General features: G+C 35.2%; 6 protein-coding genes and 1 long non-coding RNA gene across 7 annotated transcripts in view; 2 read left to right on the top strand and 5 right to left on the bottom strand.

Moving 5' to 3' along the window:
* Positions 1 to 22, bottom strand: part of LOC110739694 — a 12,861-nt gene extending 12,839 nt beyond the window's left edge. The window contains exon 1 of the long non-coding RNA XR_002514868.1: positions 1 to 22. This exon is cut by the window's left edge and continues 172 nt beyond it. This is a non-coding gene — a long non-coding RNA (uncharacterized LOC110739694).
* A 6,074-nt stretch (positions 23 to 6,096) lies between these two features.
* LOC110739693 lies at positions 6,097 to 7,457 on the top strand. The gene is made up of 2 exons (XM_021920153.1): positions 6,097 to 7,146; positions 7,237 to 7,457. The coding sequence occupies exons 1-2, from the start codon at positions 6,112 to 6,114 to the stop codon at positions 7,390 to 7,392; spliced, it is 1,191 nt and encodes a 396-aa protein (XP_021775845.1). The 5' UTR covers positions 6,097 to 6,111; the 3' UTR covers positions 7,393 to 7,457.
* A 35-nt stretch (positions 7,458 to 7,492) lies between these two features.
* Positions 7,493 to 8,255, top strand: LOC110739631. Its single transcript, XM_021920081.1, has 2 exons — positions 7,493 to 7,498; positions 7,605 to 8,255. The coding sequence occupies exons 1-2, from the start codon at positions 7,493 to 7,495 to the stop codon at positions 8,253 to 8,255; spliced, it is 657 nt and encodes a 218-aa protein (XP_021775773.1).
* A 17,955-nt stretch (positions 8,256 to 26,210) lies between these two features.
* On the bottom strand, positions 26,211 to 27,575 carry LOC110739630 (putative nuclease HARBI1). Its single transcript, XM_021920080.1, has one exon. It carries the CDS (start codon positions 27,573 to 27,575, stop codon positions 26,211 to 26,213), a length of 1,365 nt encoding a protein of 454 aa, XP_021775772.1.
* Positions 27,576 to 32,996: 5,421 nt separating this feature from the next.
* LOC110739629 lies at positions 32,997 to 35,062 on the bottom strand. Its single transcript, XM_021920079.1, has 4 exons — positions 34,843 to 35,062; positions 34,152 to 34,771; positions 33,981 to 34,058; positions 32,997 to 33,722 (listed from the first exon to the last, which is right to left on the bottom strand). The coding sequence occupies exons 1-4, from the start codon at positions 35,060 to 35,062 to the stop codon at positions 32,997 to 32,999; spliced, it is 1,644 nt and encodes a 547-aa protein (XP_021775771.1).
* Positions 35,063 to 35,307: 245 nt separating this feature from the next.
* Positions 35,308 to 35,853, bottom strand: LOC110739628. Its single transcript, XM_021920078.1, has 2 exons — positions 35,499 to 35,853; positions 35,308 to 35,435 (listed from the first exon to the last, which is right to left on the bottom strand). Exons 1-2 carry the CDS (start codon positions 35,851 to 35,853, stop codon positions 35,308 to 35,310), a joined length of 483 nt encoding a protein of 160 aa, XP_021775770.1.
* Positions 35,854 to 41,501: 5,648 nt separating this feature from the next.
* Positions 41,502 to 62,349, bottom strand: LOC110739692 (F-box/LRR-repeat protein At5g63520-like). The gene is made up of 10 exons (XM_021920152.1): positions 60,853 to 62,349; positions 60,657 to 60,764; positions 60,465 to 60,557; positions 57,153 to 57,275; positions 56,980 to 57,072; positions 56,841 to 56,880; positions 54,169 to 54,327; positions 52,853 to 53,034; positions 52,356 to 52,474; positions 41,502 to 42,089 (listed from the first exon to the last, which is right to left on the bottom strand). Exons 1-10 carry the CDS (start codon positions 61,060 to 61,062, stop codon positions 41,702 to 41,704), a joined length of 1,515 nt encoding a protein of 504 aa, XP_021775844.1. The 5' UTR covers positions 61,063 to 62,349; the 3' UTR covers positions 41,502 to 41,701.
* Between the last annotated feature and the right edge of the window lie 9,740 nt (positions 62,350 to 72,089).

Raw genomic sequence — 72,089 nt, 5'->3', positions numbered from 1 at the left:
GTATGGATTCTAAAACCCATATTAGTCCAAAGTCGTTGGTTTTATTGTTGGAATGAATTGTAAATATTAAGGGAATGGGTGGGTATGAGATTCCATCGGTAATTTTGTAAAAAAATACAACAGAGATTATTTTTGGGATTGCACTATTCCTTTGAATAGTAACACAAATGCTTGTTTTTAAAGGGTTGGAGATAGGGTCTACAAAAGACCCTCAAAGATTCTCAAAGATTGATGTGGAAATATGGAGTAAACTATACATACAGTCCCTAAACTTTGGTATAAATTGGATTTAGTACCTCAACTTTGAAGTGGCTAAAATTGGTCCCTCTACCACCACTTTAGGTGGTTACTTTAGTGACTCATCAAAGTTCAGGGATTTCACCAAAGTTTAGGGACATTGCACTGGTGAGGTGAAATAGATTTTAAATTAATGTGAAAGTTTAAGGACCTCTAGACATAAGTGGCATTAAATATAATTACCAAGCAAAGTTTAGGGACCTATAGGCATAGGTGACAATAAAACCATTATTTTATTAAATGAATTATTGTATTTTTAAAATTTAACCTTTAATTTTAAAAACTTAAATATATGAATAATTTTTTACAGAAAAAAAAACCACCCCCTCCCACTACACTACCTGCCTCCGACCCACGTTAGCGTCCGGCCTACCTTCCACGTTGACGCCAGACCTAGCGACCCCCACCCGACATCCCCAGTCCCACCACCCCTCCCCTTTCCCATAATCGACCCCCTCCCTTTCCCCCATCCCAAGTTATGCCCCCAAATCTCAAAACCCCCACCGAAAACCCCACGAGAAAGCAACCTTGTAAGGGTTTGGGTGATTTCGGGTGGGGGTTTTAGGATTGGGGGCGCATTTTGGGTAGGGGAAAGGGAAGGGGAAAGGGTTTGATTCAAGGGAAAGGGAGGGGTGGTGTGGCTGGGGGTGTTGGGGTATGGGTTGCTGGCGGGGAAGCGTGTGTTAGGGTTAACGAGGAGGGGCTGGCAGTGAATGGGGGTGGGTTTTTTTAAAAAAAATAAAAAATTATTTATTTAAATTATTTAATTCTTGAAAAAAACTTAATTATAGTCAAACATTTAATAAAAAAAATTATCATTAACGTTATAGGTAACTTATTATAATCATTCATGATTACCAAAGATAATAAAAAATTTTATTAGTTCACCAAGAAAAATAAAAATTGGGTGTTATTAAAGAAAATTTCCCTTTTAAAAAGTAAGAAAATAAATTTTAATTATTTTTACATATATATATATATATATATATATATATATATATATAAATTGAATTTGATATGATTTTTTAAAAAAAATCTCAATTAATTTCTTGCAAATTGATTTAAACTATTTGTCCAACTTAAAATGTCTTAGCCTAATTTTAATATCAACATTGGTCGTCTACTCATCATGGGATCCATTAAAATTTGGCAAGATCCCCAAACTTTGGTCCAGTCATCACCTAAAGTCCTTAAATTTTGGTCAAGTCATCATCTAAAGTCCCTAAACTTTGGTTCAGTCATCACTTAAAGTCCCTAAACTATGGTTTAGTCAGCCACTCAAGTCCCCAAACTTTGATGAGTCACTTTACTACCCACCAAAGTGGTGGTTGAGGGACTAAATTCAGCCACTTGAAAGTTTAGGGACCAAATCCAAACTTTTGGCAAAGTTTAGGGAACGTATTTTAGCTTTACTCTAGAAATATGACTAATAATTATAAATTTTTTTTAATAACTTCTTTGAGATTGTTGAGCATGATGGTATAGCAGAATATACAAGTTTATTCTCACAGTGAGAAAATGGTCATGTTAATCAAATGACAGTTATGTAAAGAGTCAGACCTAGTTAATATCCTATTTTAACAAACTATGTTAATATCAACAATAAAAAAAAAACATATATCTTTCATCTTCTTCCTTTAAACTCACGCAAGTAGACAAATTTCTTCAAAAAATATGGCACAATACACTTGCTTCTTTTTCCTCCATCAATACCACCAAGAACCCCTTCTTCCATGAACGCCGACACAACGCTCGACGGCGGCTTCGCCGTCAAATTTAAAGAAAACCCTAAGAAAAAAAACACAAATTAAGAAAATCCAAAATGGTAGGTATTATTGAGGATACCTGGGCTTTAACAATGGAGCATCTATTAGATGCTTGAAGAAAGCTTCGATTCGGTGGGGTTTGAAAAAAATTAAAGAAGGTAAAGACCATTTAACTATAAAATTGCTCATATCATGATTCTTTCAGTGATTCATTGTGATAAGCGGCGATTGTAGTGGTGGTGAAGAAGCGGGCATTGAACTCCATTGTTAAAACAGATCTCCATGGTTGAAGGCTTGAAGATCTAATGTTGCTAAATTTACAGTCTTGTTGATAAATAATTAACGAAAATGACTTTTATACCCCTATATTAACAACTTTTGTTTATATAGGATATTAACTTGTATTTTCTCTTATGTAAATAACTTGTCTTGAGAAGCGTATTGGCAATAAATATTGTTACATCTCCACTTGGAATAAACCTTGGCTAAAAGCTTAACCATGCCAGTGTTGTAGATGATCAACGGCATTAAATTAACAACATTATATCTTTTTGACAAAATCTCTACAAATGAGAGAGATTATGAGAGAGAGATTTTGAAGGGAGAACATTGGGTCGACGATCTAAGAGCTCTGATCTTCGACGTTGAAGCATCTAATTTGGTGTATGTATAATAGAGAGAAATTTAGAAAGTTGTAAAGGAGAAAATTAATAAACTTGTAATGGAAAAAATCAAGCTTTAAGCTTATTTCAGCTTCAATGAAGGACTTGGTGGTCACATACATTTACCCTTTGGTATTGACCATACCCTTAATTGTACCCTTTTTCTAGGGTTTTTTTGTTTATATTGGCGGCGGCACCGCCGATAATGGTGTCATCTTCAAAGTTAGTGCAATATTCAATGGTGTCGCCTTCAATGTCAGCTTCAATGGAGGAGGAATGAGCAAGGAGAAGGAGGAAGAAGGAAGGTTGATGACGTAAGTAATGCCAATTAACTAGATTTTCAAAAGGTCAACTCAAGTACAGAGCGAACTACATACATATCCTTCAATATTTGGTTAAGCTAGATTACATATGTACCCCTTGAGTAGCTCAAAACTCGAATTTGCTCTACACAATACACATAAACTTATTAGGAACATTTTTAAATTACTACCTCAAAAATGGGGCCTTTGTGAATTACTACCTCTAAAAAAAAAGTTGTTAATTACTACCCTTAAAACTGATTAATTCTAGTAACTAATACTTTTTTCCTTAATCAGGCTACTTAAACTCTTAATGACATCATTATTCATCTAAATTGTAATTAGTAGCTTTTAAATCTTAATTAATTAGATAAACCCTTGCACCACCTCCCAACCACCATTGCACACCCTCCGACAGCCCCCCTCCACCTTCGACAACTCCCCCACCGTGAAACCCACTCCCTGCGGTCGATCCCCCACCAAGAAACCAACCCCTCTCGTTCCCCTACCACAAAATCCACCCCCTCCTGTTCCCCCACCACGATTCCCACCTCCCTTCCGCTTCCCCGACGCAATTCCCACCTCCTCCCCTTCCCCTACCACGAAACCCATCCCCCTCCCCTTCCCCACAATGAAACACAATCCCATCACTTGACTGGGATGTTTGCAGGGGCTGGGGGATGGGGAGGGGCGATAATCGGGGTTGGGGAAAGGGGTGCGGATGGGTTTTAAGGGTTTGGAAAAGGAGAGGGCAGTAATTGCGTTGGGTTTTGCGGTGGGGGAACGAGTGGGGGTGAGTTTTGTGGTGGATGACCTAGATGAGGGTGGATTTCGTGGTGGGGGGAGCTGCCGGAGGTGGTAAAGGGGGGTTGCCGGAGGTGGTGGGTAGGTGGTGGAAGGGTTTAACTAATTAATTAAGTTTTAAAATCTATTAATTATAATTTAAACAAATAACGATGTCATTAAGAAATTAAGTAGGTTGATTAGGGAAAAATGTATTAGTTGCTAGAATTAATCAGTTTTAGGGGTAGTAATCAACAACTTTTTTTTTAGTGGTAGTAATTCACAAAGGCCCCCTTTTTGAGGTAGTAATTCACAACCATAAATTTTTAGTGTAAAATTTAAATAACTAGATAAAGAGCTTTGAGCTGCATTTTTAGAGACAAAAAAAAAGAAGAAGAGAAAAATAAAAAAAAATTAATAAAAAAAAAAAGACTATCAATTGCCAATATCTTCATTATATTTTTTTTTAGAAAATTTTGACTTTTGGTACCACAAAAAGTCCTGTTATTGAATTTTGCTACCGCTAAATTTTTTTTTAATTTTACTACCACTAAAAATCAGGTTTTTTTAAAACTGATACCAGTTGACGGAAACTATTAGATTAGCCGTTTGTGGGGCCCACGCAATTAACTACCGTTTTGTTTCTTGATTATTGTTGCTTCCCCTCCCTTTTTCCTCCATTGAATACGCTAACCCCCACCCACATTGTACTCCATTGAAGGCATAATTTAATTTGTGTTCCCCTTCAATTCTCTCTCCACTGTCACCATCTCTATCTCTTTGGAGGTGTACTGTAAATTTTGCAAATTGAAGCGCGTGGAAGGTCGAACACTATCTGGAAATTGAAGCGTCATCTCCATTGTGGAAAGCTGAACATTCTCCTGACAACCACCTGTTTGAAGGTACGAAACCTTGTTTATTTATAGTGGTCCAACAGTGGTGGTAATTTCGCAATAATGCATTGTAGTTGGGGTATTTTTGGGAGAATTTGCAGTTAAACCTAGGTTACTGAGTTGTAATTTTTTAAAGAGTTGTTTGACTAATTAAAAATTGATTCTTGCAGTCATGTGGTAGGGTATGGGGGTATATTGAGATGCCTTTTTTGTTAATGCATTGATTTAGTTACAGTTAAGAATAAAATAGTGTTTGATTTTATTGAATCCTTGATTTATTTGTTTATTGCTATTTAATTGTAGATAAATACCAATGGTTGTTATTGATAATGAGGTTGACATTAAGCTAAGAATATATGGGGGTTTTGTGATTAAGAACCGTAGGGGAGGAGGGCAGTACCAAGTGTATGAAGCTGGGTTCACTTATTGGAAAAGGAATGTGCCTCTCAATTACTTTTCAGTAGGATACTTAAGGTATTTATGTATTGAAGGGATTAGGGACATGGGGTGGGATGTACCTACCCTATATGCTGTGTGGTTCAAAGAGAAGGGTAAGTCTTGGATGACTGGAAAAAGGAAGATAGAAAGTGATGAGGATGTACAAGGTTTATTAGATGCCAAGCACAGGGATGGGTATCTAGAGTTGTTTTGTACTGTTTCTGATGACCCTAGGCCCAATCAGGACCCCAAAAGCATTGTGGCTGAATATAATAACCCCACCTCAATCCCAGAACAGTCCAACTTGAATGACACTGCATCCAACTGGACTGGACATGTGTCTGGCCAGACTGTTACTGGATCCAATCCAACCCAACAAGAGCCAACCGAACAGGAGCCAACCCAACAAGAGCCAACCCCACTTGAAACCCATTTGTCTACCCAAACTGCTACTGTATCCAACCCAACCCAAACACAACCATCCCAAACACAACAAAGCTCAGTTCCACCTAAAACCTAGAAAAAAGCAGAAGAAGCTAATGACCTTGTCTTAAGAAGGAGCCCTATACTTTCTAAACAACCTAAAATAGAGCTTTGTGTGAGCAGATTGAGGAGAAGCCCTAGGTTTTGTAGATCTATTGATAAGGGGAAGGGTAAGGTTGTAGAAAAAGATGGTGATGGGGTTGTGAGGCTGCAAAAGGGTACAGGGCAGGCTAGTGTGAAAAATAAAGCAAGGAGGGCTCTTAAATTGGGGGAAGAAGATGAATCAGGTTCTGGGTTATCAAGCTCAAATGCAAGTGATCTAGAAATTGATTGGGAGCCTGGGGAGGAAGAGGCCCTAAGTGATGATGCTGATTGGGATAGGCAAACTAAGGATGAAATCTTATCTGCAGTAGAAAATGGCTTGCAAGTTGTGAAATGCAGTGGTCAAAGTTCACAGGGTGTAGGTGTGGACAGGGAGGAGGAGGTTATGAAACAGTTGAGTAAGGACATTGGATGGGAGGAAGTTGATGTTGATGATGAAGGTTCTGAGTCAGATGAGCTAAGGAGTTTACAGGGGTCAGATGAGGAAGAAGAGGACATTCCCTGGTTTCATGAAAAGACTGATTTCAAGAACCCAATTGTGCTAGTGAAGAAGTTGAGGTTCTCCAACAGCACAATTCTAAGAAAAGCCTTGAGGATACATGCAATAGAGAACAAATATGAGTATTACTATCTGCACAATGGTGGTAAAAGGATTACCACATTTTGTAAGAGAATGTGCAAGTGTAAGTGGAATTTCAAGAGATGCAAAGTGACTGGGGAGTGCAATTGTAGTGCTAGGGTGAAGAAGTGCAGGTTTAAGGTTTCTGCAAGAAGGGTGGTCAACAGTGATGCTTGGCAAATCATAGACTTTAGGCCTAAGCATGTGTGTATGAGAAGTAAAATGAATTCAATGGTGAATGCTGAGTTTCTTGCTGAGAGGTATGTTGAAGAATGGAGGCGCAACCCAAGTTGGGATCTAAAAAGTTTCAGAGCTAGGGTGCTTAGTGACTTAGGCATAGTAGTTAAGTACTCAAAAGCATGGCTGGCTAGAGCTAGGGCAAAGCTGATGATTTATGGGTCAGCTTGTGAGCAATATGCCAGAGTTTGGGATTATGGCAAAGCTGTAATTAAGTACAGCCCTGGGTCTGGGGTGGCCATAGTTGTAGATGTTGATGAAAGCAGACCAGAACTCCCATTGCTTATGAGGATGTACATTTGTCTGCAACCACTAAGAAGTGGTTTCATAAAGGGATGCAGGCCTCTAATAGGCCTTGATGGGTGTCACCTGAAGGGAGCCTACCCAGGGCAAATTCTTGTGGCAGTTGGAAAAGATGGAAACAATAACATTTATCCAGTGGCCTGGGCTACTGTTGAAGTTGAGAATAAGGAATCATGGTGCTGGTTCCTAGGCTGTTTAAAAAAGGACCTTGGTGATGTGTGTGAAGGTGGTGGTTGGACATTCATGTCTGACAAACAAAAGGTTAGCCTTCATGTACCTAATTACAGTATTATTAGTACCTAATATGATATGAGCTGTTATGAACTTAACTGTTGATTTATAATGTGGCAGGGTCTACTTGAAGCCTTGGAATTGCAAGTCCCATTTGCTGAGAAGAGGTTCTGTGTGAGGCATATATGGGCCAATTTCAAGCTTCAATTCAGTGGATCAACCTTCAAAGAGCTCTTCTGGAATGCTGCTAGGGCTACAACAGTGGTGAGTTACTAATTCAATATTAAGTAGGACATGCACATCAGTTTAAACATAGGTGTTTAGTAGGTTGCAAAATTTCTAGCTACATTTTTGATATATTTTGATGCTATGAATCATGATGGTACATTTTGCTGCCTTGAATAATGCATCCATATTTTTGATGCTATAATTTTGCTGAACTAGGATACATTAATAATTGTTGTGATGGTTTTGGAATGATGTGGTAGGCTGACTTTGAGGTGGCAATGGAATCCATACATTTCCTGTCTGAAGATGCATATGTGTATCTAGATAAAATTCCTGCTAAGCATTGGTCTAGGCATGCTTTTTCTAGTGATTGCAAATCAAATATGTTGTTGAATAATGTCTGTGAGACATTCAATGCTGTTATAAGAGATGCAAGGGATAAGCCAATACTCACTCAAATGGAGTGGATGAGAAGGTATATGATGAAGAGGCACAATGAGAAATGGGTGGCAGCTAATAAGATGGATGGGAAGCTCATACCATATGTGACTAATCTGTTTGAGAGGATTGAGAGGGCTACAAGGCACTGTATAGTGCAGATTTCAAGGGGAAACTCCTATGAGGTTGAGCTCAATGGTGATACAGTTCTGGTTGACTTAGGTAACATGACTTGCACATGTTACCATTGGCAGTTGACTGGTATTCCATGTGTGTATGGATATGCATGCATTTTGGACAAGAGGGTGGACCCAGAAGACTATGTGGATGGGTATTACACAAGGCAGAAATATTTGTATGCATATGAGGAACCTGTGAAGCCTATGCTTGGACCCAAGCATTGGGAGAAGCAGCATCATCTAAGACAGCCCCTGCCTCCACCAGTAAGGGTTATGCCTGGTAGGCCTAAGTAAAAAAAAAGAAAGCTTGAGAGAGGAGAGGGAGCATCTGAAAGCAGTGGCAGATAGCAAAAACAACAAAAGAGGCAAAATAGGTGTGCAAACTGTGGACAACTTGGTCATTATGCCAAGACTTGTGGCAATCCACCATTGCAAGCTCCTGCACCTCCACCAGATGCCAACATAGCATGCAAACCAGTTTTGCAAAATGCTTGGAACAAGGAACAAAGAAGAAAGAAGGAGGTAAGGGCTGCAATGAAGGTGTGTACATTATCAAGCCTAACACACTACATGTCTACTGCTTTTATGGATAAACTAAGAACTTTTTTTTTTTTTTACAGACTGGTGGAACTCTTGGGACATTCAGCATAGCAAACCAAAAATTCCCTCAACAGAGGCCATCCCAACAACAACAACAACAACCTGCACCCTGCACCCAAGCATCCCAGGCATCAACAACAACAACTGCAGCAAAAAAGAGAACAACAGCAAAACAGCCAACAAGAAAGCAAGGAAAAGGGGAAATGAAGAAGAATTAGAGTGTAGTTTTTAGTCCCTAGACTTTTAGCTTATTGGATATTGTACCCTGCAACTTTCATTTTGTGGTTTTTAAGACAACTTAGTTTTGCTAGTATTTGTCTATAACTAGTTCTGTGGAATATAACTGTGATGGTTGCCAAGCACTTTAGTGCTGAAATTGCTATGGCAGACTATTTGATTGTCACATTTATTTGTTGCAAATATCATTCACATAAATACACCAACAATAACTAAATACACCAACATTAACTAAATATCATTCATAAACAATTCAAAGTCTTACATTTGGAAGTTGTTGTCTTACACCAACATTATCTAAATACACAACCAGTAACTCTAACCAAGTTGAATCTCATTTCAATACAAGTAACACAATTATAATCAGAAATAAACAACATATGGTCATTGCTAGGACGGTGGTGCAGCCACCACCATATTTGTATTGGCTTTCCTTGCTGAATTTCTTCCTCTCAGAACTTAAAGCTTTGCACTTCACTAGCAAGTTGTCATTCTCACTTAGAAAACACCTTCTTTGGCCACTTAAATCTTCAACTTCTCTCTACAGTGAGTTTATTTCCCCCTTCATCAATTTCTTGTCAAGTAAAAGTTGATTAATGACATCCGTTTGCCAGTCTGTGCCATCTTCCTCATCCACCCACTCAAAGCACTTGCAACCCCTACTTTCTGTTTTAGGATCATAGAATTTGCAGGCTTTGAACTTCCTTCCAGGATTCTCTCTTGTCCATGATGTCAGCTTAGCCATAGGTATCCCACAGTCACACTTCCTTTGTTTGGAGGGAGAAAACCTCATCAACGACATTATACCCTGCAATTCAACCAAATTAAGCAACAACTATAATCACACATTCATTATTAAACAAACATCACCTTCAATTACTCCCTACAGTATCACAAATCAAAACCCCTAATTTCAATTCGGGTAAGAACCCTAAATCGAATTACTGGTATTAACTACCAATTACACCATTACTAAATCCTATTCAGGTTCTACATCATTCCTAAACAATCGCAATTACAATTAACCAACAACAATTCGTAACAAATTTGCAATTTCATTTTCCAATTGGTTTCGCAAAAAATAAATCAAAAATTTCTTTGAACTGTGCTCACCTTAGCCCAGATATGCTCTAGAAAATTCACCTTCGCACCTGAAAATTCTTCCCAATTACTGTGATATGATTACGATTCCAACAAATTTCGCCTCTCACATGAGCTTTAAAGAAGTTGGGATCTTCAAAGTAAGTACTAATACACAATAAACAGACAAAAAGAGCCGTTGCAGTGGGCCCTACAAACGGCTAATCTAACAGTTTCCGTCAACTGGTATCAGTTTTAAAAAAACATGATTTTTAGTGGTAGTAAAATAAAAAAAAAAAATTTAGCGGTAGCAAAATTCAATAACAGGACTTTTTGTGGTACCAAAAGTCAAAATTTCCTTTTTTATATAGAAAATTCACTATATATTTGTTGGGAGCGGATTCTAGCAACCTACAAATTAGGAAAAGATCAATCAAAGGATCAATTCTATAATATTTTACTTCACTTATACATAATAAGAAAACAAACTGAAAAAGGAAAATATGCATGGTTAAAAATATCAATGGAATCATAGCTCATCAATCAAGGATTTGATTGGTCCAATCAAGAAGTCAACAATCAATTAAAGATCTTATGAAATCAATCAAGACCATGGAATCAATCAAGTAAAGCTAAATCAGGAAACAAATCACTTGATTGATGAAATAATATTCGCACAGTGGTCCCAACTGAGTATGAACAGTAAGGACTTAACTGCATCTTTCTAAGTAAGTCGACCGCCTTTCTGATCCTTTATGAGAAAGACAGCTTCCCTTCAAAGGTCGGACCATTTGACGACTCGTGATGAATGCTTGGGCAACAAGCACAATTACATCCCATGATTGAAGGAGCGAATCATGGAAATATCAATCAACTAAGTCAACATTTCCTAAAAGATGAAGATGTCAATCAATATTGTCAACATTATCAAAATAACGAGGATTCTTCAATAATCACCTTTATTAGATTTACAAGTCATTATAAATAGGATACTCTTTGTAATAAAATTCATTCATACATTGTCTAATACAATTTACTACACTTTTATACTAAAATCTCTGATATTATGTCGTCCTTACTCAGAAATGAGTCTCTTACTTTGATCTTTGTTCTTTGATTTGTAATTATTATTATAGTTCTATTATTTTATTGCTCTTAACTCGTTTATTTGGAGATTGTGTTTATTTTCTTTTAGCAAATTTGATTATTAATACCCCTTAAAACCTTTAACAAATTCCTAGAAATTTGATTATTAATACCCCTTATAACCTTTCTAAGATTTGTCCAAAATAATTTGGCACCCACCGTGGGGCTTGTAGTCAAAAAACTTGCTAAAACCTTTAAACACAAAACCCAAATCAAATCCATGTCTAGAAACCAAGGATGGATTACCATGGGCGTCATCTATGAGGAAATGAATTCCTCGAGGAAAACCCTAGACTCGCAAAAAAGCCAAATAGAAACATTGTTAGAAGGTAAAAGCCAAACAAAAGCCAAATTAGCCCAACTAACTCTTGAGAATAAATCCTTGAGAAATCAAGTTCACTCAATGGCATCAGCAAATGTCAATTCAAGACGCGAAAACGAAGAAATTTTCAGATCTTGAGATCGTACCCTGCCTCGCACTTTGTTTCATAAAAAAGGGGAATCATAGTCCGTTCTGAGTAAGGAGGAGTCAGATTTGAAAAAGATAGTAGATTATCATGTCAAACGAGTAGAGGAAAAGATCAACAAGATCCCCAGTGTTCCTCAGCCATTGAAGGAAGAAGCCAATGATAGTTATGCTGATTCTCCTTTTGTCGAATCCATTGAGCTAGTGGAAATTCCAAAGCGATTTGTCATTCCAAACATGCCAACATATGATGGTACTAGAAATCCCGATGAACACGTTGCACTCTACAAGAAAAAGATGATGACTAGATTCGTACCACAAATTATTCAAGAAGCGATCATGTGCAAAAGCTTTGGAGCCACATTATCACGTCCGACACTTACTTGGTTTATTAATTTACCTAACTATTCTATTAGATCTTTTGCAGAAATGATCAACATGTTCAGAGTAGAATTTGCAACTATGGCCCGCTCGAGAAAAAATCAAGTGATCTATACCACATTAGACAACGAAGTGGTGAAACACTCTGGAGTTATTTGAATCGCTTTAACAAGGAGAAAGTAAAGATCTACAAGTGTGACATCTCCACTACAATTGAAGCATTCCATCAAGGCCTTTTTGAAGAAGATGGGCTCTACAAGGAACGAACCAAGTACCCTTGTGCAACATTCAAAGATGTGCAAGCTAAAGCTATGGCCTAAGTGCGATTTGAGGAGGACAAATATGGACGGACTGTTACAAACTGAGTTTGTCTAATGACATTCAGAGAATTGCAAGCATTACTCATTTTAAATAACATTTTACCTACTTTTTGCTTACCTATTATATTTCAATGCATGTTTAGCTTGGTTATTTTTATGTACTCTAAATTCTCATCCCGTCATTGGGGGCTTTAGACGTTCCTCTTTATTATGGATGCATTTCTGGCTTTCGAACTCAGTTTGTCGTCCAAACTTAGTTCACAACCGAATAAAATTTGTTTGTCTTTTTTGAATTTCGAACTCAGTTTTTACCTTCATACTCAGTTCGGAACCGAATTATATTTGTTTGTCTTTTTTGAATTCCGAACTCAGTTCTTTCATCCATACTCAGTTCGGAACCGAATCAAATTTGTTTGTCTTTTCTGAATTCCGAACTCATTTCTTTCATCCTTACTTAGTTTGGAACCGAACCAAATAGTTTATCTTTTCTGACTTTCGAACTCAATTTTTACGTCTAAATTCAGTTCGGCATAGAAATAAATCAATTCGTCTTTGTTTATACTTACTCTTGAAACTGTTCACCTATTGAACGTTGAAATTATTACGCTTTGTTGATTTTCGACCTTTTAACGTTTTCTTTTCAAAGTGGTTGTGAAAAATAGGTGAAGATACCAAGAATTTGGAGGCTACAAAATATAAATAAAAAAATATATGTGCTATAACTATGGAAAAGATGGAGAAGGTAACGACCATGAGGCATTAGCAAAACTGACACGATAAGGCAAACTGCGGCTATTATGGACCATTGGAATCCCAAATTTACAAGTATTACCTTTTTTCAAGTGATATTTATCTATTGTCTTCTCATTATTTGTTATATTTAATAAATTTCAATTAATATAAATATTCACATGTCATATGCCTTTTTGCATTCCAATATGTTAAGCAGGTTTCAAACAGAAAAACTGAGTACGGACATCTCAACATTTCTAACCGATTAGTACCCAAAGATACATACTGTAATACAACTGAAATACATACTGTAATACAACTGTGACACAACTAAAATACATACATATGAGATACATATAATACAATACATACACTAATACAAGGGATACACATATGTATACATATACATTATTTACATACATGTTATGCATTCGCGAAATCTCTACACAATATAGTATACCTTGACAAAACTGAGAACGACATAGCGTGAGACACGATGTTCGCAAAACACACAATGAAAACATTGGGGGCTATAAAATTTTACATGTTACCATATGACAGGCTAAAGTCGTATCACCTAATAAAAAGTAATTCCTAAAATCACTAGCTAAAATAGATAGGGAAGTAGGGTCGAATCCACAGGGAAAAAAGTCTTTCTATTCCTAATTAATTAAAATAATCTAAATTATCAAGTAAACCAAATTGTTTCTAATGAGAATTAAACTAATAATTAAACTAAAGCAAATTGATTAAGGGAGGAAAACAATAATAAAAGGCCTAGGGTATAGGTTCACCAATAAATAATATTTCAGGGTAAAACACAACAATCACTTATCAATGCAGCAATTAATCAGATCATAAAGGGCTTTCGCTACGTATTACAATCATAGAATTAATGTACCGGTATTAAATCGCATCTCTCGAATCTTGACTTAACCATTTATAAATTATCCTACCTATTGAAACTAAGCCTAAACATCAATTCGCATCTCTCGAATCTCGAATCAATATTGCATAACTTATACAATTAAACCAGCGCTAATCTAATTGCATAACATTAAATCAATCAATAGAAAATTAAACAAAGCATTAACAATCAACAATAATAAATTACCCCTTCATATTATTTATGGATCCCCACAAACCCTAGTATAAAACTACTCACACATAATTAAATCTAAACTAAACAAAGCAATTAAACAAAGCATATTAAATCAAAGCAATTAAATTACTGAAAATAAAGGGGAAAGAAATCGTTACCAAAATAAACGGAAATGATGAATTGTATAAATCAAAAGTGTAGGGAGAAAACAAGAGTATTTACCAAGGCTTAAACTAAAAACTAAGAATTTTTACTTAATGAAAAACGTCATTAACTTCCTAAAACAAAACGTATTTATACTTAGGCTTTAAAATCCTAACTAAAGAAAACAACTAAAAAAATGCCGAAATTCCTCTTAGAAAACACGCGCCCGGCCGGGCCTGCCTTTTTGAACCTTGAATCTTCACTCGCGCCCGGTCGGGCGCGAGACAGAGCGAAGGGCTTCTTTCTTCCTTCTACCTCACCCGACCGGGCGCGCCTTAGGGCGAGGCATGGACTCTCTCCTTTGGGCTATGTTCTTGGCCCAATTCCGGGTTTTCCACCTTGGGTTTGAATACTTGGTCCATTGCCCCGGTCTCTTCTTTGCCGAGCCCTTAATCACCGATTGGACGACTCCAACCGGTCTTGGGCTATGAAATGTGGTTATAATGCTCCAATGCTCGTAGTGACTTATCATAAGTCCGGGAAAACGCTCCAAATCTACAATTTCCTGTAAAATAGTACCAAAACTACGAAAACACTAGAAAACGCATATTAGTAATAAAAGTGGCTCCGAAGAGCCAATAATACTCCTAAATATGACCAAGGGACAAGGGTAAATCTCTATATAAAATGAACATATCAAACTCCCCCAAGCCAAACCTTTGCTTGTCTCAAAGTAAAGAGCTCATCAATGAACAAATAAAACATACTTCACCCCAAAAGTCAAATAAAACCAAGCATAACCAATTCAAGGCAAATCTAACAAATATGCATCAAAATCAACCAATCAAATCCATCCAACTATTCATCCTGCCTAACAATTGTCAAATAGAGCAAACCACAAGTGTATATGGAATTCAAGACTAGTGCTCATGCACTCTTCACTCTTTTTGTGGCGGATATAAAAAGTATCCGATCACTCTCCATCCAACCCCTTTAATGTGAACAATGCCCCCCAAACTCACAAAAATCGTGTGTTTAAAAGACATACACTCAACCTAGTAGTCGACTCAGAATATATCAAATCATTCTTTGCATTGATAAACAACTAATTTCACATTCATACGACTCTATGCACAAAGGTCGGAAGGTCTTCAAAGCTTGTAATGTAAGGTTAGGAAACATTTGGGATAATGTGAGAGTAAAGCCATGCTTAAGGGAGCCAAAATCCTAATAAATAAAACCAAGGTCAAAAATAAATAATGACCAAATCATTTCCAACACAACTCAACTCTACCAAAAATTCACCAAACATCCAATTATATTTAAAATTCCCAACACTTACAACTTCACTCGTGTATACAAAATATAACAATAAGGAAATAGAGTGAATAAACAATCTTTGAACTCTTTTTTTTCTATTGAATTTGATTTTTTTTTTCTTTTGAGCAACCTTCATTAGAACACTTGAACATTGAAACAATTTTTTTTTCTCTTTTGCTCTTTTTTTCTTTTTTTTTTTCTTTCTCTCACATTGGAATTTTTCAACTCTGAACAACAATTTCTTAATTTTTTTCCAATTCACAAAAATAAGAACAAAAAAATAACTTCTCAAATCCACCCAAAATTGTGCAAATTATGTGTACACTACAACTCCCTCACCTCACTCACTAATAGCTCCCCCAAGCCAAGCTTGGGACTAGTAACCAATGGGGCTTAAATAGGCTTGTAATGTGGCTAATAAACAACAAAAAGTCAATGCAACAACACGGGTAGCAAGAAGGGAACAAATGTATCTAACATCGTCTGAAGGCCATTTAAAAGAACAAATGCCTTCGTCCTCCTCAATGTGCATAATAATGAGTCATACAAACATTACTCAAAGTTGCAAACCAATACTCAACTTCATTGACATACTAGGAACTAACACACATTTCTTACCAAATCAACTAGCCAAGCACCAAATCCACAAACTGTTGGACAAAATTAACTCATGTTAGGGCATCCAAGCAATCAAACATCAAATCATGGCTAACCTATCCATAATACTCATCATCATATACCAAGAATCAAAACAATTTTTCATGTATAGGGCACAGGGAAGCATGATTTATCATTCATTAAATCGTTTTTTTGTATTTTTTTTTATTTTTTCAAAGCAATAAATCTAACTAGAAAGCAATAAAAACTATACTAAACACACCAAAAAAAAAAAAACCAAAGAAAGAAAAGAAAGATACTTACATAAAAAAATCTCCCCCAAGCCAAAATCAGACAATGTCCTCATTGACTTGGGAATTAGCCGCAGCATGGCTAATCACCACCATCCTCATCCATCGCACCAAATTCACCTCCACTGCCACCTGCACCACCAGAAGAACTCCCACCAAAATAATTAGGGGTAACGTTTCCCCCAATCCCCCCAAAAGGAAAGTCTTGACCGTAACCAGAGAATGAAGAGTAGTCCGTGTAAATATCATGGGATTCGGGATCCACGTATCCCTGGGGTGGTGGCTGGAACCAGTTAGGATAAAGGGAGTCAGCAGGAATAGCACCATGACGAGCATAGTCGTCGTACATGGGATAAAGTCCCCTACTCGTGTTCTGCTCTACATAGCCCACCCTCTGGTCAAGGGAACCAACTAGCCTCCTAATGTCACCTACCTGCCCCTTAAGCTCCCCCTGAGTCTCTTCTATCCTACCTATGGCCTGACCTATACTCTACAGGTCCCAAATGGTCTCGAGGTCTGGCCTAGGCTGGTGTGGGGGTGGCTGAGGCACATGGTGTGGTGGTAGTGGTACCTTAGGGTGTGGCTATGGTGGTGATGGTGCACGTGGTCGGGGTTGTGCCCGACCCTGGGCATGGGCAAGTAGAATATCATAAGTGTAAGACTCTCGCCCAGGGGGAAAGGCAGTCAGCTCGGGGTTAGGAAGAGGGAAAATGGGTGTGTAATCCTTCCCTACCCTTACAAGCCACTCTAGAACTTTGCTATGGTTGGGCTTAACCCAGTTCAAAAATTGGAAGTACGGCAAGTTTATAAGAGTATCCCCCCACAGTTGGTCAACCCCTCATATCTAGACTCATTAAACCCCGCCTTCTTAATCGGTATCCTAGTGATTAGGCCGCCGCAATGGATAGGGGTCTTGACATTGTTACTACAGGCATTGGCGTGCCTACTCAAATGGGTAATAATATATCGAGCAATGTTCAATTTCCCGTACCCATAAACATAATGTCCTAGGATAGCTAGCTCGTTGGTTTGGGCGTTGTGAGGTTCATGACGAGCTAGAAAATAAGTCCCCGAAAATCTTTGGAAGATTTTCGAGACGGGGTGGTGGAAAGGAAGGGTGCTAGCATGTTGTGAATTTGGCCAAGGTTTTCCCGATAAAGCAAGATATATATCATCGGCCTTATAATCTTCATGCCATTGGGTGGGGGGATGGGGATCAAGTTCAAACAAAGTAGCAAATTCAACATAGGTTAAACTAACATTTCTATTATTCAACCTAAAATGAAAAATAGGACCATTATTTGGTTGAACCACATTCAAGGAGGATAGAAATTCACGTGTTATTTTCTCTATAAGTGGGATAGTGCATATCAACAAATTTTCGCATGCCAATATCATTCATGAAACGTCTAACATGCTCATAAACCTAGAGATTGAAGGGTGTCTCGGTGTACCTACCGAGAAGGATTTACCTCCGGTTCGTAGAGGTTAATGAGCCGTTCACGTTGTTGCGAAGTTTCAATCTTGATCGTCGGCCACTGAGGTAGTTGTAGCTCTAGGTCGACTGCTGCACTCGAGCCCGAACCACGCCCCCCTTGTGTTCTTGCCCTCTTTCCATACATCTTGAATATATGACATTTTTTGTGTTTTTTGGTTTCAAAATTAAAACACAAAATTAGGATAGAAATAAAGAGGGTGAAGAGAGAAGAAGGAATATGTAAGAATTTCTGAGTTTGGGTGAGAATTGGAGGAGAGATCTTAGAGAGAAGGTAGAGAAATTTGAGTTTTAGAGAGAGAAAATATGGAGGAAAGAGTAAGAAATAAGCAAGAAAGAAGAAGAAAGGAGAAAGAAGAAGAAATCACGGAGGAAGGTATAGGCGCGCCCGGTCGGGCGCGCTACAACACTATGAGTCCGAATTTTTCCTTCTTTTCTTCAAAATCTGGCTAACTCTTTTTCTCCAACCTGTACACAATACTATAAAACACATTAAATTCCCTCCTCTCTTCCTCTCAAAAGATTAAAATAAGGGAAAAACTATTCTAAAAAACAAGAAAGTATGGGTTGCCTCCCGCAAAGCGCTGGTTTATCTAAGTCTCGCACGACCTTCTTACCATATGTCGATCAAGATTAGATGGAGTCGATTAGGTGAAGTAATTCAAATGCACCAATCGTAGCCCCTTCTTGATATAAGACAGGTGGTTTCTTGCTACTAGCTGCTCGAGATTTCTCCTTGGCCTTGGATTTATTCGTAATTTTGCTTGATTGAGCAAATGCCACCCGATCGGGTGGTACTTTCACTACGGGCTCGATTTTCACAACTTGCTCATTTTTCTCCACTTGTTCATCTTCAAACCCGAGCCCTACAAAATTTAGAGCTCTTTCTATAGTATCCACTTCATCTTTCCATGTAGTGGTTTTTTCTGCGAAAAATGCAACACAAGATACCGGCTCCAAGGGATCTCTAACGAGAGCTTGGGGCTTATTAGAGAAATTATTTACATCAACCACACCAATACTAAAGCATTTTTCCTCTAAAATAGGGCTTTTAGGGGCATTATGTAGATTAAAAGTAATATTTTCATCCCCTACATATAATGTTAGATTACCACTTTTCACATCTATTATTGCCCCTGTAGTATGAAGGAATGGTCTACCCAAAATAATCGGAATTTGCGAATCTTCCTCCATATCAAGAACAACAAAATCAACAGGTATATAAAAATTTACCTACTCTAACAGGAACATCCTCTAAAACACCTAAGGGGTATTTAACAGAACGATCGGCCATTTGCAGAGTAATATTGGTAGCTTTTAATTTACCCATATTTAATCTAGAGCTCACTGATAATGGCATGACACTTATACTAGCACCCAAATCACATAAAGCTTTATCAATCATCAGATTACCAATGTGACAAGGGATAGAAAAACTACCCGGATCTTTTAGTTTAGATGGAGATTTATTCTGTAATATAGCACTACATTCTTCAGTAAAAGCAACTGTCTCTACCTCATTAATAGGTCTCTTTCTAGTCAAGATTTCTTTCATAAATTTTGAATATGCAGGAACTTGAGTAATTAATTCTGTGAAAGGAACTGTTACATGCAAATTCTTGACAACCTCCAGAAAGTTACCAAACTGCTTATCTAGCTTACTCTTAAGATGTCTATTAGTAAATTGAAGTTTGATAACTGGTTTCTGTACATCTCAACTCTTGTCTTGACTTTTATCCTTCTTTGGAGTTATACCCTGCAATATATCATCAGAAATGTTAGTTCTACCCTGGAGCCCTGCAGTGCTAGTAACAACAATATTTGGTATAACTTAATTAGGATTAGCAATATTTGTAATGATAGGTTCATCATCTTTGGGCATAGAAGGCCCATCGTATTTTGAACCACTTCTCAGGGTAATTGCATTCACGTGATCTGTAGGTTGCTGTGGTTGCGATGGTAGGGCTCCCTGCTGGCGAGTTTGTAAAGCAGAGGAAAGTTGCGCAATTTGATTGTCCATGATTTTATTATGAGCTAGATCGAATCAATTTGCGCATCCCTACTCTGCATCTGTTTCTGCATATCAACTTACATCGTTCTGATTTCTGATAAGCCAGAATCAGAAGGAGGAGTAACAGTCTGTTGTGGTCTCTAATGTGGAGGTTGATAGTACCTCTGCTGCGGTTGTTGTACCTATGGTGGGGGGTTAGGCACATTCATACTATTGTACGACATGTTTTGGTTATTTTTCAACCCTGCATTGTAGGTGTTAGAGTATGGACTAGTTTGTTTATAGGTTTGAAAAGCATTAATCTTCTCAAGCAAACTGGTACATTCCTGAGCCCAATCACCTAAAAGACCACAATTTTCACAAATTATTATAGAGTTAGTACCAACAACAGAAACATTAGCAACATGAGATGAATTAGAATTATTAATATTGTCTAGTTTCTGGCTAATAGCAGTCAATTGTGCTTGCAAAAAGGATATAGAATCGACTTGATGCTTTCCCTTATTTGTAAATCCTCTTGGATTCCCATATTGGGAATTATGAATAGCCATCTTTTCAATAACATTACTCGCTATATTCACATCTAAATTCATAAATCTTCCGTTAGCTGCAGAGTCCAAAATCATTCTTGAATTATATCCAAGCCTATTGTAGAAAGCTTGCATTATATGCCACTGTGCTAGCCCATGATGGGGGCATTCTCTCTGCAAATCCTTGAATCTTTCCCAAGCTTCATATAAAGATTCATCCGCTTCTTGGGAAAAATTTAGGATCTTACTCCTTAACAAAGTTGTTCTCTCTACAGGGTAGTATTTGTTATTGAAATTCAAAACAAGAGTTTCCCAGTCGATAATACCAAGTGCAGTTCTATTCAGTCCATTGTACCATAATTTAGCTTTACCACATAAAGAAAAGGGAAAAAGAATCTCCCTGATTTGGTCCTGCGTGACCCCAGCTTGTCTAATGGTGTTGCAATATTGGCAAAAATCCAAGATGTGAAGATTTGGATTTTTACCCTTAGCTTCGCTAAATTGCTTCCTTTCGATCATAGTAATAAACTGGGGTTTAATCTCGAATTGTACTCCCTCGAGATTAGGTGTAGGAGCAAGATGTGGAAAATCCTCCAAGGACGGTTGCGAATAATCGCTGAGCTTGCGAGGTGGTTGAGCCGTCATCTCTGATTCTGGTTCTGAAGGAACTTCTATGTCACTAGAATCAGATGGGAGTTCCAAAGGTGTATTACCCTCGGAAGTAACTCATACCTGTCTAAAAAGATTCTTCTGTTTATGAAAAGAACGTTCGATTTCAGGATCGAATGGAATGTAACCCGATCTAGAACTCCAGGGCATAAACACATAACTAAACAGACAGATATGAGAAACTGTCTCAAAGAACTTGCGTTCTATGAGACGAAAGAGAATAATCTAGACAACAAAAACAATTAGAAATAAAAATAAAACCGTTTCCCCGGCAACGACGCCAAATTTTGACAGGCTAAAGTCGTATCACCTAATTAAAAGTAATTCCTAAAATCACTAGCTAAAATAGATAGGGAAGTAGGGTCGAATCCACAGGGAAAAAAGTCTTTCTATTCCTAATTAATTAAAATAATCTAAATTATCAAGTAAACCAAATTGTTTCTAATGAGAATTAAACTAATAATTAAACTAAAGCAAATTGATTAAGGGAGGAAAACAATAATAAAAGGCCTAGGGTATAGGTTCACCAATAAATAATATTTCAGGGTAAAACACAACAATCACTTATCAATGCAGCAATTAATCAGATCATAAAGGGCTTTCGCTACGTATTACAATCATAGAATTAATGTACCGGTATTAAATCGCATCTCTCGAATCTTGACTTAACCATTTATAAATTAACCTACCTATTGAAACTAAGCCTAAACATCAATTCTCATCTCTCGAATCTCGAATCAATATTGCATAACTTATACAATTAAACCAGCGCTAATCTAATTGCATAACATTAAATCAATCAATAGAAAATTAAACAAAGCATTAACAATCAACAATAATAAATTACCCCTTCATATTATTTATGGATCCCCACAAACCCTAGTATAAAACTACTCACACATAATTAAATCTAAACTAAACAAAGCAATTAAACAAAGCATATTAAATCAAAGCAATTAAATTACTGAAAATAAAGGGGAAAGAAATCGTTACCAAAATAAACGGAAATGATGAATTGTATAAATCAAAAGTGTAGGGAGAAAACAAGAGTATTTACCAAGGCTTAAACTAAAAACTAAGAATTTTTACTTAATGAAAAACGTCATTAACTTCCTAAAACAAAACGTATTTATACTTAGGCTTTAAAATCCTAACTAAAGAAAACAACTAAAAAAATTCCGAAATTCCTCTTAGAAAACACGCGCCCGGCCGGGCCTGCCTTTTTGAACCTTGAATCTTCACTCGCGCCCGGTCGGGCGCGAGACAGAGCGAAGGGCTTCTTTCTTCCTTCTACCTCACCCGACCGGGCGCGCCTTAGGGCGAGGCATGGACTCTCTCCTTTGGGCTATGTTCTTGGCCCAATTCCGGGTTTTCCACCTTGGGTTTGAATACTTGGTCCATTGCCTCGGTCTCTTCTTTGCCGAGCCCTTAATCACCGATTTGACGACTCCAACCGGTCTTGGGCTATGAAATATGGTTATAATTCTCCAATGCTCGTAGTGGCTTATCATAAGTCCGGAAAAATGCTCCAAATCTGCAATTTCCTATAAACACTGCCAAAACTACGAAAACACTAGATTATGCATATTAGTAATAAAAGTGGCTCCGAAGAGCCAATAATACTCCAAAATATGACCAAGGGACGGGGGTAAATCTCTATATAAATGAACATATCACCATACAAGTTCTAGAAGATTCATCTACATACTTGCCACTATCATCAATTCTACAAGCAACATATTGAATAAGGCAACGATCAACAATCGACAGTTTCAGAATTTTCCTCTCTAGATAGATCTCTAGAGAGAAAAATTGGGGGCTATTGTTGGGAGCGGATTCTAGCAACCTACAAATTAGGAAAAGATCAATCAAATGATCAATTATACAATATTTGACTTCACTTAGGAAAAATATGCATGGTTAGAAATATCAATGGAATCATAGCTCATCAATCAAGGATTTGATTGGTCCAATCAATAAGTCAACAATCAATTAAAGATCTTATGAAATCAATCAAGACCATAGAATAAATCAAGTAAAGCTAAATCAGGAAACGAATCACTTGATTGACGAAATATTATTCGCGCAGTGGTCCCAACTGAGTACGGAAATTACAAACTTAATTGCACCTTTCTGAGTAAGTCGGCTGCCTTTCTGATCCTTTCTGAGAAAGATAGCTTCCCTTCAAAGCTCGGACCATTTGACGACTCGTGATGAATACTTGGGCAAAAAGCACAATTACGTCCCATGATCGAAGGAGCGAATCATGGTAATATCAATCAACTAAGTCAACATTTCCTAAAAGATGAAGATTCCAATCAATATTGTCAACATTACCAAAATAACGAGGATTCTTCAATAATCACCTTTATTAGATTTACATGTCATTATAAATAGGATACTCTTTGTAATAGAATTCATTCATACATTATCTAATACAATTTACTACACTTTTATACTAAAATATCTGATATTATGTCGTCCTTACTCAGAAATGACTCTCTTACTTTGATCTTTGTTCTTTGATTTATAATAATTATTATAGTTATATTATTTTATTGCTCTTAACCCGTTTATTTAGAAATTGTGTTCATTTTCTTTTAGTAAATTTGATTATTAATACCCCTTAAAACCTTTAACAAATTCCTAGAAATTCCCTTTCTAAGATTGGTCCAAAACATATTTTGAAAATAATTTCTTAAAACACACTGCGTAGTATTTTTCAGTGAGAACTATGATGAGGCTTATGCTCTCCCATCTTATGCATGAAATATGAGAAAATACAAGTTTCTTAACATGAAAAATTTGTATGTTTCCTCAAAAGGGCACGCTTATCCTTTTACGTAAAAAATAAGGGTTGTTTTTGTCCATTAACATTTTTGGATGGGAATGGTGGATTGTAATCATTATATGCCATTAATGAAACTACTAGAATAAACCCACCACTTTCTATATCAACAATGGAACTTGAATAATTCTACAACAATGGAGGTTGAGGAATTCAATGGAGAAGGAAAATTTCACAAGCAAACGAAAAAACACCTACCCTTTGGGACTAACCATGCCATTAATCAACAAAGTCACGACGTTAATTACGGCATTAATGAACTGTACATCTCATCACATGTTACTTTCTTACACATTAAGCAATAGGGCCCACTATAATGTCCAAATAATTAATTGTGAAACCGCCGTTTCTCAATTGAGATATCGGCATGAAATATGGCATAGCTCAGTGTCATTATTAATTTTTAACTTTTGTTGTGAGAGAGAGGCAACAAAGTCCTAAAGAAAAACAAACACATAGCAAAAGAAAAACAAACAAAACAAACATAAATAAAAACAAAGCAAACAATGTATTTTGCAAAAAATATGATGGCAAAAGGTGTAAATATCAACATATATATAAAGTACCACTAGATAAGTAATAGTACAATTAAACGATATGGTGGTATAAATATTTTTTCTACTGATATAAATAAATATGTAAATGATACATCAAATATTCTACCATTGTGAGATATAATAGTACTATTAAGACAATCTATACTCTAATGGTACTATATACATGCATAGTACACAAATAAAATCAGTGCAATCCTAAGAAAATGCCTTTATAGAAGTCAAATTACTATATTACCCTCTTTTAAAACACATAGCGCATATGCGCTCAAATGCAATCATAAACTACAACTTAGATTATCATCATCATCCCTTTGAAGACCCGAGACCGCTTTTTTCCCAAAGCCACCCCACTAATGTCCTTTAATAAAATAACACGAAGGTCTTTTGGGACCGCCTCCAATAACACTAACTTTTGATTCGAGTTCACCATAGTTAGTTAATTAGTCTGCCACACTATTGAATTCACTATAATAGTGACATGATTGATATCAATCTCCCAATCTCGTTTAGAGATAAGAGCTTTGCTTCTTTGGATTATATGAATATAAGGAGAGTTGAGTGGAGTGTCCTCATCTAACATTCGCACCACTACTTCGGAGTCCAACAAGACTTGGATGTATGTCCAAAATTCCAAGCAATCGAGACTACATATAATGAGTCTAGTAATTTTAAGAGCACAAAGTATTGGGTGAGGCAACCATTGGTGAGACCACCCTATCCAACCAACCATTTCTATAATTCAATTTTAACCCAACCTAGCATGCTTGTTAAGCTAATTCCTTTTCATCACATACTGTTCATTATATGAATCAATAGGAATCTTCTAGAGCCATTCTTGAGCAACATGAACCTCGCATTCAGTAGAATAAGCTTCAATATCTTTAAGACGGTGATAAGCAAGGTCGATTAGATTGGGGTTTGGCCAAAGAGACCAACGATCTTGCGCTTGTGGCCGTCTAAATTGATTGCTAAGATCTTGATGATTCGATCAAAGACTTTCTTTGTCCTGCTGGTGGATGGGGCGGAGGAGGCGCAGGCGGCGACGGTGGTGGTTATTCGTGTAAGGAGGGATTTGGAGAGGAGAGAGAAAGTGGAGGAAGTATTTTTTAGTTTTAATCTTTGTTACAGAAAATTATCAAATTAGGATTAACCACTATTGGATTAAGTAACTTATGTTATGGTAGATTTTTGTGTGATTGGAATCAATGACTATATAAGAGCATCATTATTGGTGAAAAAAAAATGGTTCATGGGTCACTATCACCATTTCTCTCTCATCCACATCAACCCAACAAACCATTTACAATATTCACTCTTAACAATGAACACTAGACAATGGTTCATCATCAATACTCCCTACCCCACCTTATTTTATTTTTGTAAATATAATCTATTTAATTCATAATTATAATTTATTAACTCGATGTCAATGTAATTAATTGACGTATTTAATTTTTTAATCGTGATTACTAATTAAGAAATTATCGCATTTTTTATCAGCTTTTTTAAAAACTAATTCTTGTGATCAATATTTTTAAACAACAACGCAGCTAATTTTAATTAACATAATTAAAAAAAAAGAGGTACAAATCGTGATTACAGTACTACAACTATAATCAAGTACTTTTTTTTAAAAAAAAGAAAAAAGAACTACTACACATCGTTTTGTAAGATGTCCTTAGGGATAACCATTTGTTGTAAACCTAATTGCGTAAGTTCTCGTTGTTACCAAATTTATTCCATATATGTGCGACCAAGTCGTTTTTTAGCTGCAAATGAGTCTGTTGATCCTCAATCTCTGTTCTACGAGTCAAGTATAAGCCGATATCCACAATACGATCAGTACGGTACTCGGTAGTGTCCTTATTAGCGTTGCCTCCAGCATTCATAAACTCATTGGTATTAACGTTATTTTGATACGTCTCTCGTTCATCTTCAATGATCATATTATGTATTATGATGCAGGCGAGCATGATATTGTGGAGTATGTCGGTATCCCACGCCAAAGACAGCTTTTTAATAATGGCAAAACGAGCTTGAAGGACCCCAAATGCGCGTTCAACGTCTTTCCTTGCAGCTTCCTGGTGTTTTGCGAATAAACGATCCTTACGAGCTTGTGGACTCGTAATGGATTTCACAAAAGTAGCCCATCTAAGGTAGATTCCATCAGTAAGATAATACCCATTCGTATAATGATGACCATTGACTACGAAGTTCACAACAGGTGTTCGACCCTCTAAGACGTCTTCGAACACAGGGGATCGATGAAGCACATTAATATCGTTGCAGCTACCTGGCATCCCAAAGAATGAATGCCATATCCATAGATCTCTGTCCGCAACTGCCTCCAGTACGAGAGTTACAACTCCTACTCTTCCTTGATACTGCCCCTTCCATGCGTGTGGACAGTTCTTCCACTCCCAGTGCATACAATCAATGCTGCCTATCATGCCAGGAAATCCACGTTCTTTCCCAATACGTAGCAATCTTTCCATATCTGCGATGTTTGGACGGCGTAGGTACTGATCACCGAACTGGTTGATGACACCTTCTGTAAACTTTTGGAGTGCCAATCGTGAAGTAGCCTCACTTATACGGACGTACTCATCACAAGCGTCTGAAGCACACCCGTAAGCTAGTTGTCTAACGGGCGCAGTGCACTTTTGAAGTGGAGACAACCCAAGACGACCTGCTGCATCTCGCCTTTGTTGAAACCAAGGGTCATGTTGGGTCACTGCGTTGAGAAGGCGCTCAAACACATGTTTACGCATTCGAAACCGGTGCCGGAACAAGGAACTTGGATAAACTGGGACTTCCGCGAAATAGTCATTGTATAACCGTGCATGACCTTCTTCGCGTCCCCTATCCTTTCGGGGCTCAGTAGATTTGCGTCGGCGTTGCTGAGTGGCAGCTTGAATAATTGGTGGAATGTACTCATGCATTACGTGTTGTATCATAAGACACACTTCATTACGTTGTTGAACTCTAAGCTCCCTTCCCTCATCATCCGAGTTAGATGAAGATGAAGAGGAATCGGTTGAGCTTAAGTTAAAACTGTTTGAATTCATTTTATACGTAAGAAATGTAAGATAGAGTGAGGTTTTCTAATAATAACTGCAAACGATTTATGTGTTTGTGTGTAAAATAAATGAAAGAATGGTGTTTATTTATAGTGAACTAATTTGTAATTCTTCTTCAGAAATAACTGAATATAAAGAGACAAAGATCACATGGGCTATGACAAACACTAGATTAGAACCACACAGAAATTGAATGGAGAAGAAGGGTTTCACATGGGCTAACAAAGGGGAAATTAAGATACTGACACAATTATATATAAAGAGACAAATTGATATAATTGAATAAAGAGACAAAGATCACATGGGCTATGAAAATGGGATAGTGGAAAAGATCCATTTTACTGATTAATTGATAAAGTACAAATAATTGGAAATGAGTACAAGAGGTTGAACTGGAATTGAAAACTTATCACTATTGAAAATGAAGATTACAATGCCTAAGCATCATTAGTGAAACTTTTAATTTTGTTCTGAAGTATTACTATCATTTCGTCTTCCCACTGTTCTCGGTTTACTTTCTGTTCTAGACGAGCTAGTTGCTCCCAGTGGATCCTATGTTGTTCTAGCTCAATTTTCCGTTGTTTCCTTGCCTCCTTGCGCTCTTGTATTTCAAGCCTCTTCATTTCTGCTTCGTTTGACACATTCATCGAATCCCCAAATAGCTGCAATTGGGTGTTGAATGTTTCTAATTCCTTAAATGCTTCACTTGATGGTGCTTTACCCTTCAACCTCGACTTAGCCTTTTTAATTCCTTCAGCATGAGCTACTCTCTCATCACCGACACCCACGCTGGTCGGTGTGGTAGGTGAGGAATTGTCACCCTCATCCCGTGTCCTCTTCCCACTACTTCTGCTCCCTACAGACTCATCCGTCAGTGGAGTTGAATGTGGACGTCCCACCGAAGGCTTGAATGTTTGTTGGTCCAAGAAAGACCGGAATTTGTCAAACTTCCTAATTTGGATCCATTCCTCGTAGAAGGTGAATCATCCGAACGAGTTCTCATGGATTTTGTGGGCCTCTTGGATGACATCATCTTCGTTATAGCCACTTCCCTTTCGCTTCCGGGCCTTATCATAGCTTCCGCACCACTTTAACACGGCTTCAGAGATTCGCATCCACCCTCCCTTCAAACTACTAATAGTTCGTAGGGATATTTCAACTGGATTCGATACCCTGGCAGCATCGTATGCGTCCAAGACTCTGTTCCAAAATTGACCCTTCTTTTGATTTGTGCCGATAATTATGTTGGTGCTGGTGTTCATGTAGGCGGATATAAGAGCCGCAGTTTCTGATCGCGACCAACTTCTATTGTTTGAACAACCAACACGAAATTCCGGAGTTGATTGGAGTGGTTGCTGTAACATTTGAGTGAAGTTTTGATGGGGGGGAAGGAGTTTCATTTCCCTCACCATCATCCTCGCATTCTTCATTTGCCTCATCTTCTTCAGATAAGACATTGCTCGATTCCCAAATATTGGGATTCGGTTGTTGTGACGGAAAATAACCAGATGCAACACCATATTCACCGTAACCCATTGGTGTCATGGATGGATGTGGGAAATTTGAACTGCTTTGAGAAAAATTAAAATTTTGAGGGAAATTTGGTGGATTATATGGGAAACTTGACTAGGGTCTTTGAGGATAAACACTAGAAAAATTATGGGGAATATTTGTGGGTGTTTGTGAAAAATTAGGGGGATTTGGATAGAAATTGGCTTGATTTGGGATAATATTTTGACCCAAATTTTTTTTCTGCTTTCTATTTGTATTGGGGTTGGTATTAGCATCCATAATTATAATTTATAATTGGAAAAAAAAAATTAATATTAATAGTAATAATAATAATAATAATAATAATAATAATAACAATAATAATAATAATAATCTTAATAAACAGAAATAATAATAATAATAATAATAATAATAATCTTAACAATCTTAATAAACAGAAAAAATAATAATAATAATAATAATAATAATAATAATAATAACAATAATAATAATAACGATAATAATAATAATAATAATAATAATAATAATAATAATAATAATAATAATAATAATAATAATAGTAACGATAATAATAATATTAATAATAGTAACGATAATAATAATATTAATGATAATAAATAACAATAATAATATTAATATTGGTAAAAATAATAATAATAATATTGGTAATTAGTGAGGGGATTTTTGAAGAGAAAAATATAGTAGAAAAGAAAATGGATTTTTAAAGTTGAAGAAAGTATAACAATATGGGTGTCTATTTATAGAGGGGAAAAAAAGAAAGCCGTTGGTAATTTTTTTTTTTTTTTGGATTTGTATTTTGTAAAATATATCCGTTGTAAAATTACAACGGATATATTTAAAACTGACAACACGTGTCAAGCAGCGGTCGGGCCAAGTGGCGCGCTCCCTTGAAACGACGTCGTTTGCTTTTAGTTGAGTGGAAAAATTGGGTGGGGCCCACAACGAATTTGTTCCTCTGACTGATTGCAGCAACAATCGAACTTGCAACCACTCAAGATGAACAAACTTAGAGTTTGCCATTAAGCCAACCATTTTATTGTTCACTCATTGTGAACCATTTAATTGTTCACCCTTAAGGGTGCTCTAAGATCCAATACCATAAGGTTTAGTACTTTAGTTTAAAACTGTAAATGTATGATGTGATTGTGGATTGGTAGTGCTCATAAGACATGTGGTGAACATGATTCTCTTTGGTAACACTCAACTTCTTATTTTTCTCTTAGGTGAATTGGAAAAAAATTATTATCTTTGGTAATCTTGTATTACTAATACCAAAGACAATAATTATTTTAGTTAAAATCGTTAACCATGGTTAATTTTTTAACAATTAGATTATTTTATAAATATTTTTTTAAAAAAGAGGACCACCACCTTCCCCACCCAGCCAACCACTGTACCCCCTACCCCTTTCCCCTCCACCGGCGCTTAGTCATTCGCCGTCTACCCCCACCCCCCCAATTCCCCTACCCACGACCTCCTCCCTAACGCCCCACTCTTCCCCTGCACTCACCATCAACTCCAACCCGTAACATCACCAAACCCCAGAACCACCTCACTCCGCAAACACTAAGAATGGAACCACCGACCACCTCTGCTCCATCATTGCTACATCCCACATCAGCCATGCAACCCCAATTGTAGCATTGTATCAACACCAATTCTCACCCCTTTACAGTAACATCACACAATAACACCTTCATCCACCAGGCCAAGACCACCAATCCAACAATTCACTGCCTCTTCCAGTGATTCACCATCAAAATTACCTCAAATCGACACCAACAGTAGAAAATTGCACCACCTAACAACCACCAAGTGCAATCTCACCTCACTGCCACCAATTGCCACTATATTCCCTCCAATTCAGCGTTTTTCACGCTCAAATTCACAAGGCCAATTGATGTTGGGGAAGACCATGGCCAAGGATTGAACTTCATTGGAGATTAAAAATATGAACGTGGGGGAAATATAGGGGTGTTGAATTCCGCAATCTTAGCAGAATTTCTTCGGTTTTCTCAAAATACTAGCAAAAGTTTAGAGAGAATTTAGAGAGAGAAATTTTGGGAAAAGAATTTTTATTATTGATGGCATGATAATATTACAACTCTAGGATTATTCATAGCAAAGTATACAAACTTACAGGAATAAGAATTAGCTATAAAATACACCAGAATTCTGAGCTGGCATTCTATTATAACATAATGATGAGTTGTACAAGTGCTTGTAACAAACTATAGAAGAATCTAGAACTATCTAGGAGCTTCCAGAATACTTGAGAGAAGTAATGCAGATAATCCTTCAGCTAGTTGTTCCTTAGCTTCATGATTACATGCTAATGTGAGGGCAGTAGCAACAGCAGCCTGTATATCACCAATACCCCCTCAAGCTTGGGGTGGCTGAGACATCAGTAAGACCAAGCTTGGACAATACATGTCTGGACTGAGGTTCTGACAAAGCCTTGGTAAAGACATCAGCCAATTGCTAATGTGTAGGAAGATAGTTCAACTCTAGGAGACCATCAAGCACTTTGTCCCGAGTGAAATAAACATCAATTTCTATGTGTTTGGTACGTTCATGGTGCACAGGATTCTTTGCAATGTGAATGGCAATTGGTTGTCACAATGCAAAGAAACTAGCTTAAGATTTGTAATACCAAGCTCCTCAAGTAGTCTAATAACCCAAGTAATTTCTGGAGCAGCAGAGGAAAGTGCCCTGTATTCAGCTTTAGAAGATGACTTGGATACAGTTCCTTACTTCTTGGATTTCCATGATATTAGAGAACCACCAAGAAGTACAACATAGCCCGTGATAAAACGTCTTGTGTTTAGGCAACCAGCCCAATCAGAGTCTGAGTGAAAGAAAACAAGAAGCTCTTAGTAATATACCTTGACCCAAGGTGCCTGTAACATATCTCAGGACATGATGCAATGCTTTCATGTGAGAAACTCGAGGTTGATGCATGAACTGGCTTAATGTCTGGACAGAAAAGAAGAGACCAGGTCGAGTATGAGTAAAAAAATTCAATTTTCCCGCCAAGGATCTGTAGAGTGCAGGTCCAGGGCAAAAATCGCTAACATCCGTGAGAAGCTTGAGGTTGATAGGCAGAGGTGTGGATGCAGTTCTTGAAACATCTATTTCACAAAAAGATAGTAATTCTTTGGTAAATTTCTTCTGAGTAAGAACAATTCCATCCTCAAGATGTGTAACCTCTATACCAAGAAAATAGTTGAGATTGCCAAGGTCTTTGATGCTGAAAGTTACATCCAAATGAGCTTTCAGCTTAAGAATCTCTGTTGTATCACTTCTTGTTATGATGATATCATCAACATAAACAGACACAATAATGAGATTACCATTGACTTCCTTTAAGAACAAAGAATAGTCATTTTTGGACTGTTTATACCCTTGTAGAATCAGCTCACTATGTAACTTGGAGAACCATTATCTTGAAGCTTGTTTAAGGCCATAAAGAGATTTTCTTAGCATACAAACTTTATTTTTTGGGTTAGCAATGCCCTCAGGCATTTCCATGTAAACCTCCTCATTTAATTCACCATGTAAAAAGGCATTGTTGATGTCTAGTTGGTGTAAAGGTCATTTATGAGCAGCAACAATAGAAAGGACATACCTAACTTTAAACATTTTCACAACTGGGGAAAAGGTTTCCTCGAAATCAAACCTATATTTTTCAGTGAAACCTTTGGCAACCAGTCTAGCCTTATATCTTTCCAAGGTTCCATCTGCTTTGAGCTTTAACTTGTAAATCCATTTGCAGCCTATGGCTTTCTTAGAAGCAGGAAATGAGACAACATCCCAAGTAGAGTTTCTTTCAAGTGCAGCAATCTCAGACTCCATAGCTTGAACCTAATTTGGATCTTACGAGGCCTCTAAGTAAGAAATAGGTTCAATCAACTGAGCAGCAGCAACTATGTTAGATTTTGACTTAGCAGGAAGAGAGTTGAAAGAAATCGGATTGCACCAATGACTCCTGGATGAATAACACTTGTAGTCTTTCATCCAGGAAGGTTCTTTAGAAACTCTAGTTATTTTCTTGAGAGGTGGAGCAGGATGAACCTGAGAGGTAGTCTTATTTATAGGAACAAAAACAGGTGAAGGTACAGGTGAATGTACAGAAGAAGAATCCGTATGTGAACTCTCAGGTGAAGAATAAGAAGTGTTGTGATGATGAATTTCTGTAGGAGAAGAAAAAGTGTGAGGAGACTCAGGAATGTCAATATGAGAAGTTGTGTACTTAGGTAGGAAAAGAATAGGAGAGGTAGTATTTGAGTCTTTGAAGTGAAAAGGAAGGTGATGCTCATGGAAAACAACATCCCTAATGATGTGAATCTTGTAAGTAGTAAGATCCAACACTTTGTATCCTTTTTGATGTAAAGAATATCCAATAAACACCCCTGGGGAAGCTCTAGCATCAAATTTACTCCTGTAAACTTTTGATGTAGAGTAATAGCAGAGACAACCAAAGGATCTCAGATGTTCAATACAAGCAAGAACATTATGAAGCTTTTGATAAGGTGTACTGTACTGTATGCTCTTGACTGGCATTTTATTGACCAAGTCTGCTGCACAAAGGATGATTTCACCCTAAAATCAGGAAGATTAGATTGAAAACTGATGACTATGTTTGTGTTCCACAATTCCATTCTGTTGCGGAGTGTCTGCACATCTAGTTTGATGAATTATGCCATTTTTGACATACCATTGCTTCATTGGTCCTTCAGTCAATTCTTTTGAATTATCAAACCTCACACACAAGATTTTTGAGTCAAATTGTGTATAAACATAAGCAGCAAAATTCATCATAATATTGACAGCATCACTCTTAAATTAGAGCAAATGAACCCAAGTGTATCTAGTGTAATCATCAACAATAGTAAAAAATTGATTATATCCATTATATTTTCGATCTTTATAAGGACCCTATACATCAATATGAACTAATTCAAAAGGTTTACAACTCTTTATTGAACTCTTAGGAAAGGATTTCCTAGTTTGCTTAGCAGCAGGACAAACCTTGCATAATATACTGTCAGTGCAGTCCTTAATATGACAAGGTAATACATGTTTGAAGTTATGAAAAGGTAAATGGCCTAACCTAAGATGCCATAATTCTGCTATCTTAGTGGCATTTCTACTAGCTTGATTCCAACTAGTATTATTACAACTTGTATGAAAATTACTAGACAAAGAAAAATTTCCAGGACACTTCTGATCTTCCACATAGTATAAACCAACATGTAGTTTACCAAGAAGAATTGAACTCTGATAATGGCCCTGAACAAAACATGCATCATGTGTGAACAAAACTTTACACTTCATATCCTTGCATAAATTGGGAACAAATAGAAAATTGAACTTGAAAGTAAGAACATACTGTACATTTTTCAACTGTATATCACCATTTAAAGTCACAGTTCCAATATGCAGGACACTAATCTTACTGCCATCTAGAATAGTAATAGTATTGTTCATGCCATGGAGTTCTTTGAAACTAGTAAACATGTTCAAATTAGTGCAAATGTGATCTGTAGCACCACTATCAACTGACCAACCAACATTTAGAGAGGTAGTAAGACAAAATTTACCTGCTAAGTTTGCCTGAGCATCAACATCTAAATTTGAGTTTTGATTGCCTGCATATTAGAATTCTACTTGTTCAACAATTCCAGCAGGTGATTATACTGATTAATAGTGAAAACTGGACCAGAAACCTTATCTGAGTGATCTTCTTGAGCAGCATCAGTGCTTGTCTTAGTTTGTTGAGCAGCAGCTGCAACTCCTCTCCCTTTCTGCCATACATTCTTCTTGAGATCATCTGGATAGCCATGTAACTTTCCAGCAATTGTCAACTGAATGACCAGGCCTGTTGCAATGATTGCAAAAAGTTGACGCAAATCTATTGTTTCTTGCCATAACTCTGCCATTATTATTTTTTTAATTAGCCTAGCAGCTAAATCTGGACTCAGGTTGCTTGAAACCTTTGTTATGTAGTCTGTCTGAGAATCTTCTAGTTGAGGCAAAAACCATAGAAACAGAACCTCCTTGACTAGTATTATGAATATTACTGAGTTCTCTGTGCCTCTCTTCCTAGATTAGTAACCTATATGCCTGGCTCAAATGAGGCAAAGGATTCATCATCAGAATATTAACTCAAACAATAGCATAATGCTCATTGAGCTTCATCAAGAACTGCATTAGCCTCTGATCTTGTTGTAGTTTGAAAATCTTTTGAGTAAGATTGCAAGTGCAATTCATCCCATAGCATCTTCATTTTGGTGAAAAATGCATCAATTGAATCTGCATTTTGATGAGCTTTTGATAGTTGTTAAATTGAATACAACTGTGGTCCAGAAGTGTAACCATATCTATCTTCAAGATCCTTCCATATCTCAGCTGCAATATTAAAATACAAGACACTACGAGCTATCATAGCATCAAGATTGTACATAATCCATGAAATGATCATGTCATTGCACCTTTCCCATTGTTTGTAAGAGGCATATTGAAGATTAGGTTTGTTGATTATGCCAGTAACAAAACCTAGCTTATTTTTAGTTGAGAGAGAAATAGTCATGCTTCTCTTCCAGTCAGTAAAACCTTCATCCTTGAATTTGTTCGAGACAAATTGCATGGAGTTCATATCAGAAGGATGAATATAGTAAGGAGAAGAAGGAACTTGGCCAATAGGAAGAGGAATGTGATTGTGTGCTGCCATTGTTAGGTATTATAGATTGCTTTGAGCTTAAAATTTGTGAAGAATTTTTTAGACTGAGAAATCAAACTAGGTAAAGACCTCAAAATTTGATTAAAGTTCAACTAGAACTCATATTTCTATTAACAAAAACAATCAACAATTTGCAGGAGAATTATCTGTAATTATGCAAGAGATTTGCAGTTTGATTTGAGTAATACCTCAAAAATGAAATTGAGAAGTTTTCTAGACTGAAAATAACAAAGAAGATCTGCGGAACGAAGCTTGAACAATCATCAAAATCGAGATAATTTTGCTCTGATACCATGCTAAATTTTGCAATCTTAGCAGAATTTCTTCTATTTTCTCAAAATACTAGCAGAAGTTTAGAGAGAATTTATAGAGAGAAATTTTAGGAAAAGAATTTTTATTATTGATTGTATGATAATATTACAGCTCTAGGACTCTTTATAGCAAAGTATACAAACTTACAAGATTAAGAATTAGCTATAAAATACACCAAAAACAGAATTCTAAGATGGCAATGCTAAGTTGTACAAGTGCTCTAGAACTATCTAGGAGCTTCCAGAATACTTGAGAGAAGTAATGCAGATAATCCTTCACCGAGTTGCTCCTTGGCCTCATGATTACATGCTAATGTAAAGGTAGTAGTAGTAGCAGCAGCAGCAACTTGTATATCACCAATAAGGGGGGTAGGGTCGCCAACAGGGGAGCAAGCTAGGGGCTATTGCAGGGGAGGGGTGGTTTTTTTTTTGTGTGTAAAAAAGAATATTAAAATAATTTTTTTTAGTTATATATTGTATGTTGTTTTAATTGTTAAAAAGTAAAAATACTTAACTATAGATAAAAAATTAATAAAAAAAACATCATTAATTTCATGAGTAACTTATATGGATTGCATAAGAATACCAAGGATAGTTTTTTTCACAATTCGCCAAAGAGAAAAATAAAAATATAGTGTTACTAAAGAGAATATCCCAGTGTCGCAAACTGAAAAATTTACCCAAACCCGATTATGATCCGACCTATTGAAACCCGAGAAAATGGTTACCGAACCCGACATGACAAGACTTGAAACGACCTAAACCCGAGTAAATCTGAGTTTTTGAGACCCGAGCCAAAACATGACCCAACTTGGAGATGACTTGAATATAACCCGTAATTTATTGACCTGAACCGAACCAAGATTGACCCAAACTTTTTTTAACCCGTCGAAACCCGAATTTAACCCAACCTATTACTAACCCGACCTGAATCAACTTACTTATTATAGACTTGACCCAAATTTAACCGACCTGTTCCTGACCCATCTCGAACTCAACCTGACTTGTTATTAACCTAACCCGGATTCAAATCACCTCAAATTCATATAATCGTAACTGAACCTAATACATTTATCCGAATTAATATGATCGTAATTGAACCTAATTTATCTTATCAAAACTTATGTGACTTATTAACTTAAATCTGAACTAATATGTTATTATTTTATTAGAATAGGGCATGAATTTATCTTTGACTTCTTTAGACTAAACTAATTTAAAAATCCGAATTTACATGAATTTAATTGTACTTATTTTATATGACATGGGATATAGGGGCTGCTGTTTCACATGGCAGAGGGGGAGTGAGGAGTCTTCTTAGAGAACGATTAGATCGATTTTTAGCTAATGTCAGTTGGTCTAATCTTTTTCCTAACTCGGATGTGTTACATTTAGCTCGTTATCGCTCCGATCATACTCCATTATTGTTGAAGTCCGATTATTCTGTAGAGAGCCAAAGAAGTAGCAGAATATTCAAATTTGAGTCTCTTTGGTTATCTAAAGAAGAATGTGGGAATGTAGTTACAAATGCATGGACTTCAAATGCGGCTGATTTTGTTCCTGGAAAAATTGAATCTTGTGCTATGGCTTTATCTGAGTGGGCAGCCACTACTTTTGGAAGTGTGAAGAAAAAGATTAGTGATGCTGAGAAAGAATTGAAGCAATAACAAAATCAGCTTCCTGATGCATATGTATTAGCAAGGTGTAAAGCACTTAGTGAGGAGCTTGACGAGTTACACATGTTGGAAGAGTCGTATTGGCATACTCGGGCTAAGGCAAATGAACTTTGTGACGGGGACAAAAATGCCAAATATTTCCACCACAGAGCAAGTCAACGAAAAAAGAAATTTTTTATTAAGGGTGTTAGGGTTGGTGAGTGCACAGCGGAAGCGAAGATGTGTTTGATTGAGAAGTGTAAATTGAATTGATAATTAGCAAGATAATTAATATAAATGAAAACACGATTTTGTGTAACAACGAGCACTTTCATTCCACTATTTAAAAGTAGGAGAGTACAAGAACCCTTAAGAGGGTGAGTATTACAAGAGAATTCTCACTATAAGAAGTACTCATAAAGGAGTATTACGATAGTAGTGGAATATTACAAGGAGGAGGCTTGTGTTTGGTATGGCTTCTTGTGTTGTGTTTTTGTGTTGTGTTCTTGTTGTATTGTTTGAATGCCCTTGACCAATATTTATAGGTGATGATGGAGGTTTCTAGATTCCTATGGAAATTTCCCCATAATTATGCCTCTTATTCCAGTGGCTTCCACTTTTAATTATTCTCTAGAATATTCTAGGGAATATTAAGATTGTAGATAACTCTAGAAAAATCAAGTGCAATCTTCTCTTGATTTTTCAGAAAGCTTCTAGATTATACTCCATCTATATATATAATGGGCTTATAAAATTTGGGTCATACCCAACAAAGGGCTTGCATGATGATCAGGGAGTACGGTGTACGGACAAGGAGGAAGTTAAAGACATTGTGTCCGACTTTTTTTCTCATTTGTTCGCTTCAGAGGGCCCTGTTGATTTTGATGATGCCTTGATCGGGATGGAAAGAGTTGTATCGATGGAAATGAATAATGTTCTTGATTGTGAGCCAACGGCAGAGGAGGTGAAATTTGCGCTTTTTCAAATGCATCCAAATGCTAGCTGATTTGCCAAACTCTTCTTTTGCTGATCGCTTTTTGTGGGTTGCGAACAGACTTAACAAAAATGAACTAAGCCTGTTCTGTACTCTTTGCTGGGCAGCTTGGTTTTGTAGGAACATGAGGGTGCACCAAGAACCTGTGGCTGATCCTTCCGTTGTGGCCACCAACTTCACAAAATCGCTCCAAGATTATGCTGAGTATGCCGCTAGAGTTTTTAGGCCTGCTGGAATTACAGGTAATGCTGCCCCTGGGAACTGGCGCCTATCTGCTGCTGGGTTTATTAAAATCAACTCGGATGCTCACTTAGGGGCTGGTGGTATGGTGGGACCTGGTGCTGTGTTAAGGGATGATGCGGGTAGCATTATTACTGCTGCTGTCAGGTGTGTGAAAGCGAGATGGGGTGTGGAGCAGGCTGAAGTGGCGGCAGCGAGGCTAGGTGTGTTGCTTGCATGTCAGTTGGGGCATACGAAGGTCGAGCTTGAATGTGACGCCTCTAATGCGGTGCGTACCATCAACAATGAAGATGTGGGATACTCTACTCTTATGCTATTCTACGAGGATATCAAGAGTGTGAAAACTTCTTTTTCTTCTTTTAAGTGTAGTCATGTGCGTAGGTCGGGTAATACTTTAGCACACTTAGTTGCTCGGTTTTGTACAAATGATACTACATGTGTATGGTTTGATAATTTCCCCCAAAGTTGTGTTACTTTGGCGGAAATTGATATGATTTAATAATATTGTCCGGCTAACGTTTCTTCAAAAAAATAAATTGTACTTATTTTATTTAATTAAATTTATTTGAACTTATTAGCTCGAATCTAGACTTATTTGAAATGATTTCTCCTAAAATAACTGTAAAAATGTGAATGAAATATAGTCTAACAAAAGACTTATTTAGTTTAAAATTATCTCAGATGAAATGATTATAAATATTCAAGCACTAAAGGTAGGTGATATTCACCTAATTTACTTATCAGAACTTATTTTAAATTCTTTGAACTTATTACACCTCTTAGAAATTATTTATTTATTTAATTGAACTTGGGTAACCCTTATAAAAACTTATCTAGTTTTAAATTGAACTTGATAATGATTAAACACGAGTATGACTGTATGACAATGACCCGATGATAACCTGACTTGAAAAATTTATCTGAACCCGACCATGACCTGATGTGTTTGAACACGAGAAAATAGTGACCCAAACAAAATATGATCCAACCTCAAACCAACCCTCAAATTATTGACCTGAACCGAACCCAACCCAAAAGCTGTGAAAGCCTCTAACCCATTATAACCGTTGAAACCCGAATTTAACCCGACCTGTTATTAATCCGACCCATATTTAACTCGACCTTTTATTGACCCGATCAAAACACGACCCAATCCCAATAGGATACATGACTTAACGTGACCCAACCCACATTGAATCGACCCGAACCTAACCCGCAAAGGTAATAATATTAACCCCGAGTTGACCCGATCCACATTGACCTGACTCAAACACGACCCAAATATCCGAATTCACAGCTCTAGTCTTAGCAAATATAATCATTTGGACAAGTAATAAAACTTTATGTTGTTTCATTCCTTAGAAACACACATGATGTTTACAATTAATTTATAATTCATCCTTTTAGCCAAGTCGTGGTAATTAGAATGATACCGACATCGATATGAATCAAGTAAATCGGGTCGGATCTTAGCATCTGTAACATTTCTTATATTGCCCATATCAACCTATTTCGCCAGCCACGTGGAGACATGCTTTCGACCACGTGGACACCCACCATCCACTTGACAAGACAACTACGTGGACCGACATGTGGTACCAACTTGGGAATTTCTATAAATACCCAAGCATATTTCACTTTTAAGGTATGATTTTCTTAATCAAAACACTCTCATATCACTTTTCATATCCTTATCATCCAGTTTACTGACTTTAGCATCGGACTTAGGACAAACCACGAGAACAGCTAATCTACGTTGACTGTAAAGGCATCCATTTGGCAATAAGCTATTACCGACTCAGATACAAGTTATCGGTGCTCTCCCGAAACAGTATTTGCTATTCTAAGATTGGATCTAAATTTGTATGTATACACAAAATTATTGCTCAGTTGACTTGATAATATTAAACGGTCATTTAAAATTCTTCATTTAGAAATAAATAAATTAGTCATTCGAGTTACTCTGTATTTAAATAGAGTGCATCCATCTCTAAAGATGAACTAGTATTTTGGCCCAGGAAATGCATCGGGTCAGATACATGCAGTTGATTATTAGTATACATTTAAATTAATGATTTAACTTTTTTGTAATAAAAGTTGTTTTCATATTTTTCATCCTCTACATATTAATATTTTGTATTCAATAAAGAATACGAAGTATAAAATATGACATAGCAACACTTAGTTTTAGAGGTAGAGGTTGCTTGTTCGAAAACAAACGTTTCATTATTTAAACACTGAGGGAGTAGTAAGTATAGATATTTAATAAAATGGGCTAAACAACTTTAAAATAGGTACTGACCAACAAGCTAAGTCCAAATATAAGGCCTAATGTACAACTACAACATCCTCGTGCACTCTATAATAAATATATTTTATCTTCATTTGAGGATTAAATCAGATTGCAACCTAACTTGCGCGCTGCCGCTACTTGTATAATAAGACAAATATATTTCAAGTTTTACTAGCAAATAACTCGGAGTAATGTTGTAAAGAACAATCACCAGCATGAAATTAAAGCAGTTATACATATTCTATCAGGGTACAAACAAAACAGACAGAGCTTTCTCAATAGTTGTCATTTGCTTTGCATACAAGACCCTCTTTAAGCAAGCACGGAGAGGTTCTCCGTTAGCATTCTATGAACTAGGAGTAGGCGGAATGTAAGACAGAAGTAGGTAGATAGAACTATAGGCATGCAAGAGACTTTCAGAAGCTTCTTCTTGCCCTAAATTGGGGAAACCACGTCCAATTTCTGTACCACAAAACATTCCTGCCAACGGAATATTAGGAAAATTATCCAAGAATGGGGAGCTATCAACATTTGGCTTCTCAAAAAAAAATTCACCACGGCCACAGCAAGAAAAGACTAAACCTCCGATGATATCCTTGTCCTTTAGCTTTCCAAAGTTTTCAGATACAGTGGCACATGAATCCAATGCATATTCTCTATCAGGAATATAAAAACGAAATGTATCACCAGTCTTAATATCCAAACCGCCAACATACAGGTACTGCTCATCTCCCCTGCAAAATCAAATTTGGCAAAAGTTAACAGCAGCATAGAATGCAGAAATAGCATATAGATGTTCAAGATACTCATAACAAAATAGTGACATCAAGTGGGCATGTAAAGCTCAAAAAAGAAAACGAGGACGTAACACAAACGAATCCTGGAAGTCCTTTGATCCCCAGCTGTTTTATAAAAATGAATTGGATAACCAAATTAAAAAGTTGCGGTTTCAAACACAACATATACAGTACAGAGTAAATTATTATGGTTAAAGAGAAATACATATTTATAATTGGTAATAATCAGAATTTAGGCAAGACAATAACATAATGAGAGCTCACACAACAAAGTTGAACTCAATCCAAAGGATCTGTAGACATTGGAAACAGAACCTTGAGCAATCATAATACAAGAACCGATTATGACTGTAAACCTAGGACTAGGTGAAAAGGTCTAATATACTATAGTGTTCTGCTTCATGCTGCTGGCAAACCAGAATGGGTAGGTTGAACATTCTAATAGGGAGCATAGTGTTAATTATTTTGTTTCACATTCATTCTCGTTTTCTCTTAAAATGACATCCAGTAGTGCTAGGGCCCACGGGTACATGCCTTAGAACAGCCATCCACCGATCATGGGCCAAACACATGAGAGCTCGATTGTGTGGGAGATACATTAGCTTACAAATTACGAGACCCCTGATCCAAATTATTGAATCAGCTTAATAGCTTGTTCTTGTTATTTTGTTCCTCTAGATGCTAGAAATTTGAGAAATATTTGTTTCTTTGGGTAGTTTAGTTGGTCTATGTAGGATTTTTATACATGCAAATGGTTGATTTTGGGTGATTGATGTTAAGATTTGTAGTATGTTAAGTGTAAGTTCAACAACTAAAAGCATAGAGGCGAGAGCACTGGCGACTGGCCACCAGAGATTGGCCGAAATGCAATTTAAAAAAAAAAATCCAAGCATAGTACCACATCACATTCAACTGTCACTGAGGAACAAAGAGGAAATAAAGATTTTTTTGGGTCAATACACAATAGTTTCTTTTAATAAAAAGTTTTTGAATTAGTTGTTATCGTTTTTCAATTTATAGTTATGGATTGATATTATGATTTTTTTTTTAGTAAAATATGATTTTAGGTAACACAAATTCTTATGTGTGGCTGGCCACATGTTATGTGGCAAGCCATAATGGGGGTTACTTCATTAGTGTTATAGGGATTACCTAATCACTATTCAGGGGTTACTTTGTTAGTGTTACAGGGGTTACTTTGTCAGTGATATAGGGGTTACTCGTTCAGTGTTACAGGGGTTACTCGGTCAGTGTTTTAGGGGTTACTTTATTCTTTTACAAGCGGCCACAGGATGTAACACAAAACGCGCTGTTTAGATAAATAGTTATGATTTTTATCTGGTTAATAGTTTTCGGGTTAGTTATCAGTTTTGGGTTGTATAAGATGTATTTTGTTCATGATTATGGTTATATGGTTGAAAGTTATGGAATTCTGTATAATAATGATTAATATGTTAATAGTTGGGGCAGATTAATAGTTATAATTTTACAATAAATAGTTATGAAGTGGGTGATGACTTTAGCATGATGTTAGCTGTCTCAAATTTTTGCAAGCATCAAATCTACTTAAAATTCTAGGTTTTTAATACAGAGTACTTAAAATATGAATAATTGTCTTGATAATTTTCTTAATATATAAAGTGATAAATATTATATTTAATGTGAGAAGGGTGAGAACTACATGTGCACAAAAACACAATACACATATGTGTATACTTTAAATTTATAGTATTGTTGGAAAGGGTGAGAATGACTTGGGGCTTCTTACACTCTTTATAGGACACTCAGTTTTGAGAAACAAGCTTTCAGACTCATCTAAATTAAAACACCCACAAAACAAAGACTCCTGAATAATTTTCAAAGTTCAAGTCCAAACCAAAAGTAAGATGTCCAAGAAATACATAAATAAAAACATAGCGAAAAATAGAGATTGAATTACAACAACAAAGCCTTAGTCCAGAGAATGAATTAACGGTCAAGAAATCATATTAGGGTGTGAACACTTGAATAAATATAAATTAAAGGATTAAAATCTTAAACTTATGTCCAAAAAATTTAATTAAGATCTAACACTTATCACCAATTAATTAAATAGCTTTGTAAATGCGAGAAATTTTAGTTTCAAAACAAAGTTTATTGCAGTTATATGTTACTTTTCCAAGTGGAACCTTAAGCATCATCAACACGTTTGAAAATTTAATCTTACAATAGCATTGCAAAGCTTCAAATTGAATATAAATGGTGGAATGGGAAATCTGTAAGGGCCAAGGAGATTGGGCAAAAGGAAAAAAGTCCAAAGAGGGAAAAATAGAAGATGAAAATGCTGAATAATCATGAACATCTCATCTCTATAAAAGGCCATAACTAAGTCTCAACCTTCTCATCTTGAGCAGCCTTAGACTTTCAATGAGAATTGAGAAGCAAAACCAAAGGAGAACCAATTTTATCCCTTATAAGTAAAGCAAAAAATACTATATTTACTTCCTCTATTCATTTGTTCATTTTTAATTGGAACTTTGGAAATTTTACATTATTCAAAGTATCTATTTTGACTATCTTTTGTGATTTATACGTTATGAAAAAAGTGGTCATGTGAAGTCTTGTTACATTCGTCTAGATGTATATTTCAACCTTTGTTCGGTCTTCTCAAAATAATCCGACCTTCAATTTATTCCAAAACAATCCCACATTTTACGGGGATCTTCTTTTATCAATCCTTGGTGACCGGTTTTCTTAGGTTATATGTCACGTGTCGACTTTTAATAGGTTTATTTTATTTTTTCTAATAATTAAAAAAAATAAAAATAATTTTATATTGAAAAAAAGCCCTCAGCACCCCTGCACCGCCCCCGGCCTAAACGGCCACCCCCTTCCCCTCCACATCCCCGCCCTCGCCTTCCCTCACAACCCCACCCCTGTCCCCGTCTTTCCCTTCTGATTAAAAATTGAATCAGAAAAACTGATGTCTGATGGTGATGATGCTGTTGAATCAGAGGAGCAAAAATGAAAAGGGGGGATGAGGGGAAGCTCTGGGGTTGGGGTGGTGTTATTGAGGTGGGGGGATGGGTGTTTCAGGGGTGGATAGGGGGTTTTCGTTGGGGGGATAGGGGTGGGTGTTTCGAGGTTTGGTGTTTTGGGTGGTGGCTAAGGTTTTCCTTCGTAGGTAGGGGGTTTTCGAGGCTAGGGATGGGGTTTTTGGGGTCGGGGTTGGGTTTTCAGGGTAGTTAAGGGATTTTCCGGCATGGGTAGAGATTTTCGTGGTCGGGGTTGGGATTTCGGGGTGGTTATTAGAGAGTTTTCCAGTGGTTGGGTGGGGTTTCTCCGTTTTGGGGTTGGCAGTGGTGGAGTTGAGTGTTCAGGGTGGCAGTGGGTGGGGTTGAGGTTACATCTAAGGCGGACAGTGGGTGGGGTTGTGGTGGTTATGGTGATGGGTAGCCATGGAAGGGGGTAGGGAGGTGGGAGGATGCTGGATAATATTCCTCCGTATTTTTAGAGTTTGCTAAAAAATAACAAAGGAGAATTTACAGGAAAGAAAGTAAAAGAATGATGTAGAGGAAAACTAGGGAGAAGAATAATAATAATGGGGTATAGTTATCTCATTCAAGTCGCTCATTATTTAGTAATAGAAGGATTATATATATTGTGTAATCATTTAGTCTTTGGTGATGATGATCGTAATCCAGATAGAATTTGTATCACATTGCTTTGATAAATAGAGAAACATATTTAAATTTAAGAGTATACCATCGAATATTAGTTTATAGTTTATAAACACTTTGTGAGTAAATATATTATATTATAGAGATATAATTGTTACCTATTTTGTTTATACAGAAAGGGAGAGTGAATATTATTTCCGCTACAAGATTATTTGTAATCATTCCCAACACGGTATCAGAGTTAGTTACAGACATACACGTATAAAACAAAATGGAAGATTCGATGGTAAGCTTATCGAGAATGATTAAATTGACGTCGTCCAACTATTCCATGTGGAAGTCTCGAATGGAGGATATCCTTTATTGTAAGGATTTGTATAAACCCATCGAGGAAGAAAATAAACCGGAAAGTAAAACCGAAGATGTATGGAAATTGGAGAATCGGAAGGCAGTTGGGTTGTACGACAACATATTGATCAAAGCATTTTTCAACATGTTGCTAATGATACCAATGCCTACAAACTTTGGTAAAAGCTTGAGTCAATGTATGAGAGGAAGACAACTTTAGATAAAGCTACATTGGTGAGAAGGTTGGTTCGTCTTCTATATAAAGAAGGCAAAAATATGGCAGAACACATAAATGAATTTCAAGGCATTGTTAATCAGCTAACAAATGTTAGCATGACAATTGAAGATGAAGTCCAAGCCTTATTACCCCATAACTGGGAAACTCTTGTTAACTTGGTGAGCAATTCGGCTCTGAATGGTAAACTCACCCTTAACATGGTTAAAGATAGCTTTTTCAATGAAGAAGCTAGAAGGAAAGAATTTGCCTCCACAAATAATCAAACTAAAGCAAACATTGTTGAAAGTCGAGGGAGACCAATGTTTAAAGGCTCCCAAAGCCAAGATAAAACGAGAGCCAGATCGAAATCCAAGAAGAGGTTCACTTGCTTTATTGTCATAAGGCAGGAAATAAGCAAAGTGAATGTCGAATATGGAAAAGGGACATGAGATCAAAGAATGACAAGAGTGGTGATAATGAAGACAAGAAAAATGTCACGGCTACAGCAGTTTGTGATGAAGTTTATTTTGCAGGTGATGACTCATGTTATAACCTTACAAATGAAGATTGTAGCTGGTGATTGATACAGGTGCTTCATATCATCTAACTACAAACAAAGATTACTTCACATCTTACACTAGCGGCGATCTTGGCTTTGTAAGGATGGGAAATAATGGATCCTGCAAAATGATTGGTATTATAGATGTTTGCTTGGAAACCAATGCTGTCAGACATGTTCCAAATATTCAATTGAATTTGATCTCAGCTCGTAAACTTGACGATGAAGGGTATGCGAATCACTTTTCTAATGGAAAGTGGAAGTTGTTGAGAGGCTCGATAATCATTGCTCATGGAAAGAAGCAACAAACCATTTATGTCACAAATGGGAAGCTCAACACACAGTTGAATGTAGTAGAAGAATGTTCTACGGAGTTATGGCATAAGCGGCTCGGACATATGAGTGAGAATGGATTGCAAATCCTCACTCGAAAGATGTTCATTTGAAGGATGTTCATTTGAAATCTTGTGTTAATTGTTTAGCCAGAAAACAACACATAGTTTCAATTCGAAGAAATCCACCATCTAGAAGACCACGTATTCTAGATTTGATTCACACTAATGAATGTTCTATGACAGAAAAATCTCTTAGTGGGGCATCTTATTTTGTCACATTTATTGATGACCATTCCAGGAAAGTATAGGTCTATCTTTGTAAAGACCAAGTCCTTGATGCTTACGATCGGATAATGTTTCATGTAAAAGTCGAAAGGGAATTGAGCATGAAATTAAAATGTGTACAATTGGATAATGGTGGTGAGTATAGAGGTCCATTTGAAGAATACTGCAGGAAGTATGGGATAAAGCTTGAGAAAACTGTCCCAAAAACGCCACAACAAAATGGTATTGCAGAAAGAATGAATCGTACGATCACAAAGAGTTCGTTCAATGTTGTCTCATGCAAAGTTACCTAAATCATTTTGGGGGGAGGCAGTTAAAAATGCAGTTCATTTGATCAATATTTCTCCTTCAGTTTCTTTTTATAGTGAAGGTCCATAAATGATATGGTCAGGGAGAAAAGTAAATTATGAAAGTTTGAAGGTGTTAGGATGTAGAGCCTTTGTTCATATCCGGAAGGATGAGAGATCAAAACTTGATAGCAAGACAAAACAATGTATTTTTCTTGGCTATCATGAAGATGAGTTTGGTTATAGGTTATGGAGTCCTGCTGAAAGAAAGATTGTCAGAAGTAGAAATGTCGTCTTTTTTTAATATCAAACCATTGAAGACATACAAAAATTGGGAAAGTCTACAATATCCCGTGAAGAATTGCCTATGATTATGAATCTAGTTCCTTCCCCGGGTGTAGTTGATGATCACGGGAGAGAAGTGAACCAAGAAGATCATCCTCACAACATTGACGATTATGATAACCATGAGAATGTGGAACATATAACACAACAAGAAAATCAACCACCATCACCACTAGAGTTAAGAAGGTCTAATAAAGATAGACGACTTCCAGCAAAATTTGCTAGTGGTGACTATCAGTTGAGAGCCAGAGTCTTAAGAAGAGGCTCTAAAGAGATATTCACCAAAAAGAGTGGATAGAAGCCATGCAAGACGAGATAAAATCCTTGCATGAGAATCACACATTTGATTTGGTACAATTACCAAAGGGTCGACGAACACTCGAGAATAAATGGGTGTTTAGATTGAAGAGTAAGGAAAATATTCTGCACTTAAGATACAAAGCAAGGCTAGTTGTGTAGGGGTTCAGTCAAAAGAAAGGTATTAACTTTGAAGAAATATTTTCACCGGTGGTGAAAATGTCGTCAATACTTCGGCATGGCAGCATGCATGGATTTAGAAATTGAATAATTAGATGTGAAAACAGCCTTCCTACATGGTAATTTGGAAGAAGAAATATATATGGAACAACCTGGGTGATTTGAACGAAAAGAGCAAATGGTATGTCGTTTGAATAAGAGACTTATGGTTTGAAACAAGCTCCGCATCAACGGTATCGAAAATTTGAATCCTTTATGAAGGATCATTAGTATCACAAGACGACATCAGATCATTATGTGTTCATCAAAAGATTTGCAGAGGGAGATTTTATTATGTTACTCCTCTATGTTGATGATATCTTAATTACTGGCCGCGACACCAATAAAATCGCCAACTTAAAAAAGGCAATGAATAAGTGTTTTGCCATGAAAGACTTAGGACCAGCAAAACAAATACTAGGCATAAAAATCTCCAAATAAGAAGTTATGGCTATCACAGGAAAGATATATGAGAGGTTTAACATGCATAAGGCCAAACCAGTAAGTTCTCCACTTGCAAGTCATTTTAAGTTGAGTTTTGAACAATGTCCTACAAGTGAGATAGAAAGAGAAGAGATGACTAAAGTTCCTTATTCATCTACAGTGGGTAGTTTGATGTATGCTATGGTCTGTAAAGACCGACATTGCCTACTTGGTAGGTGTTGTAAGTAGGTTCCTCTCGAATCCAAGAAAAGAACATTCGGAAGCTGTAAAATGGATTTTAAGGTATTTATGGGGCACATAAAAAATGTGCCTAAGTTTTGGCCAAGGAGATCCTGTGTTAAAAGGATACACAAATGCAAATATGGCAAATGATGTTGATTCACAAAAGTCAATATCAGGCTATATGATGACTTTTGCAGGGGGGGCTATATCATGGCAGTCAAGGTTACAAAAATGTGTTGCATTATCAACAATGGAAGTCGAGTATATTGCTGTGACGGAAGCATGTAAAGAGCTCTTGTGGATGAAGAATTTCCTACAAGAGTTGCGGATTAAAAAACATAAGTATACACTATACTGTGATAGCCAAAGTGCTATTCATCTTGCAAAAAATCCTACCTTCCATGCCCGTTCCAAACATATAGACGTAAGGTATCAGTGGATACGAGAAGTCTTTGAAGCCAAGTTGTTGCATTTGGAAAAGATCCATACCGACCGCAATGGTTTAGATATGATGACAAAAACATTGACCATGCAAAAGCTTGATGTTTGACGAGATAAAGCGGGTCTATCAATAATCTCCTAACTAAGTCGGAAGGGGGAGATTTGTTGGATAATATTCCTCCTTATTTTTAGAGTTTGCTAAAAAATAACAAAGGAGAATTTACAGGAAAGGAAGTGAAAGAATGATGTAGAGGAAAAATAAGGAGAAGAATAATAATGGGGTATAGTTATCTCATTTAAGTCGCTCATTATTTAGTAACAGAAGGATTATATATATTGTGTAATCATGTAGTCTTTGGTGATGATAATCGTAATTCAGATAGAATTTGTATCACATTGTTTTGATAAATAGAGAAACATATTTAAATTTGAGAATATACCATCGAATGTTAGTTTATAGTTTATAAACAATTTGTGAGTTAATCTATTCTATTAGAGAGATGTAATTGTTACCTATTTGTTTATACACAAAAGGAAAGTGAATATTATTTCCGCTACAAGATTATTTGTGATCTTTCCCAACAGTAGAGAGATTATAAAAAAAAAAAAAATCAATATTAAACTATTTAACAGGTTGCAAGTCAAAAGGATTGTTAAAAGAAGATATGTGTAAAAGGTGGGAGTGTTTTGAAATGATTGAAAGGTAGGATTGTTTTGGGAAGATGGAGCAAAGTTGGGATTATTTATTTGTATTTTTTTCTTTATAATTTTACTAAAATATAATTAAAGATATTCATGGTACAATATGTGCATTGACAAGTGTAAAAATCTCAACGTCCTAATTAAAAGAGAACAGAGGAATTATTATTTAATTATAATAAACTTTCAAGGAAAAATAACAATAAATCATCGAATAACAATAAACTTTCTACAACTTTTAAGCACTTTTTGTTTTTGTCCATTTTATAAAATTCTTCACACTTTCACTCTATTTCATTTTTGGCAGATCCTTTTGACACCTTTACCTTTCACACCACAATTTATACACTTTTCAACTCACTATACTCTTTATAAATCTTTCTTTATTCTTTTTTTTTTTCTTACGCTTATTCACCACATCACCACTTTCCCTTCAATTGCCTTAATTTATATGCAAATAATAAATTTTAATAATATTTCTTTAATAAAAATTAATTTAAATAAGTTTTCATTCAGCACAAAGAAACTAGAATTAAATTGAGAAGTGGAAAAATTACGAGAATGTCATGGGAAGCACCTTAATCATTTGTCTAATTATGATGATTTAAGAACCCAAATTGATTATCAATTCTCATTATAGGTCATGGTTCTTACTAAATTTTAATTCTATGTACTACTTTTGTTCCCTGAAAGTACTTTATGACTACTATTTGCACACAAATTAATGCAATTGATGAGAGATTGTTGATGTGATGAGTGGGTGTAATGAATACGTGAATAAAGTAGGAAAGAGATTGTAAAAATTTGGGTAGGTGTAAGAAAAAAGGTGGAAAACGTAGAAAGATTGTGGAAAGCCGAGTGGTGTAAGAAATTGTTGGAAAAAGTATGAGAGAGTGAATGGGAAGGTGTTTGCCAAAATATTAAAGTAAAATAAAAGGATAAAGAACTTAAGAGCACACTAAAACGGGAAGTGCAAAGAACTTAACGGAGGAAGTGTATAACACTAACCCAATGTAAAAATAAAACCTAATATAATACCAAAAGACCAAAACTAAGGGTTATCATTTTCTATCAACCAAGCAACTAAACCAACTAAACATTTGCTAGATGTAGAGTACAATGAGCTGCTAACTGGTGAAGAAAAGAGAAAAACTGATGCAGAATATGAGAAAGCCAACTCTTTTTCCATATTATAAACTTAAATCCAGCAAATAACTGGAAACTGCAAAACAAATACTTCGTTCCAAACTAAATTAAAGAGAAAATAAAAAAAAGAGAGTGAGATGCCCCAAATTATGTAGACAAGCCCTTACTCCTCACTAATTCAAACTTCAAAGTTTTAACCAAGCCCAAAGTCCAATCTATCAATTTATAAGTATATAAATTCATAATAAAATACAGCAAAAACTACAAATTTTAAAATCTAATTAGCATTAATAGATACTCCAATATGTTTTAAAACCTAAATCATGTTTAGAAATATGAAATTTTGCAGAGGATGATCTGGTCTTTCATCAAATGTGTTGATAGCTCAGGGTGGTAGTTTTATGTTATTGCAACAAAACTTTCGCAGTTATCCCATTTATTGTACATCTTGCTCTTAGCATGGTTACAATCTTTATTGATTAACTAAAAGCAGCATATATAGTCCAAAAGATGGAAGTATGGAAGTCCATCTCTATCACAGTATCTAACAGAGTAGAATACCACTCGTGTTCAGTATATATATGCCAAGCATTCAAACACAGTCAGTGATTACACTAGCAAAGTAGCATATACATATGCATGGGGCAGCAACATGTTCTCTAAACTTATATTTGTAATAAATTATAGTCAGATGTCTTACTCTTGAACAGGATGATAGGCCACAGTCTTCACATATCTAGCCTGCTCTGAGCCAATGGAATATTTTCTTCTTTTTCTTATCCCAATGTGCAGATCATAATTCGGAACTGGATCGCCCATCTGAATAATCCAGAAAGAATTTTTCTTGACATGCAGATAAATAAACAAACAAGCAAAAAGCATAGCCTTATACCCCCCCCCCCTCTTCCGCCCAACACACACGAAGAAAATATTTACACTACCATGATCAGTTGTTAATTCCCTTTCCACTCTCAAGTTCTGTTGTACTAGAGTTAATGCTACACATTGACAAATAAAAAACATCAACATAAAAAATATACTCATAGTTGTTAGTTGCAAATCTTGCAATTATAAATATATATGACTAACAAGCATTGAAAAATTCACATAATTTTCACATTTGAATACAAGTTGAGGTCGATATCCAAATACTTGAGCCATAAATTAAAACACTTCATTGCAAAGAAACAAGCATACCTCCATTTCAAAATCATGTAGCAATCCTTCACCATCAAGAATCTCATTTTCTCCCTCTCGTTTGGCAGTCAACCATGTAGTAAAGTCAGGGGTCCTCATTTTAGCAGAAACCACTTGATATGTTGTGCCCACGGCAGTAACTCCGGCTCCTACTGCAAAATGGAATTCAATTTTCCCTTGACCTGCAATAGAAGAGGCCAAAGTCATATTTGTAAATACAATTCACTACTTAACTGCAAAAGAAAGCATTCAAGATAAAGTTTAAACTCTATCTTATATGAAAAGTATTCAATGACGTGTGGGGTAGTAACTTTGAGAAATGGAGCCAAACAAGAAATGTGCAACAAGTTTAAACTCTAAAAAACCACATGCATAATATCCTATAGAACTACAACGAAGAGAAGGTTCGGAGCAATGTAAAAAGCCTATGATTGATAGCAAGAATGTTTTCATGGTTTCCCGTGAGCATGGGTACAATCTGGAAGTTAGGAAATTCTCTGCATAAAATTTTTCACTTCAATAACAAAAGTAAACTTTGTACACATATGTGCAGATGATGAGTACTAAAGATCCAACATGAATGGCCATGACAATTATATTGTCCTCACTCCTCAGAGAGAAGACATATGACTCCACCATGCTGAAGCTTATGAACACAAGAGTACTACACTAATGAAGTCTTAATCCCTATGATAGGGTTGGCAACATGAACCAAGATTTTATCTCCTATTTACATAATATGCGTATCACAAATTAGCAGATGAGAATAAGAAACCACTTTAATAAATCAAAGTTACCAAGGAATCCAAGGCATTGTTTTAAATCTGAGATCTGGTCGCAATTGCAATAACAATTGTAGAATCACTTTCACGGGTAATATGGGTGGTTTGCAGCTGTTTCAGCCTTTAATTCGGTCGTGGTAAGCTCAAGATCATTTACAACGCGGTCGCAATGTAGTGATGTGGCTACGTTTAATACCATGGTCCAAGGTACTAAATAAAATAAGGCAGTTCATCCAGCATGGCCTCAAATAAAAAATTAATTCATAACAAGAATACTTCCAAATTTTCAAATTAAAAATTGGTGCACTTTACAAGAAAATCCTGAATAGTGAATGTGAACATAAGGTAGGTAACAACAAACAATATCATCTAATGCAGCAACATCCTTCGCACATACAGAATCCCCAGTCTATCAATGTTACAATTACCAAGGTTTTCAGTTCATACAGCATAAACCCTAACCCAAATGAACGTATCATAAATGCTATAGCAGGGAAATTTCTGTATGCAAAAAGAGAAAGCAATATGTTATACCACCAAATGTAGTTCTCTTCATTGCAAAAACAAGAGCAACAGCATCATAAGATGATCCCTGTCCTCGATGTGTTGAAATGATTTCTGTATCAATGCTCGAATGCCTGAAACTGCAGATTTCATTTCCAGCAAAGACAGTTTTTTGAGACAACGCGTAATCTGCAGGACACAAGAGTCACCAGTCAAAAAAAAAAAAGTATGAAGTTAATCATGGGAAAGCTAAAATTAGAAATACACAGTTTAAACACAAAAAGAAAAACAAAACACTAAAGTAGCCACTTTACCCTGGACCTAAGCCAACCCGCTTGAAGTACTAAATGACTAATATCAAGGTCAAACATAGAGTGCATTGTACATCATGATGAAACAATAAACTTGATTTCAACAAGCAGAAGGAATGAAATATTAAAAGCAGTCATAATGAAATAGCCAACTACACTTGAGCAAAACCTAATGAAAGCCTTAAGCCATAGGGATCCAGGGTGCTGAACTCAACCAACAAAGAAGGACCAAATAATATTGTAGGTTCCAACAATTGCCCAAGTGATATCAATAATCTAGTTGATGTAGTAGGTTCCAAAAGGGATATGGATAGACTAGCCCATGGAATAATAGATGGACAAATGAAGAGCAGTTCATAAGGATTAGGCCTATAATTTTTTAGCAAAAATCATTATAAATCAGCAATGATAATCAATCCAGCATAACAAGAATTTAGCTATTATGGATTTATGATCATGATATGATGAAGCAAGGAATATCTGCCGAGCCAGCATTTTGCAATTTAAAACCATTTTAGAAAAGTAAAAGCCAAAGGAATACATACCATATGTACAGAATGACTATTTTCAGAAAGTAATAGCAAAATATATGCCTAAATAAATCAACAGCTGGCTCTACTAAAACATAGCTAGAAGCATCTCCCTATTCTTTATCACACATGTACCACTTGCTTCACCTCAGTACAGGTGCATTTGAGATTTTGAATATCAGGTACTCACCAGATTGCCAGAAAATTGGTCCCCGTTGTCAAGATCATTTATCAGCTTCAATTCTCCTTCTCCCACCCCTCTAGCCCCCTTCCATTCTCCAAGGCTTCAGGTTGATCTCCAAGCTCAGGATTTTTTTTTTATTTTTTTTTTTTGCCAAATGCCAAACAGCTCTGATATCAATCTCCTAAACATCTTCACTAACCTGCCTATTCCTCTCAGTGGTACTGTGTTTACTTGCATTAAAATTTGTGGGCTATGTTTATTGTCTTTTTTAAGACATATATTATACTGGTTTTCTATAATAATTTCATTAACATGTCTAAACCAGCTCTTTAGGGAAGTCGATGTTTGAGATATATGATGGTCGTGGTAATGGGAAATAATTGAGAAATTATTATCATTAAGGAAAAAATTCTAATACAAAGTTGCCAACTCAACTAATGAATTGCAGCTTGTCAGAAAGTGAAACTAATACAACATTGTTTTCCAAAAAGAGTTGAACATGCAATGGTTGGGCATAATCCTTACCTTCAGGATGTACCATTACAAAATCTAGTTCAATGGAATAAAGGAACAAATCAATGTGCCATTGTTGGAGGTTTTCATTTACTATTCAGAAAATTCATTCTAATTGAGCTCTTATGCATTTGCAGCGACACAATTTGGGTAGTTATGCATCTCAAAGAAGGATTGATCAAAAACCTTGCCATAACAAGACACAACATACACATGGGTATATTATTAGAACTTATTAAGGAAACATGGAAAGAGTGGTATCACAATTGTTGATGATACATGGAATGATCCATAATAAAGGCTGCTGATTGATTTCTAGACAGTTTAGGAGTTCAGGATATTAGCAAATAGTCCGTACATCATTGCTTCCTTTCTAAAAAAAATAAGCGGTTAATTTTATGTTCTGGACCTTCTGAGTGGAATAATATAGAGAAAAATCAAACTCACGGAAATATCATTCTGGATGTGGATCCATGAAATTGATTTTCATGTATTAACAGTTAACGCATCAAAATGAACAAACAATAAACATCTACTTAACACCATAACAGGAGACATGTAACTAAACATCTATGAACACCATGAGTAGCTAATACTCTAAAGTCTAAAGTCTAAACCTTGCCTTGATCATATTTGTCCAGCAAATATGAAGTCAAATATATACATGTGATGAGCAGCATAAATTCACAGACCTTATTGGTGATATGGACTAATACAATGCAAAGCAAAAACTTTGTCACTACATACCTTGAGCAGGGTGATTTTCTACACTCACTCACTTGATTCAAGAGCCTTTTTTAAAAAAAATAAGGGGAATTATAGGAATTATCCTCTCTAGCAAATAAGAAATGGACTGCAACTAGGGGGAAACTTCAGAGCGTACACATAATTGCTTCAAGCATTGGCATTTAAACTTCAAATAGCATAGCCAACCAAATTCTTCCTCTTACTCAACTAAAATTTCACTAGAACTATCATTCACTCCTATAATAGAAAATTACTGTCTCTAAAGTTGGTAACAAACTTTGTTTGTCAATCTATAATTTCTGGTTTTTATTTTCCCTCCTAAAATAAGCATGCATGTCATAGCACTAATTTTGAAGTTCTCTTCATCTCTTAGGAGCAATTTACAAGTGATAGTATAAAATAGAGAATGAAACTCACCCAACTTTTCGAGAACAGGTTTCATATGAGCTCGTGAATCCTATATCACCATGAAAAAACAAAGTTGAAGCATACAACCAAAAGATATCTCAAAGGGGAAATTATAGCTTTTAAGCAAGAAAACAAATGAAGAACTCACTCCAAACATTATGATTGCCTCAGGGGATGTGAGACCTGATACAGAAGCTGAAAAACCCCTCAGGTCCATGACAAACTTGTCAATACTGCCTCCCTATCAATACAAAAATTGTTCACTTTTCAAGTTCTGCTAATTGAATGGTGATGAAATTGACTATCTTACAAAGCATATACCTTTTTTGCTTTTGGAAGTGAGATGATACCAACTTTAAGGCTGGGAAAATATCCAATTGTTAATGAAATACCCCCATTATGCAGAGGACAATGATCCTCATCATCAAAATATGGGAACCTCACCTGTCCAGTTCTCAAGTCAATAGTAAGCTACACAAATAAATAAGCTATTATAAAAACAGTAAGAAAGCTTTACATGATAAGAGGACTTGAGGAATCAATTCTGGGTCCAAACCTGCAACATCAAAACATGTTCAAGTTCCGAAACCACGTTCTTGGATTCTTGTTCACCCTTCTTTGAAATAAACTCTTGAGAATTATGTTACATGGACTCGGGAACGGGTGTCGGACACGGACATACATGTCCAAGTGTCTAATCCGGCGAGTTCCAAAATTTTAGGCAACGGGACTCTGTCCGATATTTGGACACGGGTACGAGGACACGTTGATACGTCACTTAAATTTAAATAAATAAATAATATATCACAGAAGCTTTACATTTTCATTAAGTCCACCCCTATTTCTTTATTTTAATTCTTTGCTCGGTAAATTCTCCCAATAAATGGCAATTTTCTTCTCTTTTTAGACAATGCCCTTATGCTTGTGACATCAATTCGATTGAATATCGTCTCCTAACCTTTGATTATCAGAGCAATGTCATAAAAGATTTAATTTGTTCCTCTTTTAAATTTCATGATATTGTGCAAGCGGTGAAAGATAGATTTTGTTGTACCATCACCTACAAGTGAGCTTGATTAGCAAGACAAAAGACAATTTTGGTGATCAAAGAAACCTTACAAAGATTTTACTAAGAACATAGAAGCATTGAAATTTGAAATATTCTAATCTTGGAACCACATAGGAATGATGTACGACCACATCTTGCGAAGAACCTTTGTTTTCTCTCTCTCACTGTTTTTTCTTTCAAATAAGTGAAGATTTGGGCATTCAAGGCATTAAGCGGTTTTAAGTACTATTGACCCCTTATCACCATAGATGGAACCCATCAATATGGCAAGTGTAAGGGAATATTATTCAAACCCATGGGTACGAAAGCCAATTTTCAATTGTTCCCTTTAGCTTTTTCTATTGTAAAGATGAAAATGGTGACATATGGCAATGGTTTATGAAATGCATCTGGCATCAAGTCATCCAAGAGGGAGGATTATGTGTCATTTTCAAAAGACATAAAGGGATTTTGGCAACAATGAGAAGTTGATAGTAGTTGGGAAGAGACGTTTTCCAATAGATATTGAATTCGCCATCATGCATCTAACTCTGTATGAGATATCCTTTTGGAAAAGTTGTACATGCTTTTTTAATACTTTAATCACAACGTTGGAAAGTTTACCCTATTCACACACGCTTTTGACCATCTTGATTTATTCATTAGAAAAAGCAAAGCCATGTGGTTTTCTTGTTGGATTCACCTCGATACATACAATCACAATATTAAATTTTAATGATTTTTACTAAAGTAAAATAAAGGATATTAATGGTATAAAATGTGCATTGGCAAATGTGAAAACTCAATGTTGCTAAGAGAACGAAGAAAGCAATACTATATAAAATTAAAAATTTTAAAATAATTGAGTACTTCTTCAACAACAAAATTGGTGAATTGAATGTCAAAGCTCGCCGATACTTATGGATATTTCACTTCATTGGTGATTAATTTACCACACAGTGGCTTTAGATATGGCGTGAAACCCGCTAACACACCAAAGTCTTTCCATAAGGTTATGAAAGATGCTCGTTGCTTGCCATTGATTGCCTTCATTTGGGTGAGCTCCTTTGTTACAAGACAAGGTTGGGAAAGAAGATTAAAAAGGCCATGATTTCATTGTATGAAAAACATGTAAGAACAGGGTGAAATCTGGTGCCTGTACTATTGTTTCTTTTAATTACAACTAAATGTGCGGAGATCGGGCTAGGGTAAAGGTGATAACAAAGTAAACAGACATTGTTAATCTTGCACTTGTTAGAAGTTAAAAAACTACAATGCTCCCATGTGCTTTTGGTTTGTCGTTATTCCAACTTATATTATGTTGATTTCGTTGATCCATTATTTACCACGCTTGAGTGCTTGAGTATGAACAAAATTGTTTGAATAATCTCCAGCATGCTTCCATGGGACTAGGAGTGATAATAGTTGCCAACATTCACTAAGCACGAGGTCTCGGACGTCTAAAGTCTACTAGGAGTCACAATGACATTGATTTCAGTGATCGCTATGTAAAATTTAAAAAAGAAATAGTAAGAACACTTGTCCACTTACGGAGCGTTTGGTATGTGGGATAGGGATAAGAAGGATACGAGGATAGGATAAGGATAGAGAATTATGGGTGGGATAGGGATAAAATAAAGTGTTATCCTTTGTTTGGTATAAGTTAGGGATAATAGTAGGATAAGTAACAAATTTACAAATATACCCTTACTAACCTACCTTTCTCCTCTCTTTTCATTAAAAGGTATATATATCATTTTAATTATAATCCCTATCCCTACATCCTTATACCAACCCCCCTAGGTATAGAATTTGAAGGATAAGAGGGGTTTTAATCCTTGTCCCATCCCCCTCTTTAGTCCCTATCCCTATAAACAAACATGGAAATTTAATACCCTTTCCCAAAAGCCTTATCCCTCTTCTTTTATCCCCTAAACAAACAGGCTATACAATGCCTGTTAGGGGTAGTGTTAGATCAACGCCCCTCCATCATTAACAATCGTCATTAACAATCATCATCAACTATACAACATTGAGTTGGTAATATAGCCCTAACAGTGTGTTTGGATCGAAGGAAATGGAGGGAAAGGAAGGGAAGAGAAATGGAGAGATGGGGTATCTTTCATTTGGATAAAAAATGAGGAAGGAAGGGAATTGGAGGGGAGAGAAATGGAGGTACTAAACTGTAGGAAATTGATCCCTCCATCAATGAAGAGATTTGGAAAGAAAACTCACCATTCTTCCCTCCCCTCCTCTTATCCTCCATCCCCTTCTTTTCCTTTCCCTTTCTTTATCCAAACACACTGTTAATTCTTATTTTTTTTCAATTTAAAACTTGTATTTTCAAATACTAATAAATATCTTATTTTTATGTTTGAGTTTTTTTTAGCCACATAAATTAGCTAATTTTGTAAGAAGAAACACTCGAACGGTGAAGCCTCCTCCTGAAAACTTGTACTAGTATTTTCAAATACTAATTAAAAAATTCTTTTGAGCCAACAATTAACCTTCAAGTGTTTACACATCACAAACAATATCACACAATAAATTCCTGCACAACATTCATAAGGCAAAAACAATCTCACCTCGCTTAAACAGTCAGTTTCCGCATCCCTTCCAATGATCCCATTAACATCACATGTAACAATCGGGATTGTAGAACCCAATTTCTCAGTAATCTACAAATACATCACAATTAAAACTTTAGTTTCATTACCCCCATTACAATTTTCAGTATAAAAAAAATAACAATTGAAAGTGATAGAAGATAAAATTACAAGTTTATGAGCTTCATCGATATCAAAATTAGGACAAATCGAGAGAATTGCAAAATGAGGTCGAATTGGCTCAGAAAGAACCTTGTCAGTCACCTCTGTCACAGCTTCCTGCAATCAAATCAAACAAATGAATTCAATTCAATTCAATTCGACATTAATGGAGTTGGGGTTTGATGAGAGAGGAGAGAGAAATTACGGGAAGGTTGGTATTCAAAGAGAAGACAGATGATAATTTGGGACGAACTAGAATACGACTACAAATGCCATTCCAATTGCGGCTAACGCATGCGGCTGATGCAAAGGTTTTGGCCGGAAGTTTGGAGAGGATCTTCTGCAGAAGGAAATCGTCGAGCTCAGATATCTCGGCACCGTCGACGGGGAATGGGATTTTTGGTGGGTTGTCCATGGAATTGAATTATTTGTTTGCCGGGAGAACAAGGCAATGAAATGAAATGTGTGTTCCTGGAAAAAAAAATGAGTGACATTAACATTTCAAAAAAAAATTACAACTTGTTTATCATGAGTTCATGACTCATGGAGCAATACCACTACTTGAATTAGTAGGTTTGCCTTAAAAATCACTACTTGAAAAATAGTAGTTTTATCTAGATATTGATTTTACTCATTTTTATTGTAAAAGTTACACTTTTATCCCCGTGATAATTAGACCCGAAATAGCGGTTTTATCCATTTTTTATCGTAAAATTTACAGTTTTTGTGATTAGGGGTGATTACATTTGAAATACCATAATTAGGGGGTGAAAATTCGATTTACGGTTTAATCACCTTTAAAAAAAAAAAAAAAACGAAATTTTCTAAAGAAACCCAATCTTCATTATTGTATTAAAAAAACATTTATTAAAATCAACACAGATCCAATAGTTAAGAAGAAAAAAATCACAAAACTAACAACAAAAGAAAATCCAAGAACACAATTTCATCAAACACAATTAATAGCAAAGACCAAAGATCCATGCAACTGAAAACCCTAAAATCGTAAATTGGGACTAAGTCGAACAAAAAGTTTCAATCCCCAATTATACTCACGAAAATTAAAAGAAAGAAAAAAAAAATACAAATATACATCAAATCATTAGTCTAATTTGAGAAAGGAATAAACAATTAAAGAATTACCATTAATGAATCACAATTCACAAGTTTGTTACGCAAATCAATTGGGTTTTACCCATTATTACCGTAAAAGTTACACTTTTCGTAATTAGGAGTGATTACATTTGAAGTATCCATAATTAAGAGTGAAAGTTCGATTTATAATTTGATTTCGGTTTATAGTCCAAACAGAAACCAAACCGTGTTAATTCAGTTTGGGGTTTTTCAAACCAAACCAAATCATACCCTATTACTATTCGGTCCAAACCAAACAACACCGCTTTGAATTCAGTATTAAAAACAAACAAACAAACCAAACCAAACCGAAATTTTCTAAGAAACCCAATCTCCAATCCCAAGTATTAAAAAAAATGTTATTAAAATCAACACAGAACCAATAGTTAAGAAGAAAAGAATCACAAAACTAACAACAAAAGAAAACCAAGAACACAATTTCATCAAACACAATTAGCAAAGACCAAATATTTATTCAACTGGAAACCCTAAAATCGTAAACTGCGACTAAGTCAAATCAAAAGTTTCAATCCCCAATTACACACTCACGAAAATCAATAAAAAGGAAAAAAATACAAACATACATCAAATCAAAAGTCTAATTTGAGAAAGGAATCAAACAATTAAAGAATTACCAGTAATGACTTGCAATTCACAAGTTTGTTCCCCAAATCAATCGAGAAAGCATGAAGATCAAGAATGGGAAAGAGAAAGTAAGAGAGAGAAAGCGAGAAACGGTGGAAGACTGGAAGATAAGAATATTAGGGTTTTTTTTTTTGCCTTATATATGAAAGGGAATTGGCCTGTAGATAGAGCTGGTTATTGGACAAGGTAGTCCAATGATAATAGGGTTAGGGCCAAACTTATAGTTAGGGGCCTTAATGCATGGACAGGGTCTTTAATGGACAGGACCCTTATTGGGTAGGGTTAATGTAGGGCCAAAATTTTGTTCAATTTAATACATAAAGAAAATAGATAATGTAAAAAAAAATTACATACATATTTTCGTATATATATATATATATATATATATATATATATATATATATATATATATATATATATATATATATATATATATATATATACTTAACTATGACTTAGTCCAATTTCTTTTTAATTGATAATTTGTTGGTCCGCCCATTGTCGACCTGAGACCCGCATTGCCCTGACCCGCTATTGAACTTATAAAATGTGTCCCTCTTTGACGCTGACTCGTACCGACCCGCCCAATAACCAGGTTTAGTTGTAGATAATTAGATATTGGGCCAAAATTTTGGTTTAAATTCCAGTTTTAATTTTACTAAACCTTAACTCAAAACCAAATCACAAACCACTTTTTATTTTTCCAAATCGAACCGCACCATATAAAAAAAACCGAACCATATTTAATTCGGTTTAGTTTGCGGTTTGGTTCGATATGAACTAATCATATTTTTTTTAATATAAAAAGAAAATAATATATTTAAGGTAATTGGTATATTAGCTAATGTAAGGAAAAAAATATGATTCCAATTAAGAGTTCAATCAAACTTTAAATAAAATAGCATTTACAAATAAAATATCCTTAAAACAAATCGATCAATCTTAATAAAAAGTAAAATTCCCCCTCAAAAGAATATAAAACATGAAAATTCAATATAACAATCAATCTTAATTATCAATAATCATAAATAATTAATAAGTTACTTTGTTCAATAATTATATTATAATATGTTATGTCTTTTCTCAACTTTTATTAAGGATAAAATTAATTAGATGTACAACAATTATTATGGCATCCTTTTAATCTTTCATAATAATCAACTTCAAAATAATTTATACAGTAATTTGTTAATTTTTTAATCAATTCAATCAAAAATAAGTATTAATTAAAACAAGTGAAGTAGAAATTAGCGAAAATCAAACACTATAGTTAAATAGGCCTTATAAAAGTTTTTATGTTTCATACATCAGTGCACGCATTACGTGCATATAATACTAATCCATTAATAAAAAAAATCATACGAGTTCTACAAAAGAAATTCCTTATGATTGACGAGTAGGTCTTGCAATATGGAACATCTCCTGCTTGAATTGCTGGAAAATACAATTTTGTTGGAAATTTTTTTTTACAATAATCTTTTGTAGTCGTAAGGATGTTTTTCATCTAATTTTTCTAATTGTATTTGAAAAATTAATAACATTTGCGACCCCAAATAGTTTTTCACCAATGAAACTAATTTTACGGCAATTCATTTGATATTCTATCCATATTTTAAAATAAGAAAATTATCCCTCGTATAGAGGAGTAGGCAAACCTCGTCTTTGAAATGAGGTCGAAAAACCCTGTATTTTGAACAAGATCGAAAAAACCTTGTCTTTAAAATGATATCGAAAACTAGACCTGATCAAACTTGGCCCAACTTGGAAAATACCAGGTGTGGGTAGAATTTTAGGCCAAAAACTTAGTTCCGGCTTCCGGCCTGATTTATTTAAAAAAATAGGTTTTTGACAGCAATTAGTCTACTATGGACCCTGGTGCAGCTAGAATAGCTGGACCAGGCCCAACACGCTCGAAATTTTAACAACAGCCCAAATGATTTACATCAGTTACTAATCCACGTACATGATTCATGATTTACCCAAAAAACTGCAACATTTCACCTCAACTACAACATATCACCTTATTTCTCCATTTACACACGCATAATCTCTTTCACCATTTCTCTCTCTATTTTTTTCTCTCACTAAAAAAACTAAAATCAACCATGGAAGTTCATGCTCACAAGATTCTCCGGAGGTAATTTGTGTAAACAATACTTAAATTCGTTTAAATTTTGTATAATGTACATAAATTTATGCAAAATTCTTAATTTTTTTACCGAATTGAAATACAATTATATTTAAGAGTAGTAATTTGAGTTAAAAGTAGTAATTTCTTTATTTTTATTGAAATTTTGAAAAATTCGTGAATTAAATATCCTGTATGAACTAAATGTCTCACAAAATTGGTGGAATTATATGAACATTGTTTAGATGTGTTAGAATTTACTTGTTTTGTGTTAAATTCTGTAATTTGTGTGCTTAAATTAAAAAAAAATTAATCATATATTTTTTTTTCCAGAAAATCAAAACAAAAAACAAGTGTTGTATAGTAGATGAAGACAAGGCGTAAGTAAAAAAAAATTAGTACTCTTATATTCGTATTTAGTACTCTTATATTCATATTTAGTACTCTTATGTTCATATTTTGTAACTGCTATTATTCATATTTATTACGAATATGTTCAGATTTTTTTACTAAATGTTTCAAAACTATAGGCGTGGTACATTGCGATTGTTCATATATTTTTACTAAATATTCAAAATTTGTGATGTTCGGATTTTTTTACTAAATGTTCAAAATTTGCAATTGTTCAGATCTTTTTACTAAATGTTCAAAAGTATAGGCGTGGTACTTTGCGATTGTTCAGATAATTTTACTAAATGTTCAAAATTTGCGATGTTCGGATTTTTTTTACTAAATGTTCAAAATTTGCGATGTTCGGATTTTTTTTACTAAATGTTCAAAATTTGCAATTGTTCGCATCTTTTTACTAAATGTTCAAAAGTATAGGCATGGTGCACCTAATTCTAGATGGACCAAGGTCCATAGAAGAATTTGCATTTTGAAAGCTTGAAATTATATTTTTAGTTAAAAATTAGGCTTGGCCTGAATTTGGCCTAAAAACCAGCAATTGTGGCCCAAAATAGCAGGTTTGGGCGCGGTTTTTTTTTTCTTTTTCCCCTAAATTTGGGCCCAACCCAACCTAAAGCCTTGGCCTTAAATGGTCCGCCTTTTTTGGCTAAAGTCCAACCCGTACTTCTATCAAAAGTCCTTTCTTCCGAGGGAAAAATTTCCTCAGAAAAAGAGAAAACATTATTATAAACTTAAAAGACCCAAAAAAAAAATAATAAAAAAAAAAATTAAAGAAACAATTGTTAGGGCTTTTCACCAATAAAACATCAACAGTAAATACTAAGGTTTAGGAAAGAGCGAGGTTAGGGTTTTTTTTATTTTTTTATTTTATTTTTTTCATTCAGTTGGATAGTTTTCCACTTTTTCTAGTTAAAGTTAACTAGTGTAGTAAGGAAAATGTTATCATGAGGCTAATCTAGTAATAGAATTGCTTGCTAATTATGGGGTTTAGCACACTCAAAGCTTGGTTACGTTATCCTTAAGGCGGTCCCAATAGACCTTAAAATCATTTTATTGGAAGCTTTGAGTGGGTAGCTATTGATAGGAAGGTCCCGGCTCTTATGGCTTATGACTTTATTAGTATTATATTGCTTTGTTATTTTTCCTTCGTTTTGCCTTGTTTGTTTTCTTGCTTTTGTTCAAGTAGTTTGTTTGTTGTCTGCTCCCCCCTCCCCCCCCCCCCCAAAAAAAAAAACCTCATCCACCCACACAAAAAAGGGAAATTCTCATTGGTAGCCATGTAAAATTGCACATTCTCAATAGTTATAAATTCTTGTACAAATTCTCCAAAATAACATTTCTTTTGATAAGTTTTCTCTATCATGACAATGTATTTGTAATTAACAACTAATTAGGTTAATTAAACAAGAATTAAGTTACCCTTGTCGACGTCGTTCTACCCCGGAAACTGTGCGCATGGTGCCGGAGACATTCCACTTCGACCTCGACCCCTAAAACCACCCTCCCCCTTCCTAAAACCCCCTCCCTAAAACCCCCTCCCAGAACTTGCGATTGGTGGCTTCGTTAATGTCGAGCAGTGTAATAGATGTTTCCTAATTTTGTTAACCTTGTTTGTAGCCTACTATACAGGGTCAACTGTAATTTACTAATTCACCCATGCCTTTACTTTTGAAATGACTTTTCTTGTTCATCTAGGAGAATAACCTAGTTCAGCTCTAAAAAATAAAAATAAAGCCAAAGTAAAAAAATAAAATAAAATAAAATAAATGAAAGGTGGGAACAAATTTGAACCCATGCTAGCAGCTAGATGTTTCTACAATGTTCATCCTTAAAACAACCACCACTATTCTTAATTCTTATTAGCTAATTTTTCCTTTTTTTTTTCTTTGTCAAACCTCTTTTTTTGGTTTTTTTCTTTTTTAAATTCAATTTCTTTTTTTCGAAAAGTAAATTCGGATTTTTCGAAAATCTATTTTTTCATAATTATTTTATAAAAATAAGTTTTTAATAAAATAAAAAATAAATATTAAATTAAAATAATTTAAATTAAAATATTGTTTTTCATTGTTCTTCAATGTCCTAGCTTCATCCATTGATGAAAATAACCATCATCATTAGAATCTTTGTTCATCCTTAGATGAAAATAACAACCATCATTAGAATCTTTGTCCCATAAGTAAACTCACACATCAATGAAGCTTGAAAATAGGTCTCGATCTACATAGTATATGCAAAATTTGAGCTTGTTCGAAATCGGGGTTCGTATGTACGAACTTGGGTTCAATTTAAATCCTAAAATATACATGTTAATTGGACAATCGCAATTAAGGGATGCATAACCGCCAATTATATCTACGTGAAAATTAAAAAAAAATCAATTTTTTGACAGTATGGGTTCGTGAGGCAAAGTGAAGAAGAAAGCATATTATTTTTTCGAAAGCATGTTTGATCCAAAAAACGAAGATGGAATTTTAAAACTTGTTTGTGTATAAAATATTCACTAATATGCTAATAGGACATTACCTATAACTAACAAACAGTTTTATTGTTTATACGTTTGCGACGACCATAGGTTATTTTGGACGTGTTCAATTATTAAAATGTACTGCACTATACTACGATTGCCAATTCGTTGGACAAAGATTTATACGAATCCTATATAATTATTTAAAAAAGAAAGTATGAACGTCATATCTTATGATTTTAGAAAGATTATTTAACTTTTAGGAACCTTTTAAAACATCAATTATAATCATGATATTTTCCTAATTTCTTATCTTATTATTATTATTATTGTTGATAGATTCTTATCTTATTATTTTAAAGAATATTATGACTTCAATATCTTCATCTTTTTTTTTTTGTCAAAAAATATCTTTTAATATTTGAAAAGATAAAGTTTCAAATTTTTTAGGAATTTTTAATATCAATTTTAATTAGGTTATTTTTGTATGAAGATGAGAATTTTAATGATTTTGGCATAGAAAATGAAGGATCTGAAAATGAATCTTCAATGATAATTAGGCATTATGCTTTTGTGTTAACTTAATTGTGATGTTAAAACTTTATTAGTACGATAACTTTAGTAGGACCTCAGTTGACTTAGTATTGTAAATGTGGCTCTAAACTTTTTTTTTTTTCTTTTTCTTTCTATTTATAAGTTTACTTTATGTTTCTAACTTGGTTTTGTCAAAAAAATTTGTATGGTAATTACTCTTAGCTTTCTTAATTTTTTCACATTACCCTATGGTTTATATGATACTTTTATCAACTTAAATTTACATGTTTTCAATGATTCTCTTGCTTTTTTTTATTTTTTATTTTTTATTTTATTTTTAAAATTACCCTATACATGATGATGTAAGTCTAAATGCACCCACTCGAATATAGGTTGATGGATTCAAACTTTTTAGAACGGGTTACTCACGGATTACACTAGAAAACTCACGAAACGGGATAGATAATCAAAACTCAAGAACACACTCAAAGTTTTGGGATCTTAGGCAAGAACTCAAGACACACTCAAAGTTCACCCTAATCTTATTACTCAAGAACAAACTCAAAGCTATAAGGAAACACTTTAACTCGAGACAAACTCAAAGCAAAATGCTAAAACACTCGTTATTTTTTTTGTTTGTTGTTTTTTTTTTTATTTTTTTTTATCAATAATCAAAAGCTGATATTCTCTTGTTATTAGCTCCCTATTTATAGGAAATATGGGCAGCAAGGTAACTGAAAAGTTACCACTTAACATCTCCTAAAACCGTGACATTAATTCAACGGTTACAAAAACTAAATGAAACTCTAGTCTTAATTCACTTCTTTGTAACACCTATTTGAATGGGTAGTTACAAAATAGCAATTAAGAATTACAATAACTCCTAATCACACATAAACTTACGGCTTAATAAGAGAGGAAGTTAATAACTCCTCTAAGCCTTATTACAACTTAAATAAAAGATAAATCAAACTTAATTATATAACCCAAAATAGTAAATGGGTCATGAACACATAGATAACACTCCCTTGTGGGCTTAAAGTGATCTCCTAAGTGAGCAAAGTGACAAATTTGGGCTTGAAAGCAAATGGACTAAATCCAAGAGTTTCTAACACAAGGGCATCCGGTTCTTGATCCATGGAGCTTCTAAGTGGGTTGCTTGATTTTGGATCACATGATAATATACATGTTTTCAATAATACTTTTGTCAACTTAAATAATAAAATTCAAAACATTTATTTCTTTAATTTGTATGTAAATTTAATAATATCAATATATTAATACTTGTATATTACTTGTATTATTTATTTTTTGAAAGTTAAATTTTAAAAATAAATTTATATTAACATTTTTTACTTTTGGACAAATATTAATTAATATCTCTTTTATATGAACCTAATTTAGGTTTTTTTCAAAAAAAAAAAAAAAAACCTAATTTAGGATCATTAAATATTCCATTCGATTTGTTTTAAAAAAAAAATCCATTATATCAATTTATTAGGGTAATATCAATATATGAAATACAATTTATGATGATAATAAGTAATAAACTATAATAACTCAATTTATTGAAGACGTGATCTTTTAAATTGGAATATTATAGGATTTGTAACATAAGTTTGGCAATCTTTTGTCAAATATTAAAAGGAATTTAGAATTCAATTGTTAAGTTGACCATATATATAATTGTTGATTAACCCTTTTTTAGGGAAACGATTTTTCTTTTTTTTTTGTTTTGTTTTGTTTTTTGGCAAAGGAGGATTAAACCAAGAAAAACACGAAAACAAGCAAAATAAAACAACCAAATAATCTATCAAGGAGGCGCAAAACATGGGAAAGCCAGACCTTGCACATCCTCACTAAGAATCTTACGAAGCTCCATAGGAGCGTTACCTAAAATAACAAGATTAAATAAATTAAATAATTAATAGGCCGTTTATCGTTGATATTTAATTAGTTGAATCAAATTTCTAAATAAACATTTCATGACATAAGCTTGACATATTGTTTCATAATGCAATGACCTATAATGTATACGATCATAACCTTCTGTTTATTATAAACATGTTAAAGTTTTCATTGTAATTCAGATCAATTATTAATAGTTAAATTGAATTTGCATTGATAATCTAATGAAAATTAAATTATTTGATGATTAAATAGATATAATTACAAAAGTCGTCCTAATCATAGCATTCAATATGATTGCAAAACTTCTTATGGTCATAGACGAATAAAAAATAAAACTGTTTAATATATGTAATGACCTATTAGCATATTGGTGAATACCTTATACACAAACAGGTTTTAAAATTTTAGCTTCATTTTTTTTGGATCAAACAGGCTTTCGAAAAAAATATGGTTTCTTCTCCAATTTGCCTCACGAACCCAAACTATCGAAAAATTGAAATTTTGTTAATTTTCGAAAAAGAATAATTGGTGATTAATGATTATGCATCCCTGGCCTTGATTATGATTATCAAATTAGCATACTGTAAACACATGATTGTGTCTCCCCAAAAATCAAACCCAGTGATGAGTACCTTCCACATATTTGATTATCGAGTTCGGTGAAAAGTTGAAGAGTTTCGTGAAGTTCCCTTAAGCCTTGACCATGTCCCTAACCTTTCCTAAAATGTTTTAATCCAAAATCGTTCATTTTGTGCTTTTAAATCCAAAATCATTCATTTCGTGTCTAATCCATAAAAACGTCCAAACCTGATTATTTTGGTGCATAATCCTGGTCCAATTATTGTTTAGTTGGATGGGGTTTGAAAAGATCTTTCCAAAAATATATTATAAGCCCAAATCCGACTTATAACGAAGAAGTTATGGCCAAAATACTAAACCGAGCCCAAACCGGACATTGGTCCATCCTACCTACGACCCAATGATCATGTGGAGGGTCCAATTACCTTATTCCCAATCCTAAACCAATTAGGATTCATTAGGAGCTTATAGAATCCTCTAGAAGGTTCTAATTTATCCTTTCCCCAAAAGATAAAGATTAAAGATTTTGATATTGAATAAAACATCTCTTTTTTGATAATCCTAATCTCGGTCAAAACTGAATTTCGTGCCTCATAATTTTTATCCAAATCTTAGATGATTGGATATTACTTGAAATTATCTTTCCAATGACATATCATAATCCCAATTCCGATTGGAAACAAAAAAAAATAGGATTAAAATACCAAACTCTATCCAAAACTGACACTATCCCACTATTTCGATCATATCTTTTATTATAAAAAATATATCAATCTGATTTTAATTGGGTTGGAAATTAGACTTCAAGATCTTTCCAATGATATATTATTTATCTTACTCTAATTTCTGGATCAAAAGTTATGATAAAAACAAAAATCGCAAAACTGCAAGATCATCGCCGCGATACTCCTAGTTTTATTCCGATTCGAATTTGGATCTTTTCTGATCGCTTCGACCCTCTTTTTATCCTATAAATAGAGGTCGTATCACTCCGTTTTCAATCACCAACAATCATCATCTATCAACCCTTTCTAATATTTTCTCTCTATCTCTTAATTCTTCATGTACTTAGCCTAGCCTAAATACATCCCTAATACAAATCCTTGATACTCTCTTCGATCAAACACCATTCCTCATTCACGAGATTTAAATACTCCTAGCCATCCTCAACGTTGCCTTCGACCTCGACGAGAAAGGTTGATTGTTATGAGGGTTTGGTCTCTAATCTATATTTCAATTATTATTTAATTTATTTACTTTGTTAATTTAATCTTTCTTGAAGTTACTAACGCGTGTATTGTTTTAATAGCAAGAAAGCCGACGCATAAAGGTGAATAGATCTGCTATCTTTATTCTTTGATTTTGGAGTAGAAATCATGTTTATAATATTATTTTAATTTCTAGCATCATGTTTAGGATAATGCTTTTATTATGATTTTTATTAGTGACATGCTAGGATTTGTTATTAATCTGTTTTGTATCATGCCTAGGATCTTACTAATGATGTTTTGATGTTTATTTTTTTATTATGATGATGATTGTCGTGTCAATTAATTATATGTTGCTTGATTATTCATATTGATTGTTATTGCTTGATCATGCCCCTTTTTGCAGGTTTAAAGGGAATTTGTATTTGAAA

This window comes from Chenopodium quinoa, unplaced genomic scaffold (assembly GCF_001683475.1).
Source record: "Chenopodium quinoa cultivar QQ74 unplaced genomic scaffold, ASM168347v1, whole genome shotgun sequence".
In the NCBI taxonomy this organism is placed as follows: Eukaryota; Viridiplantae; Streptophyta; class Magnoliopsida; order Caryophyllales; family Amaranthaceae; genus Chenopodium; species Chenopodium quinoa.
The sequence above is the reverse complement of the archived record's forward strand: the minus strand, read 5'-3'. Positions and strand labels throughout refer to the sequence as shown.

Excerpts from the sequence above, each read along its gene's own strand:
- LOC110739692 (XM_021920152.1), bottom strand. The coding sequence starts at position 61,062 with ATGGACAACCCACCAAAAATCCCATTCCCCGTCGACGGTGCCGAGATA. Across the intron at positions 60,765-60,852 it reads CTTTGAATACCAACCTTCCC|GAAGCTGTGACAGAGGTGAC; the intron begins GTAATTTCTCTC and ends ATTTGATTGCAG. Across the intron at positions 52,475-52,852 it reads TACATGATTTTGAAATGGAG|ATGGGCGATCCAGTTCCGAA; the intron begins GTATGCTTGTTT and ends TGGATTATTCAG.
- LOC110739693 (XM_021920153.1), top strand. The coding sequence starts at position 6,112 with ATGAAACAGTTGAGTAAGGACATTGGATGGGAGGAAGTTGATGTTGAT. Across the intron at positions 7,147-7,236 it reads TCATGTCTGACAAACAAAAG|GGTCTACTTGAAGCCTTGGA; the intron begins GTTAGCCTTCAT and ends ATAATGTGGCAG.
- LOC110739629 (XM_021920079.1), bottom strand. The coding sequence starts at position 35,062 with ATGGCAGAGTTATGGCAAGAAACAATAGATTTGCGTCAACTTTTTGCA. Across the intron at positions 34,772-34,842 it reads TCACTCAGATAAGGTTTCTG|GCAATCAAAACTCAAATTTA; the intron begins GTCCAGTTTTCA and ends TCTAATATGCAG. Across the intron at positions 33,723-33,980 it reads ATTACACTAGATACACTTGG|GGTGAAATCATCCTTTGTGC; the intron begins GTTCATTTGCTC and ends TCCTGATTTTAG.
- LOC110739628 (XM_021920078.1), bottom strand. The coding sequence starts at position 35,853 with ATGGCAGCACACAATCACATTCCTCTTCCTATTGGCCAAGTTCCTTCT. Across the intron at positions 35,436-35,498 it reads GGATCTTGAAGATAGATATG|ATTCAATTGATGCATTTTTC; the intron begins GTTACACTTCTG and ends ATCAAAATGCAG.
- LOC110739630 (XM_021920080.1), bottom strand. The coding sequence starts at position 27,575 with ATGAATTCAAACAGTTTTAACTTAAGCTCAACCGATTCCTCTTCATCT.